The sequence below is a fragment of the Homalodisca vitripennis genome, chromosome 7 (assembly GCF_021130785.1).
Source record: "Homalodisca vitripennis isolate AUS2020 chromosome 7, UT_GWSS_2.1, whole genome shotgun sequence".
Lineage (NCBI taxonomy): Eukaryota > Metazoa > Arthropoda > Insecta > Hemiptera > Cicadellidae > Homalodisca > Homalodisca vitripennis.
In genome coordinates, this window is record NC_060213.1 from 100,236,517 (window position 1) to 100,308,605 (window position 72,089).

Below are 72,089 nucleotides of genomic sequence, written 5' to 3' on the forward strand. Positions count from 1 at the left end.
AGATTGATTACCTTTCACATTATTTTGTGCTACAAATGAAAATTAATAAGGTAACGAGGGAGTTTCAACGAGGTTTTCAAAAGCAAATTCTTCTAATACACTGATTTCTTTACTTATAAAGGTAGAAATCAATAAAGTTTACATGACAATAGCTTCAACAACAATAAAGAGGTAACAATAGGAAGAAATTGTTTCAGTAAACGTCAATAGTATACAGTATAGATATAGAGTAACAAAGAAAGCATCAAAGATAAAACAGTTCTTTGATTTAATTTACACGAAAGAAACGTTCTGTAAAACAACGAGTTCCGCCCAGCCATTCCTGTTGTCATAAAAACACACGCTGTTCACTGGTTAAGAAACTACTGTGTCTAATTTTAGAGAGGTTACTTTTATGTGTACCTTTAGTTTTATTGTGGGTCATAATATTGAAACGTATCTACAGTTGATTAGAATTATTAGGGAACTATTGGGTAGATTAATTAATAAAACGTTTACTGGCAATATTTACATCAATCTTACACGATTAGTTATTTAATATTTAAATTTTATTTACTTAAAAGAGTTTTATAAATAGTCTGTTAAAACACTGTACACATTTTAATTCCTGTCTTGAACTTCAAAAAGAAGAAAACGAAATACAGTTAAAAAGAATGAGAATATATATATATTGTCTGTAAAGTTTCACACGTGAATAAGTAATAAATGTAAAAGAACTTTAGTTATTAGATGTATTTTCATTTAACCACCCTTTCGAACTCATAAATAATATACAGTACGTCTTGTTGTGAATTTCGTACTCATCATGTTACTTCTACGTACAGCGTTACAGGTACTTTTCTAAAATTAAAATAAACTACTGGAGCAATTTAAACTCTTCGTGCATAAATTTTGTAGGCTATAATTAAAAAAGAACAATCCAATGCAATGTTTCTTCAAAAATTTATTTGGAGTTTAATTAAAACCAAACAAAACAGGACAAAATCATATTTTACTTATTGTATTCTGTCACGTGCATGTTACATTAAATACAAATGTTAATGTTATATGTGTATATATATATATATATATATTATTTTAGGTTAATTGAGTTAAAACTGCTATGAAGAACGTCATATTCAACTGCAAAGAATACTACTCGGCGTAAAACTAACAGATATTGAATATCGGTAATGCACAGAACTGCATTTTTGTTATGTCTAACTTAGGAATAGAAACTTACTATACTCCTCATTACACTTAGTCCTAAAAGGAACTTTTCGCTTGCTTCCGGAAAGATGGGTAAGATTGGTGGTAGGAGCCACGTACTGTTGAGAATTTGGAAGAAGGAAAGGCTAACTCTGTTCTATCCTTTTACAGTCATAAAAGGTAGGGAAAGATAATCCTTCCTTAATGTTTAGGCTATCAAAACTCTTAAGAGATAACACACGCCAACCGTCAACAGTGGATAGACAATCATATTACATCTATGGGCTCCCAGAAGTGACATCTTTTCCAGTATCCAATTCAGGCTCAGGTGGAAACTAAAGCTAGCCAAAAAGGAAATTACCACTCAGAGCTGACTTACTAAATGGTCAACGTCTGTATACTAGTAAAATAAACTCATATACGTTCATAACGTGTTCGTGGAAAGAATAGCTGTTTTCGGAAGTTTCATAATATAGACTTTATACATTATCACAAGCGAGGGGGAGGGAGGGAGGGAGAGAAAGATAGAGTGGGGAGTGAGTGACAGAGAGAGAGAGAGAGAGAGAGAGAGAGAGAGAGAGAGAGAGAGGGAGAGAGGGAGAGAGAGAGAGAGAGAGAGAGAGAGAGAGAGAGAGAGAGAGAGAGAGAGAGACAGACAGACAGACAGACAGACAGACAGACAGACAGACAGAACGCTGACCCTGCTTGTGCTGACTTGTCACCTTGAGCTCAACATTTGTTTACAATCTAAAGATAATTATCAGCATAATATCGACTATTGTAAAATCTTTCTTTGATGTTGTTGTTTATAGAACTACAACATTCTAATTTTCTTCTAACATTTATCACTTTTAAACCTCATAGTTTGTACACTAAATAAAATACATAATACTATTTTTAAGTTATATTTTTATTTTAATGCAAATGTCTTTGTGGGTGAACTGCTATATAAATGTATACCTTCCATTTCGTGTAACTTAACTTCCATTTCTCCACGGAAGTACTTAAATATCCTATTTAAATGTATGAAATGTGGTAAATACTGAGAAGGCTAAAACATTTTTCAACGTCTAATGACTTAATGTCACATAAATTGTTAAATAAACCCATTGGGTAATGTTGCAACATGACACTAAAATATGTTTTATTTAATTCAAATTGAGAAAAAAATTAAATCTAGTTATTGACTGCGGTTTTACAAAAAATTTCCTTTTGTAAACAGATGTGTCAAATTAGGCTAATCTTGTTTGAAATTACATAACCTATTATTCCTTGGTGATCATTTAAAGATATTCTTATTTTCAGATCCACTTTAGAATCAGTGGCATTAAATTATAATAAGCAGTGTTTTGAAACCTTAGTCTTGGAAAACGATATAATTCAATTTGGTATTAATGAGATAACGGTCATTTATATATATATATATATATATATATATATATATATATATATATATTATATATATATATATATATATATATATATAAACCTTAGAGTGTTTGAAATTGTCCTCTGAGCATTTTATTCACAGTAGTTGCTTTAACATTATTTAAGTGGAGTAAGAACAAGTCCTTAAGTTGAAATCATGAATTTTAAGCGTCATTTAAAATTTTTAATGGTGAATCGACGTTATCATAGACACGCAGCATGATTAATAAGGTCTACATTATATTTACGACAGAAATGTTCATCAACATCTCAGGCAAGGTGGTTTATAGCTCTATACTCAGCTGTACTCCGAAATTATTAATTTCCACTCATGTACATGCGATCCTTCATCAAAAGCGTGAAGATGGATGCCTGGCTGACCACTAGCTTCCGAAACAAGTAGTTTTGTCCTGGATGGGACATAAGACACACGGACCAGGCAAGATGTCATCCGAAAGGGTTCCGGCCTGGGCCCTCCGTGGCCCGTAGGGGGTTTAGTGGGTAGTCCGCAAGGGAGTCCCACACTCCGTGCGAAAATGCATTCCCCCTACATAAAAAAATTATATGGTTAATAACCATCCATGGAAGTATCTAAGGGCAAAATTCCATTGTTGTAATCTAGTGTTTGTGTCAAGTATCATCAGTTAGTAGTTCTTCACATGGTAGTTTGGGCTTCTTCAGATTTCCTACACGTGAATTTGCATTTGAGTTTTCCAGCTATTTATACCTTTGCATGAAAGCACATTGTGACATCTTCTGGTTCCAAGGCAAACAAACACATGCAGAATTTGTATTTAAAATTGGTGGCCGCAGTGTGATTTTAAACCGGATGGGAATTAATAAGGACATTTATTATAGAGGCAAAATGGAAAACTGTATGTCTAGTTATAATAAAAATAGGAACAATTGACGATATATTATTACTATACACGTATAAAACATTCCTGAGCGTACATTTTGATAATTATTAAATAGGATATTATCAATAGATCTTTTATGTTTTCGTTATAGTATTTCTTTAAATTTTATTCATTAATTTTCTTAAGATTCTTAAATAAGTGGTCAATGAATTACTGTAAATGCCTGTTTAACAAACTGTAGTCCTGCAGGACTCATTGAACTATAGATTTGCCAATGCCTTTTTTCTTTCATATCCTGCAAACATGTTGAGGTAAAATTTTACGAATCTAATATCAAACACTTTCCTCTATTTGTATAAATTTATAATAACCAAATTATTATTTTAACAGGGCTTTGTCGTAACCAGGAATGGGAAAGAAAGGATAGATAAGTTAAATACAGTAATTACTTTTCGTAAACTAAATGTTCTGCATGTTTTAATTTTCACGGATACTACTTCCAGTTGTTTATTCACTTTTATGAAAAATTTGATTTCATAAAAATAATGTGGCACTCGGCTTCAAATAATCTTTTATGGCAAACAAGAGTTGATGTAAAATTCACATTACAGGATTGTTGCAGGAATTCCTCAGAAAAGTAAGCTTCATGATACAGTGCTTTATTTTATTTACTATTAAAGTGTAACAAATACATTTAAAGTAAAAACTGGTGTCTATGTATATAAATTTCTTAGGGGAGGAATATGCATAATCACATTGAGTGCAACGTTTACGTGGTTGCAACTTTAATACTTAAACTACAATAAACAGGGAAGAGTGGTTCATTAAATGGCAAAGAGAAAGAAACAAAGGAAACAATAAAGATAAAAGAGTTCTTTGATTTAATTTACACGGAAGAAACGTTTCTGTAAAACAAAGCGCTCCAACGCTGGCAGCCATTGTTGTTGTCATAAAGACGTAGTGGTTGTTTTTGTGCATTCTGCTGTATATAATTTAGACAAGATTTCTTTTAAATTTAATGTTATTGTGGTACTTTGATGTATGTGGTGAAATTGAAAAACCCTTCTTAATCCTGAAATAAATTAAGTTTGAAATGATAAGCTTATAACATAAAGTTGTAGCCTAAACTTTAAAACTCTCTTAATTAATGAACTATTTAATGATACAAGATGCATTATGAAAATGTACAGTGGTGCATATAAATATTTAATAAACTTTGAATCAATAAAAGTACTTGCTTCGTCGGAGCTCGAAACACGATATCTCACTTTCCGGGCGAGTGCGCTACCACTACGCCACAGAACCCTTACTTTTTACGGTTCAAAAAGTTTGTATTTGGCCTTTTCTTTTACAAATGTGTTTAAATAACCACAGCAACATATTTTTGGAAGGCCAAATATGTCTCACACGACTTTTATTTCCATTCATGAAATTTGTATAAAGGCCAATAGACTAATTGAATTTTAATGAACATTGAATCACAAAAATTACTTGCTCCTCCGGGACTCGAACCCGGGAATCTCACTTTCCAAGTATGTATGTATATATCTTAATATAAATAACGTTCGTACTCTCGGTAATAGCCTAATTACATGTCAATAACAATTTACGATCAGAAACACATACAACACAGGGGTACGAACCAAAATCTATCACTGTATTGGATATAATCTTATTCCAAAATGGTGCTGAGAAGATATGAACAAGACAGCACGTAATTGGTAGTGGAACACAATCTTATAATTAACTAAGGTAATGTTATTTTTTATTTATTTTGTTTACGAAAAGTTCTACGTTTTATTTACTTGGTTGGATACCACATACTGCAGATATGATTTGATTTCTAATAATTTGTGTAATCTAATTTATTGTTTAATTCGTTTTTATACATGCTTTTGAAATTTCATTTAAGTATTAAGAAATATGAAACAATAAGTGGAAACAATTTTTGTTATATTTTTTACCCATATTTGTGTGTGTGTGTGTGTGTGTGTGTGTGTGTGTGTGTGTGTGTGTGTGTGTGTGCGTGTGTGCGTGTTTATTTACATAAATGGATGTTTGTCTGTATGCCCTTTATAGAATCGTAAACTATTTTCCACGGAGAAGGTTTATATGTTATGCCCATTGATGTAACTCACCCACCAGCAGCTTGTTTTCAAAGCGCCTGCACACTATAAACGGCAGTTGCGATACAGTAACGTAAACTAAATAGCCTAACAGTATTTGAGGGCACTAAGTTATGATGTATATTTATTTATAAGTTTCTGATTGAACTTAAAGCTTTAGTATTAGACGACTTTATAATAATAATTTAATATACATGTACAGTGGCTATAAACATACACAGATTTTCTTGATCGTAACAACAAAGCAAACTCTACATCGGTGTTGGAAATATAAATCACAAAAAAGTGGATGTTTGTCGTTCTATGGAGTCGGGATATTCACTTTCTTTTAATGCAACTGCAACTTACCCACACTTGCAGAATATTTTTATAATGCTTGAAATTTATATTGTTGTTTTGAGGAGATTTATTTGCGCATGCGTTTATGTGCGCCTAAACTTGGTTAAGAACATGTTTGTTATTTAATATTAAATAAATGTGAAACCGTATGCATATCATATCTTAAGTATTTTGGTTTTTAGTTATTGAAATTACTCTTAACTGCGAATCTAATATTCACCATTTATATGTCCAGCAAGGCTGGAAAAATAGAAAATCTCGCACGTATATAAAACATATTGTTCACACTTTTTTATTTTGTTTTTGCGGAAGAGATGGAGGTCTTTTTGTTTGTTTCAATTATTTGAACTTTAGTTACATATTATATCTGTATAACTCCGCTCAAAATTTATTAAAACATGTTGCAATTAGGTATTTTGATTTTGTTTCCTTTTATTTCATTTACGCAACGCATAATATTTTTTAAATATTATAGTAATTTATCGTATTTTGTCTTCCTCTAAGATGTTGTATTTTGATTGTAAGAGTTTTAACTTTTCTAAATTTCCTTTTATTTTTATGTAGCACATTGCTTTTTGTTCACTTTTATCGTACGGTATGAAATGTTAGAATTTTTATCTCGTTCTCTTATTGTGGCTAATTTAGGTTGTAAGACCTGAAGGTATTTACTATATCAATATTTGCAATGAAAAAGCGTGCTTGTATATGTCCAAATAGGAAGTACTTTACAGTCTTAAGTTTTTCATTACACCATGCCCTGTCAACATTCCTAATATCAATCTTATATCCTCCTTACTTTTTTCTTTGCCCACCCTTTAGTATACGAAGAGATAAACATTTAGATTGTCTTAGTCCTTAGGTCCTACTCCAGTTTAGGGATCTAATACTCTTTACCCAATCTTTTACGCGAGTCAGGCTGTAGGAAAAACTACCCCACAGCCTGGCTCAGGCCCTACTATAAGGGATTCTGTACCTTTCATGGCAAGGGTTTCTGCTTTTTCGCGTGGCAGGTTTTCTCAAGGGCACAGCTAAGTATCCTTCTGGTTTATATATACCAGATCCTGCCTAGAGTCAAGGCGTGAACCATCTGCGTAAATCGTGAGAGGAAGAATGTTACAATCATAAATAAATGTCTTTGGAGTTAGTGCGATGATGATACAAATGATTTGGTAACAGCGCTATTTCTCTTCAAATCTTATAAGATAGTCAGTTTTTACAAAATGAAAATTGGTTAACGTCTGTTACTTACAATCTCAATACTTGTGCTTTTGGATATTGAAAAGTCTATTCCAAATGTATTAGCGACTCTTCCTTTGTAATACATTTTTAATGTTTCGTACGTACGCATACACTACCTAGCGGCGTTTCTCGTAAACTAGACGCATGGAGCTGTGATAACAGACCGTTGTATTCCTGATGCCACCGCCAGCGAATGTGCATATGGCCGTCTATTTAAATGCGATGTTCTTCTGAAGAATGATGATACTGTGAAGTTGTAACAGTTTCCATAGGATTAAAGGCTTTTACGCAAATGACAGGTAAAAAAGCTGTGTTTTCCTATCAACCTTAACATTTTGTTGATTTAAACAATTTATAAAATATAAATATGCAGGAGTAGATGTTTTAGGTAAAATGTAAATACTTATTTACCACTGTAACGGTTGTGTTTATTAAGAAGCTAAAGAGAACGATGTCGAAATATCAATTTTTATTGCGAAGACATTATTTACATGTATAGCAAAAGTCAATAAATAGAGTTCTGAGTTAAAATTTTATACATAATTGTTACCTAAAAGTACATCAACACTAAACCAACTGTTCATTTGTATCAGTAATATTTCTCGACAACTTTAAGTTGTATATATGAATAAAGGTCAAAGTTTTCGAAATTAACAATATCATCTTAATTCTGTGCTAACGTATAAGCCAAGGAACTGCTATTGTAAGCAGCTTTAGTACTTTCGTATATATATTTTATAACTATAACAAATTTCCTTAAATTAAATTTCATATAATCTCACAATTATAGGTTATTAAACAGATTTTATGTCCGGAAAATAAACACTTTCCAATGATTAAAGGTTTACTTTCATATTTAAAAGTTTGATTTTAAATTGCATCAAGTTGAACCAACATGTGAACTTGCTCTGCAGTCCAAATTCAGGACTATATTCTCCTTACGTATATTTTGTACTAGTATTTGAGTGTTTGAGGTTATATTTATCCCTGTAAGACGTGCTGATTTACTTACTTGCTGCTAGAAACATTACGAGTAGGCTGCATTGTTTAATTTGATTAGTCATAGATAAAATTCTGTGTAGGTCTAATTGAATTCTTTTCCTCTTATTAACTCCATAATAATGAAAGTGTTTTATGTTATGGTTCTGAAAGGTCAACAAACAAAGAGTGATGAATTTTTTATCATTACATTTATTGCAGTTCTTTTCATCAATTTTCTAGTTGTATCTGCAGTAAATCTTTGTTATGAACTCAAAATATAACCCAATTTAGTTTTAAAATATTCTATAAATACTAATAATTAAAAAGAAACAGTTTTATAAAACTGCTGCTAGTTAAAGCATCAATTTACAAATTTTGTTTTGCTTTACAACGTTATTTTTACTACCTACATTTTGGTTAAATACTCGTACAACAATATTTGATTTTCGTTTTCACTTTTAAGTTTTCATTATTCATAAAGGAAGATAATAAGATTTTCTAGAATATGTACCATTCAGAATAAAGAACATGTAGCAACGTAGTGGTTTCATTCAATGGGCACAGCACCAAAAATGTTTCTTAGCCCTACAAACTACCATTTAAACCTAAAATAGCGTGCTTTTGAGTCGCGGATACTTAATAAACTAATGTTCTTTGATCGCAACGTATCGCGCCTTCCTATATAGCTTCAATGTAGCCTTCCTATATAGCCCCATTGGGTCTTTTCCTGGACTAGAAATAAATGTTTACATAATCAAGTTCAGACAAACCACAAGTGTGATATGATAAAAAACAGGATTTTTCCGGACATTTGCCATCGTTCAGTGAAACAAGAAAATAGTAACACTACGTTTCGAGACCTGCAATCTGATCTCTTCTTCAGGTAAAGAACTAACCTAATACATAATTACAAACTAGGTTAAAATAAACAAATCTTACTAAGCGTTGTGGCACGCCTAAGTCAGGAATCACAACCTACATGTTGTTTGTCAACTTCACTAACTCTATAGACATGCACTTAATACAAAACTATACAAAACACTAATCATTAAAACTAAACTACGGAATACAGGCCACAATACGTCTTCACTCGTCTACTAACCACCTACAACTGACCAGAGGGACTAGCCAATGGTAATCGTGACGGGTGGCTAAAACAAGATGGCGGAAATACAAGGGAAGGGGGACAGGAATGGGCCCTTTCGTTATTATTGGTTCATGCGAGATGAACTTCTTAAAACCATATTGTGACTCCGCATTGGTTTATTACAAATATCCGATCCGTTTGATACTTTTGGTTTTCTCTTTAGTTCATTTTTTAGAATTGGCAACCAAAGCGGCCTAATCTCGACTGATGGTTGACTGATTGGTTGGTCTGCCAATTTAATGTATGTTGCCTCAATTAATTTCCTTTTGAAGAAATGTGGTTTCCGATGTATTATGTGGGCTTCATCCCAATTCATATGATGGTCTTCGGACCAACAATGGTGTGCAATTTTTGACTTTTCTGTGAGACCCTTTCTCGTGTTTTCTTTGTGTTCTTTTATCCTTACGTTTAGTGGTCTTTTTGTCTCGCCTATGTATTTTCCCTATTGCAGCTACATTTTATACTGTAAACACAGTTTTTGGAATCCTGTGTGCCATTTTTTGGTTTTGTTTTTACGAGACTTTGTCTAAGAGTGTTGTGTGTTTTAAACGCGGTTCTAATGTTGTACTTTCTACCTACTCTTCTAATTTTCTCCGATAATCCCGACACATAAGGGATTGACATAAACGCAAATTTATCACAATTCTGTTTTTCTGACTCAGGAATGATTCTTCTGGTTCGTTTGCACTTATTAATTACTAATTGAGGGTATCCATCCTGTTTCCTTCACAATCCTTCCATCGTCAAAAATAACCTTCAAACAAAGAAATGATAAAAAAACTTGTGTTCCTTGACTCACCAGATTATCTGATACCATTAAGGCTGTTAAGAGCTTCTAAATCTCCACCCACGTTATCCATCACGCAAAATTGTGTCTGCCCTTGAACTTTGAGATTTTTTGGTGAGGAGTATACTCTATTATCACCTTCATTATCATGCTTACAAGTAGGTGAAAATGCAGGAGCTTTCTAAACCCTCGGAGTAATTATGTGAGCGTCTTTCAAAAATTATCCTAAGGAAGCTAAATTTCCTTTGGGTGGAGGGGTTAAAAAAACAGGACGTTCGCTATTGGGCTGTTACCAATCTTATGAAATTTGACCTAATGCACTCTCTTAAAATCATAGGTGCTAATACATTTTATCCGCTGTCTTGGTTTGTGCTTGATTTTGAAGAAACTGAAGTCACAGTAGAATAGAATTCAGAAATGTATGTGATAGTGTTAACCACGACCAGATAAATTGGACTTAGGGAACATTTGGTTCCACAGTACTGAGCAACGACTCACACTTTAAGATTCCGATCTATGAAGTATGTGGCAAAACCATGAGCCTCGTCAATAATTTGAAATGACCAACTCGCTTTTTCAATTTAACATCTACGTATTTTGGTTTTTATTCCATGTTATACTTATTCTGACCGTTCCTTTTTGCTCCTGGCCTGCGTAAATCTCGACAAACAGAATAAGGAAGAGAGTCGTTAACAGTAAAAAATCGATGGTCTCCGTCAGGATTTAAACCTGAGCTATCTCTAATTCAGACCCACAGTCTGACCTCAGACCGCTCGGCCATCTGTCCTCTCTGAACCTATGTATGTCCCCTGAAATAATGCAAACGGGTGTTAAATATGTCAGAAAATCTCTCCATCCCCTATTTTGTTTCCATAACTACAAATAAATGAGATCATTTGGAGGCGAAGGAGAAAAATGCAGTAGCTGCACTGGAATTATATAAACAAAATTCTGGGTCACAATTATTTATTGCAGTAGGGAAACCCCTAAGATGCTTAACTTCCATGGCCTTACTTGGAGGATTCAGTATTAAAATTTTTTGGTTGTAGTATGATGAAATGTCCCGATATTGGTGGTAAGTTGCGAAGCCTATTTACATCTATTTTATATACCGGTTGATTAACTCCCCTCCACTGTAGAATCAATGAAGGTCTGTCCAACCAGTAAGGAAGACGCTGTCACCTACTGACTCACGTTCTCACTATCATGTCAAGGCTGCTGCAGTAACGCCGACAAACTCTGCCCCCCCCGGCCTGACTCCGACATGGACCCTAGGCTATGGTTGCTTTGCTTGGCCATCATGGTAGCTCGAGCTGTTCCAGTCGGTCGCAACGGTAAGTACCTTATGTCGCCACTGAGAGTGTATTAAGTTATACTTGTTTTCTATACGTTATACAGCAAGTAATGTTTGATAAAATAAATTAACCTGAAAAGATTTAACTTTTAATTTGCACATGTTTCAGGAATAATCCCCTGACCCGAATGGTGGTCATTCAAAAAGTTCTGTATAGTGCTAAAAAATTCATAAGAACTGTTTACAATAAATTTCAACTATATATTTAATAACTATATACATTGATGAAAAAGGTCCATGAAAATATGGACTTCATAATAGTCCATGGATAAATCTTTACATATCTAACTTTCCAAAGACCTAGCAAATTCATAAAGTAATAATTGTAAGAACACTGACGATGTATTAAAAACTATTGGGTTTAGTTACACCTTTTAATTATCCTTTACAATTTTCATAAATTAGCACTAAATTTTATTTTTTAACTTTTCATGTTGCTTAAAAGATGTATATGATAATCTCTTCCATACGTAGGTTATCTTGTGTTTTCACTGCCTTTGTATATGGTACACGTTTAAATCTATTACAAATAGATATTTCCGAATGAGAGTGTTATATTACAGAAGTGTATTTCTTAATATGATAGTCTTTCCCCATATGGGTTATATTGATGATTCCAGTGATAACATTTCATTTGAGTGTTGAACCTCATACGTTAAGTAAAGTTTCCGAAAAGTATACTGTTCGTACTGTTAAAAAATATATAATAATAATAATATTTCGTATAATAATTATACTTATTATTTATTGTGTAAACAATTTAAAAAAATTATTTAAAACGTCATTACTAGAATTATTTTTTTAATTATTGTATCCTTGTGTAATTATTGGGAGACTTAATTGTATTAACTGTTTGTAATTTAATTTATATATATATATATATATATATACATATATATATACATGTATATATATAGATGGAAACATGTATAGGCAAATATATATTATATATGCGTTTGTAACCTAATGATATATTTCCAAGTTTTGTATGTGTGTTATCCCTAACAAAACAGCAACATAATGATAGACAACACTGCTATTTAAATATGTAAAATATTTTGAAAAATGGTTTTGTATTTGGAAAAATGTAATAACGAATCATATTTTTGCAACTAGATAACTAGGTTTGTGAAATTTTACACATAACTTGATATTCAAGTTACCTAAATTTCATTTCTAATTTTTGTGTAGTAGTTTGTTCATATATTGCAATGGCAATCTAAGTTCAATTAGTGTGTTTGATGATCGATTATTTCTTAGAAAAAATTCCTCTATGGATTTCAAGAAAAGCCAAGTGAGTGCTTAAACAATACAAATCGGTTCGTGGCTCCTTAACTAGAAGTTCTATCACAATATCAACAATATCAAGGACACTGTCAAGGGTTTTCAAGCTGAGTTACAACGCCTGAAATATAAATTTAAGAAATACTAATTTTGTTGCCAATGCTGTTGTGGTATTTTATATTTTTTATGAGCTGCAATACTTTGTTTACTGAGCAGTCCTTCTAAATGATGTGAATTAACTCTTAAACTGTAGGATTAAGCAATGAACAGTGCATTAGTTTGAATCTCTAGTTTTCCATCTAAGTACATGTTAATATTGAAGACAAAGAAATGTTTATGGAAGAATTCTCCATCAAATAAAAATAGTTGAAGGGTGTAAATAATTTTTATTCTCTCTCTCTCTCTCTCTCTCTCTCTCTCTCTCTCTCTCTCTCTCTCTCTCTCTCTCTCTCTCTCTCTCTCTCTCTCTCTCTCTCTCTCTTCTCTCTCTCTCTCTCTCTCGCTCTCTCTCTCTTTCCTTCCCCCTCTGTCACACCCTCCCTCTTTCCCTCTTTCATTTTCTATTCGTTATAATCTCAGGGTTCTAAAGTGCATGAAGATGTTATTTTGAACCAAACTATAATGTACAGATTGTGTATTGGACTTTATATCCTTTTCCTATATTTACCTAAACTTATATTTATTATGTGTTATAGATTTCAGAAAAGCTTACGTGGTTACAAAGAGGAATTTGGTACTGGATGTTTTAATAAGTTCTTTTTTATAAGATATAGAACATTAAACCATTGTTTTTTATTTATACCACTGTAAAATTAATTTTAGTTATTCCTAAATGTTCCAGCACTGTTATTTTTATTGACGGCTTATTTTATTGAGTTCATTGCTTCTAGGAGCTTCGGTAACGCTACCTCAATCATTTCTAATGCTCTTCCATTATCTTTTATCTGAAAGTTTTCAAATACCATAATATCTCTTACGTTATCCATTTGATAATCATTATTTTTCTATGTTAATGAATCGTTTCATCTTCATTGCGAAATAACGCATGTACTCTAGTTGATATTCATTACTTCATGATGAGAACAGCGTGAAGTTGCCACTGTTTGTTGTTACAACTGTAAATAAGGCTGACCTTTCTCAATATCACGCTAAGTGCCTAGGGTCAAGGCGTGGTGCTGCGGTGGGAGAGGGGGGGCTGACAGGGAAAACACTTCCTCATTGACATAAACTGTTCAAATTGGTCCGCTAAGTGACACATGCCACCTCCTAGCTTTTTGAAGAGTCCTCATTTAAATTCTTCACACAGACAAAGCACGCTCCATCACTGCTTGTAAATCTCTGAATGTAAATTACATTGGGTTTTAAATTTGTAGGTCGTTTAAATATTTTCTAGGTGCTTTAGCGGTTAAACTACAAATTTTTAGTGCAATGCTCTTATTTCAAATGCGTTTTCTGACATTAGTAACTGTAAAATAAAAATTTTAATTATAGGTTTTTACAATGTATTCTGTACTTATCTTCGGGTGTCTAGGACTGTAAAAGGATAAGCTCCTGTATATGGAATGAATTAGAAATGTATATACCTGAAGGAGAGAACAGATAAGGTTCTCGTACTTTCCGTTCCATAGGATCTGGAAACGCTAGATTTAACAAGGATTACATATGCTTTTGGAATGAATGAAAAAACTACTCAAAGCTAACCTAAGATAACCGATGGAGTTTAATAGAAATCTGCTTCTTAAGAACCATTCCATTCACTAGCTCCTGGGCCCCCAATGAAGCTTCAACATAAGTCCTAACTTGCATGATGAAATACCACCAATGGTCACAATTGTAAAATATGTAGTTGTACAATTACTTAATAACTGTTTACAACTATTGGTCTTGTATCTACGCTATAAAATCGTTTCATTCTAAATTTTGTAATGGCAACAACTGTAAAATATTTAATTGTACAATTAATTAATTAATTAGTATTACCACTAGTGGACGTGTTTCTACGCTTTAAAATATCGAGTTTTCATTTTATTATAAATTTTGGAATTCCCAATAAAACATAAAACAATTTTAAATTGTAAATGTGTACTCCACTTCTAAAGTACACCTTGTATATTAGGTCTATATTTTTCATGTGCATATCTTTTGTGATATTTAACTTCGAAAGTTAAAATCTGCTTAAAAGCAGCTGTGCCCTTGGTTTTGATTCACTAAGACATTTAATTTGAGCTAATACCCTAATAGGTCATTCTATTAGAAAACTTTGAGTTTTCCTCATCAGGTAGCTCCTGCTATGGTCTAGAAATAGTTTAGAAACCGATCAAGTGATGTTATAATACCAAATATGTCCATTTAAGCCATTTAAAATTTAACTAGGCAACGGAAATTGTAGTCTCCCTGGTTTATAAAAAGCAAGCACATTCGCTATGTCGGAAACTGGTTTTGTAAAATAAATTTGAAAAATTAAAAACCTTTACAGTTTTTAAATTGAACTCATATAAAACATATGCGAACCGAAATTCTTAAATTATTATAGGATCAAAAGTACACTTGTACCATATTGCTCTTAAGGAATATTTATTTTAAGATCTAGCTATGAGTCAGTGATGCTACACGTAGAGTTTAAGATCACACAAAACATGAAATAAGAATTCTGTCTCAGAGGAAGAGCCGCAGGAAAGAGAGAATAAGTAATAACGTTTGTCGTTTCCTCCAGCGATCAAATAATATGTGAGTAGGGATATGCCATCTGGAGTTTCCGCATCATTATTCCACGTGCCTGTGGCCCACGGAAGGATTTAATAATCCTTTCTGTTCAAGTGTATTATTATGATTCTAATTTCATCCACTTAGTAGAATTGTTATGAAACTCAGTTCTGAGCTACTGTAACTCTGCTAAGTAACACAACAAATACAGGTAAAACCCTTTTCATCTCGTAAAAACAAATAACATTATTATTTTTTATTCGTTTAAAGTTTAATATATTTTTTTGTTTTATACATTTGCTTGTTGAATCCTGTATAAAATATGGTTTAAATTGTGTTTAACTGAATCTCGGAGAGGAGGCGAGGAACAGAGGTCTAACAAATACGTGAAATCAGATGGCCTGTGTACACTTAAATCAATGCATTTTTTAAATATATTAATATTATTGGAGTTATTACATAGTTTGTTATCTATGGTTTTCGTGTTTGTATCATTTTTACCCATAATTATGATGTAATATACATTGAAATTCTTATCTTAAACTGACATTTTAATCATAAAATCAACAGATTTCGTCTTGTGACCAACTTAGGATACTAAGTCTTTCATTCTGACTAAGAGGTTGGAACCTATGTCCCAACTTAGGATACTCAATTTAATTACATGTAATCTGCTACTAAATTCATTTCAAGATATTTATGTGATATAGTATTTATATATTTACATAAACAATCTAATTGGCTGTAATTGACTAAATGTTTTAGTATGAAACAAATTATAACAGATAAAATATTAAGTCAATATAAAGTTTCAAGATCCTTCCAGCATCCTTTCCTACTCTCCAGTAACCTGATATTAAATGTTTATATCAGTTGATTTTATCCTGACCTTACAACTTGTTAATGTAGGTAATGCAAATATATCAGCTTTTAAATCAGGATTTATATTTTCATTTTAGTTTTTACAAATAAAAATGTAAAATTTGGTTTCACACTATCTTTAGCTGCACAAGTTGTAGGGGAGATCAAACATTCACGTGGACGTGGTGGGCTGATATCCGGGGGGATCTTTTCAGTTAGTTCTGAGGTCCGATACTAGGGCTGCGCCACGTATCTTTGATTGTGGCCACTCAAATATTACAGCCTGAGTTCGTAGAGCTCTCCACAGATGGCAGGCCAAGCGCTCACTCTATGCGCGCTTCAGTTCATAGCATTAGTTAAGTTATATCTTGTGTCGCTAATACAGTAAATATAATTGGCCTACTGGTAAATAAGGGGTAAATTACAGCATTTTTAAAGTTTTTGTTAATTATACATTATAAATACGCATTTGGAGTATGATAATAACTATCCTACCTATCAAGTGCAGATATTCCTGGGTTATACCTTGAAAAGACTTAGTTTCTTGACGTTTCCTTGTCATTATATACTTGATGTTATCATTTCATATAAATCAAATTTTGATTTGGTACATAGACCAGGGAAAACTGATGAGCAAAGTAACGGAGACTAGCTTCTAAAGCTCTAGTTTAACAAGTTAGGGTCAAGCTGGTCAGAAGTCTTCCTGAAGGCAAGAAGCAAATATAGTTTTAATTAGTTTAAAGCTGAATTAAAGCGTTTGTAGGTCAAGCTAGTTATATTCAGCGGGAGAGTACATAGAAAGAGACGGGGTTAGCTTTATGGTAATTAGAAGATCTGAGACTGATGGAAGTGCAGGTGATGAAAGAGTGATGTAACATATATGTGTGATAAATAAAGTGAATGTGAAAATCTGGTATAAATGGCAATTTATATGGAATGTAAGCTAACCTAATTGATATGCACTGTCAACAGCAATAATGATGGCATGAATTGAAAAGTAATTAAACTTCAAAAGAATTACGTCATATTAAAATGAACACCATAGATACGATGAAAGCCTTTATCAAAAATCGACAATTAATACAAATATCTTTTGGACAAGATACACGGTTCGTTTAGAAATATTATAAAACCAAACATTTGTTATACTCTAATATTATACTGGAAGCTAATATAATACATCTAAGACATATTCTTACTGTTGTGTGTGATTAACTAAAAAATAAACTGAAGATTAAAATGAGAGATGTATTTTATGTCGTGTACTTAATTAATTCCTGTCAGAGGTCAAACCGGAAAGTTTCTGTCAGGTCTTCGACATCTAGGTGACTTCTTCACTCGATGGAAATGTATGTAACTCAATTTTACGCTTTTACTTAAACTTGGTTCACATTCCTATTTAAGTGGGTGTTACTATACCATCACAGGTTCTAAAATAACTTTCAAACCCACCCAAATACAATGCTAACAATATATTTAAATATCACATTTTATAATTTTCATATGCTACATTATTCAAAGCTAGTAAACTTTTCTTCATCAGTGCATCCCATAGAACGGTTAAAGTGAGACTTTATTTACCTCAATTTGGTCCGAGTTTATATCATGTTCAATATGAAATAATTTTATTTATCAATTTCCATAAAGCTTAAAACCAAACGAATAAAATTAATTTATTATTAGTTCCAAAAAGTTAATTTTATACAGTAATACGTTTTTGCCACTTGGAACGATCTAATAGCTTTATAATGAGAAATTGTGGCTAATGTGGTGTAGCCCCGTTTTGTATATTGTTATTTGCCAAACGAAATGCTTGGAAATTAAATATTTCGTGTTTCTAAATATGTTCTACAAATAAGTGATGACTAAGTCCTTTCGGTCGTCTAAAAACTGTGCAATTTTTTAGAATCTTCTTTCGGTTTCTCCGCCAATTCAGAATTTAATTTTCAAAAATATGTTTCTGTTCCAGAATTATTTACAGACACACGTATCCAGTTCTTGTGAATTTTTATTTGCGATATATTTAATCTATTTGTTGATCAATACATTAATTTAAATTAACAATTAAACTATCCTAGAGATTAACGGATTACAATTTGGATCTAAATGGACTTGGATGTATGGTATCAACAGATCAATATCGAACAAATGAGGACCTTAGTATCGGAGGGTGTATTTTGAGGACCTATAAAACAAGAGAGATATATTATATTCAAAATTATGTCTATATGGCTTTCAAATAATATTTTATAAATATTCCTTGGAAGAAATATCAACTCATGAAGATATGGAACATGACTGGATTTAAGACTAATTTGCATTCCCCTATTTGTATAATATTGCTGTAATCCTATAGTGTCGGTAATGGAATAGTTTACGTAATTTTAAAAGAACACTTAATGAAGCAAAAGATGCCCAGGAGGAGGGGTTCTCTATTTTAATGAGAATCAGCCCCAGGAACGTCACTTTATACGTTCAATATCCATAAAAATTGTTCATCTAGAATGGTTCGTAATTGTAATTATGTTATGAAACAAGGCTGCATCCGGTGAAATTCACTAACTGCGATTCTAACCTTTATAATTAGGGAACAGGATAATCATAATAGTTCATTTCTTAATTGAAAATAAATATATTTTGACCCCGCAGCTCATTTCTCAGCTTAAAGAAATGAGAGGATTCCACTGTCAGAGGAGTTTCTGAAGCTGTAGCTTATAATAAATAACAATAGAATTAGATATGTTAGATTACCAATATTATAAGGCTTCACAGGTGTTACTTAGCTTGTGTTCAAAGTCTGTTAGGTAAAGGGGGGGATTAAATATCTTTCTGAGGCTTTCAGAGACCCAAGTGACGGAGGGTTTTCCAATACAGATGATTTTAAAGTTTCAACTCAGAGCTTATTATACGTAAGTTAGTTTAAGAAATGTCTCTTTATACAGCGTATTCTTGCCTTGTACACAAAAGTGATGTTCGATTCGTTTCTTAGAATATAACGTTCCCATTATCAGAATTTATCCAAAAAGGACATTTATCCAGGACATCCAAAAATGAATAATTGATTTCTCAAGTAATTAAAATTCAATTGTGTTTTAATGTAATCGCTTAGCGAAGAGAGAGAAACAATAGGACTGCCTTTGGAAAGGCTAGTACACTCTGGAATACTAAGAAAGGTATTGAAAAAACAACTAAAAACTTGTGAATATTGAATTTAGCTTCCTTTCACCTTTAACGTCTGAAATCCGATACTGTTTGTTCAGCAGTTCTGTTCATCTGGAGAGGTCCAAAAACAATAAGTTTAAAACAACTTACTTATATAATTTTCATATTATATACACCTAGATGTCCAGTAACCATCTAGAATAATCTATACGAAGAGTTCTTTTCTTTGTCTCATCAGGTGCACAATTTGACTATTTATCTGTGTGTACTAAAGACTATTTTTCCTGCAGCCATTTGTAATGGGTTTCTGTTTATTAACTAAATTTGTTACCAAGATAATTTGAGTTTTTTATCCTTATTTATCCATGTTTCAGTGCCCTGCGAGCCGGGGGAGCTGGTGTTTGTCGACTGTAACCTCTGTACCTGCAACCCCCAGGGCTTTCCCAACGCAGTCTGCGCGCGGATGTGGTGTCAGCCACCCCCCAAGAACAAACCTGTAGATAATGATGTGGCCTCTGCCAGCTGACCAACTGTAGCTTACTACGATGTACAAGCTTCTGGAAGTAATTGAACTTGTGTTTACTGTATTTACTATCGTTTAAGTACGGAATAAAGTTTTGTTATATTGTGAGATGTTATTAATATATCCCCAAAGTCCATTATACAATAACTCTACGTTGCCTAGTTAGATACCGAGAAATTATTTTTGAAGTTTCGTATTGATTGGTTTGTTTTAAGAAAGCGTAGAAATCATTTGTTATTGATTATTTTTGTGTTAGGGCATACAAACTAAATGCAGTTTATTAATCAATTTTATCAATATAACTGAAATATTGATGCCAATAACAGGTAATACTGTTTGTTTCGGCCAAGAATAACACAACTTTAAGTCAATAAATGGGAATAGTCTTAGGTAAACAATTAACATTTTATAATAACAAAATAAAATAATTTATAGGTTAAATAATCCTCACTACGTTTCTTTATGGACAAACTGTAGAAAATATCCTCCCATTTCTGCACTGCTGGATAGTTCTGAAATTACATGTCTTAGCCGAGACTGTAGTATTTAGGGTCTCCTTTGATTATGCTTTTAAAATGAAAATTAAAAGATTTTTAAACAAGAATTTTTAACGAAAAGTATTTAAGGAATATTAATTAATTCAATGACCCATAAATGAGGGTAAATAAAACAAATATTTAATTTATTAAATTGTAATTTTATTTTATTATTTTACTTACTTAACATGTCATTCATTGTACCTATTTTTTTAATTATATTGTACACGTAGTTTTATTAACTTGCTAAACGCATAACACTTCACTATAAAAAAAATTAAAATTGATTATTTTGTAACTTATAGAGAAGATGTCCTTAACACACTTTTAGGGAAGTTGTCAGTTAACAAACGACATGAATAACAAATAAAATATCTAAATATAATGTAAATCACGTGATTATAGCAGCTAAAAATAAAACAGCTGATTTTTGTGGCTAAAAACCAGTGCTGTCACAGAATGGCAGTGGATATTGTTTAGAACTAGGTTTTTTTTAAACGCACATCACCCTTACTTGTCAACGGATTTTCTTAAACTTGGAATCGTTGGTATCTTAAATTCGTATAACTAGAATATAATAAGCGAGACTTTATTATCAAATGTCATTTTTAAGATATTTAGGAAATCACCATTTAAAAAATAAAGCTTCTAAGAAATTTAATTGTTTCTGTATTTAGGCAGTTAGGTTATAATGGAACATACCAAATTTCAATTTAATACAACAAGCCGTTATAAAAAATAGGTAAAAAACTAAATTGTGGCTACTGGGGTAATTACTGAGTTTTATAAAGCTTCGTTATGATATTTTGGATTGCCTTTGGTCCAGGAATAATACTTAACAATATTTGTAGAGTGTTCCTGACGAGAAAATTAAATGTTCTGTAAAAACGTACATTTACCTGTTAATTTTACCAAATATTAGGTGTGGGGTACTTAATCAGTACTGTCATGCAGATTTCAAAGGCAATGTTACTATCTAGTTTAGACTTCAGATTTATAGACTGTTTAAACGATAGACTTATTGGTTTATCTAAGAGACACAGGCTTCTCAGACATGTATTTTTATATATCTTTTATATCTGAGCAATCAAGCAAACTCAACTGTGGCACTAGAAATATTTTACACTGACATTACAATGGCCAACATTACCAAGTTTTTACCATATTTTCTTGAACAGAGCAGCAAGGCAACTCAGCCTTGGCGTCGGCAAGGCAACATATCGTTCGAACCTAAAACATTCATGTACGCTTAAAGCCTAAAAACAAGAGCCAGTAGCAATCTCGCTTAACATTTGAAACCGTTACCCATGAAATTTGGTATAATGTGAACCTAAAATATCCCTACTTCGATATTTAAACTGCATAGAGCACCATCATTAGTTACTAAAAGATAAGGATCATACGTGTAATCAATTTAGGTAATTTATAAAATTCGTTTGTTTACATTTTTAGACTAGAAAGCATAAAGTAAACTTAAAAGTACAACACTGTTTATTTCAACCTTTTCCTTGAACGCTGTGAACACTGAGATTATCCAAACAATAATTGGATGTTCTTGTAAACATTGATTTTAAGTTTGAATTTTTAGTAAATATTAAGTGTGCAGTGCTTCATCAGTAGCGTAATGTAAATATCAAAGACAAAGTAACTTTTGCGGCAGATTTAAAGGCTGTTATAGAACCAACCTAAGTTGGGTTTTTTTTACAAAAGTAAGCTTCTTACACCTGTACCTGTGTAAATTTTATTCGGGTTAACAAAGCAAATTTAACAACGGCGTCAGAAATATCATTCACTGAAACTAGAAGTGCTCATACACAAGCAAATTCTAGAATAAAAACCATTTTTAGTTTTGCCTAATATCTGAAATAATACATATCTAAAATATGCCTACTTCCGTTTCAAATTTGTTTATCACATCATATGTGTGTTAACTGAAAAGCTAAGGACATCGTCTTTAGAATTCCCCTTCACTGGTCTAAAATAGTTTAATTGTTACTGAAACCGTTGAAGCTAATCAATAAATGTTACAGATTACTGGAGAAACCTTCGAGTTATTTTACACTTACAAAAACTGTTTCACTCTCTGACTTTAAGGCCTCAAAAAACTGCTCTTAAGACATAAATCTAAAATGGATCAGGAAAATGGAATGATTTCCAATAACAATTATTTATATAAAGAGGGTTTAATATGTTATTTAAAACTAAGATAACCACCGCACTCCTGTTTTATGGCTAAAACTTACGGCGAAGCCTTGAGTAACTGATAGTTAAACAAAGTTAAACACAAACATATCATATATATATATATATATATATATATATATATATATTTTCAAATATTTATATTATGTTCTTGAATTTAAATATGTTGCAATATAGCACTCCAAAAATAAAGTCAGCATCTCTAATGTATCTCAGTGGATTTTGAAGCCTGAACTTTCTTTTATATTTCACGGTTTATTGGAAAATACTTTTTATTTTGTAGTATTTCGAAAAATATGCATATGCATTCTTGTGGTAGAAAATATAACAAATTCCATTGAGTGGCTAGACTTGTATTACGGAACAGAAATTGTTATTATAATTTATCACTATATTTTGAATATAGAGAAAAATATATTCGCTCCAGTTCACCTTCCTTTTTATTGTAGCGTCTGGTATTTGACGCAGTCTCAGATTCGACTCCTGAAATCTTGAGTTATGTTCATCTGAAGAGATCAAAGAAAGTTGGCGACGAAGAAGCCCGAAACGAATTTTTACATGGTGTCGACATCAGAGACACCCATAGGTAAAGTGGTAGTCTCATTGTCTCATCAGATTTAGAGAGTCAAGATTTTTCTCATTTTCATACAGTACGTTCACAATTTATGATGACTTACTTAAATTCACTTAACACAGAAATCTTATAACTAAAGGCATAATAAGCTGCAAGTCTGTTAAGGGGAGGGCGAATGTGCGACACGAATGGCCAGTCTCTGAATCCAACGAAGATCGTGACTTTAGCAACTGCATCTACCTATTATAGTAACTAGTGGGGTTTTCCCGGTTATGCGGATGGGTCTAGAATACTTGATACCAGACTACATAACTACGTTCTTTACAAATCTAAACGATGAATAATTTTTTTTATTTTATTATTCGTGTTACTATTTATTTTTCTACTCCTGCTTTGTAACACTTTTGTTTTACTGTAATACATTATTATATTCATTTACTTCAATTTAGGTTACACATTATTATACTATACATGCAAAAAGGTTTACACTGCAGCACGCTTAAAATTGTACCGGAATATAGTATACTACGATAAAACGATCATATCTCAACACCTCTAAAATATTATACGTGGCTGAGTTAACCACCCACTTCCGGTACAAGTGTGGTGGTATCCGTTAGACTAATTGACCTTTCTCAGCCACTGATCCGAGTAACTGTGAGGTGTTTCCGTCATCATTAACTTTGCGTATACAGTATAGTAGTTACTAAGTTGAGAACTTCTTGTAAATGTACTGTACAGTAAGTTTTAAAATTTCTTACATTTTTCTTTTCATAATTGAAGCTTGTCATGAAGTTAATCGTGTTAACCCTCAGCTTAAAGTTGATAGGTGTAGGGTTGTTTTATGTTGGTTCGTAGTCAAATTTAATGGTCCACATTTGTCACTGATTACTTATACTCACTTTGTGAAGCCAAGATTTATGGCAGTCCAGTTAAAGAGGAGTGTTATTATGAAATTTATTGGGGAACTTTGAGTTTGTACAAAGAAGGTATACAGGGTTATGGTACTTGTTTTTAAGGTTGTTTAACTTTAAACTCAGATAGCGATTAATAGCAGGAATAATGTCAGTACTTTTAATTAGATTGTCATAATAAACAAGATAGTACGCAATAAATGCTTTGCTGAGATTGCATGCCAACTATCTTATTTATAGCTCATTTCATTCTCTGATGTCCTATGGACATATAGGCAGACAGGTGATCGTAAAGAAATTTCTACAGCAGGTAAAGGAGCACCTGTGTATATATACTGAGCCATATACTTCAATGACGCTCACCAAAGTTACACGGTTGGACATGCACCACCATAGAAAAATTCTTGTGTATGTAGAAATGAAGTTTGACACAAAATTTACAGTTAACAGATAAAATCATAACTCCAGATAACTTGGCACACAATTCATTCCTACTGTAATAAAATAAATGAGGTGTCACAAGAATGTTAAAATATTGAAAGTGATCCAAATTTTTACTGTATAAATAAAAGTCACGTGTTGAAATCTCAAATTATTGTATTTTATTTATTTGCAACTTTGTGTATTCTACTTTTTATCGCTGCAACATGGCTACTGATAAGACCAACGTGAGAATATTCGCTAACGCTCAGTCATATGACATGCACTAGCTATCGAAGTGACTGTTGCTATTGTATAATTGAATCTTCATGCAAAATTTCAAGTCTATTGGTCAGTTAGTTTTGAAATATCGTCCGCACAGACAGATAGACAGAAATGAGTTTTTTGCCAAACGAGCGTTGGACTTATCTCAGCCAAAAATTAGTATAAACTCTTAAAGCAAAAATTGCTTCGGTGGTGTACACGTCTCTGTACTTAGGTATAATATATTTTTATAAACTTTAGGAATTATGAAAGTCACGTTTTCTTTACTTATAATTTGACAAAGTAAAATGTGTCACCCACAATAATGCTACTTTACAACTCTTTCGTTCTTGTAATTTTGGTTCTGCCTGTGTAAATATTAAAACAAGTAAGTACAAATTTCGTTTCATTGTTCGTTAGATTCCTCACCTTAGTGATATGATACAGAAATAAATAACTGAAAGTAAATATTCAGGTCAGAAATTTTATTAATAAATAATAATTAGAATATTTATAAAATAATGTATCCCGTTTAGTAAAAGAATGTTTAAAGTCCTATCTTGCTTAGCTCATCGCCTTTATCTCTGTTTATGTTTTGCAACAAAATATATGTTTGAATTTAATAGAAATATTCAATTTAAATTTTACAATTATTTTAAATCTAACTAATAACTAATTACTAATAACAGTTTTTACAGCTTTAGATAGGTGTCACCTCCGGTTTCAAATGGCAGCTATAAAAATGACCATACTGCAATAAACTCAATAACGTACAAGCATACGCAAGATAGGACTTAACGTCCTATGCTTGGTATTTTGGGAGTAAAAGCAGGAAAAGCTAGAGCAATTCCGTTACTCAATCTACAGTTTGTCAGGCGAAGTAGGAGTGCAAGGCTGTGCACGCCTGGTAGGGACAATTAATTTATCGCTCTCCGACAATGAAACCTCCTTGTTCTCCATTATTTCCTCCTTGGATGTTTCCCAAGATCTGTCACCGTCCTTTATCTCAGACGAGTTGGCATGTACATCAAGCTGCTTCAGCTAATCCTGGCATCATGTCTAGCTCTCGATGGATTCTGTGCCGTATTCACTATGGGTAAGTCTTACCACCTTTCTTTTCTTGTGAGACAGAATTTCATATGTAGCAATTTAGTTTTAGTTATAAACGTACAATTGTTTAAAGTATTTATATTTTTATGGGTATTTCTTTTAATTAAATTATGTATGAATCAGGTAAACCTGGGTAATCCATAGTGATTTTTAAAACATTTCTACCACTAAGTAACCTTTTGTCTTATGAATAACTTGTACCATTTTTTGTATATTATATTTAGTGTATTTACCTGTTCAGATTCAAATAATTTTAAAATACATTTACCTGTTTTCTGTACCCAATATTCAGCTATGCTCAAGTAAATTATATACGCTACAAAACAATAGTATCAAGTCAAGTAATAAAAAATTAAAAATGAATCTAATAATAGCCATACGAACTTAATTGTTTTTTTTAATTATTACATTACATTATTCTTTATTTGTTTAAAAAGGCCTCCACCATGTGTTTAATAGACACTATCATGGAGATGTTGTGATGTGTAACTTTCAGTATGTGTAATACGGTTTACCTAACTAAGTATTCTATATTTAATTATTACGTTACATTATTCTTTATTTGTTTAAAAAGGCCTCCACCATGTGTTTAATAGACACTATCATGGAGATGTTGTGATGTGTAACTTTCAGTATGTGTAATACGGTTTACCTAACTAAGTATTCTATATTTAATTATTACGTTACATTATTCTTTATTTGTTTAAAAAGGCCTCCACCATGTGTTTATTAGACACTATCATGGAGATGTTGTGATGGGTAACTTTCAGTATGTGTAATACGGTTTACCTAACTAAGTATTCTATATTTAATTATTACGTTACATTATTCTTTATTTGTTTAAAAAGGCCTCCACCATGTGTTTAATAGACACTATCATGGAGATGTTGTGATGGGTAACTTTCAGTATGTGTAATACGGTTTACCTAACTAAGTATTCTATATTTAATTATTACGTTACATTATTCTTTATTTGTTTAAAAAGGCCTCCACCATGTGTTTAATAGACACTATCATGGAGATGTTGTGATGGGTAACTTTCAGTATGTGTAATACGGTTTACCTAACTAAGTATTCTATATTTAATTATTACGTTACATTATTCTTTATTTGTTTAAAAAGGCCTCCACCATGTGTTTAATTAGACACTATCATGGAGATGTTGTGATGGGTAACTTTCAGTATGTGTAATACGGTTTACCTAACTAAGTATTCTATATTTAATTATTACGTTACATTATTCTTTATTTGTTTAAAAAGGCCTCCACCATGTGTTTAATTAGACACTATCATGGAGATGTTGTGATGGGTAACTTTCAGTATGTGTAATACGGTTTACCTAACTAAGTATTCTATATTTAATTATTACGTTACATTATTCTTTATTTGTTTAAAAAGGCCTCCACCATGTGTTTATTAGACACTATCATGGAGATGTTGTGATGTGTAACTTTCAGTATGTATAATACGGTTTACCTAACTAAGTATTCTATATTTAATTATTACGTTACATTATTCTTTATTTGTTTAAAAAGGCCTCCACCATGTGTTTATTAGACACTATCATGGAGATGTTGTGATGGGTAACTTTCAGTATGTATAATACGGTTTACCTAACTAAGTATTCTATATTTAATTATTACGTTACATTATTCTTTATTTGTTTATAAAGGCCTCCACCATGTGTTTATTAGACACTATCATGGAGATGTTGTGATGGGTAACTTTCAGTATGTATAATACGGTTTACCTAACTAAGTATTCTATATTTAATTATTACGTTACATTATTCTTTATTTGTTTAAAAAGGCCTCCACCATGTGTTTATTAGACACTATCATGGAGATGATGTGTAACTTTCAGTATGTATAATACGGTTTACCTAACTAAGTATTCTATATTTAATTATTACGTTACATTATTCTTTATTTGTTTAAAAAGGCCTCCACCATGTGTTTATTAGACACTATCATGGAGATGTTGTGATGTGTAACTTTCAGTATGTATAATACGGTTTACCTAACTAAGTATTCTATATTTAATTAACTAACTTGAAAATTAATTAACTGTTTGTTTTAAAAGTTGCTGCTAGTTAGAAAAATTAATCAAATAAATGAATTTTTCATATTAGGATTTAACCTAACAAAATAATATGAACGTTCCATTTAAAGTGTGTATTCATTCTAAACGTAAGGTACTTAAATATGGACCAAAGTTATTTACATTGTTTAGTATTTTTATACATAATAAACGATAAGGCGGCTTATTTCTTTCAAGTCAACAAAAATATAATTAATCAAATAAACTTAAAAAAAGAAAATTAAGAAAATCTAGAACAACATTACTACTACTTCAAGATAATAAACAAGAATCCATCTGTACAACATACAGTAACATTTCAAATCAATTGCAGAAAATCTTTAAAAAGCATACAAACAAATCTATCACTTATAAAACAGACAACAAATTATCACAAATATTAGGAAATCCCAAGGACAAAACCACATTCGAAAACAAATGAGGAATTTATTAAATTAAATACAACGACTGTGATAAATTGTGCATTGGCCAAACTAAAAGGAACATTAAGACACGATTCAAAGAACACTTTGCACATATAAAATATGGAAGAAATGAAAAATCTGCTGTGGTTAATCACTGTATTGAATCTGGACACACAATCTCTAATAAAAATTTACGATTATTAAAAGAAGTTACAAACACAATACACTTAAATGCTTGGGAAACATTTTACATTAACATAAATCAAGAAAAACTTATCAATAATGAAGACGGACAAATTCAAAATTCAGTTTTACTCTCATCTCAATTTATAAAAAAAAATAAAATTTAATTCTGATTAAATATTTTATACTGGCTAACCGTACATCCAAATTGTTTACCATATGTTATTATAAAATTAATTATTATTACAAAAATGTAAACACTTGTTAATTTGTGAAGTGTCTGATGATGGAATCTTTGATCCAGAAAGGCCTTGCACAAAATAAAAAATTATATATTGGAAAATGTTTTATTCCTTTATTTAGTGATACTACAATAAACTTAACAAGGATTTATTGTTACGCCTTAATATGGATATACATATTTCACTGAAACATCTATACAAACTTGATTCACACAACGACACTGTCAAATCCCTTGTTACGTAATATATTGTTGATCAATCATGACCATAGCCTTTTATAATTAAAGATTGTGTAAACTAGTCAATTCAGTGAAACTATAGTATGTAAGCTATTGTGTCGGAAGAAACAGCTGCAGTAAATTTTCTTGCCTACTGCAAATAGACTCACAAGTTACACAAAGTTATCTACGCTATCAGCTGTTTTGTTGGTAAACAACGGCAATATTTCAAACTTCTATAAAAGCTTCATCTAAAGCTGTTATAGTCTATAAAACGAGAATAAATTTCTGTTTATAAGCTTACAACTTGGGTTTTCGTGTAATCGTAACAGGTATTTTCGATCCCTAACCGTATACCATAAGATTATTGCGTCTAACGATCCATTTATTTTTTAGGAGCTATTATTACAGCAATTTTCACGGAAAACTCAGTTATTTACATATAACATCAAAATTTGCAATCGGATCCTGAACTATTACGATGAATTGAGGGAGGATAATATATCTTCAATTCGTTAAGAATTTAAATTTTATCTTACTCAGTTATGTACATATAACATCAAAATTTGCAAGCGGATCCTGAACTATTACGATGAATTGAGGGAGGATAATATATCTTCAATTCGTTAAGAATTTAAATTTTATCTTACTCAGTTATGTACATATAACATCAAAATTTGCAATCGGATCCTGAACTATTACGATGAATTGAGGGAGGATAATATATCTTCAATTCGTTAAAAATTTACGTTTTATCCTGTGCCCAACAATGAACGGAATTGTAAACAAATTATTTTAAATATTAAACATTGTTATAATAGTGGAATAGTTCTAAATGTGCCGCTATAAATTGAGATTTTTTTGTTTCTATAATAATAGTGGAACCCGTTTATACTAAGATAGATTACGTTTAATGTTGTGTTTAAAGTAATAGTTACAAATCAGAGGTTATCAATCAGTGAACGCTACTAGTGTTACCGTGGGTGAATTTTTGTGGGTAATAATTAAAAATGCTAATAATCTCTTGATTTATATTTTTACTTTCACCTACTTATATCCTATTAGAGTTTTATAAATATATAAAGATAATAGGCTTAAGCCTTAATAATAAAAGCTCACATTGCAGCACTAATCGAAACAAATCATTGAATAATATATAGTGTTCGGTATTGCTGTACACCGAACATTATTGTAACGAATGTTGCTTCCATCTGGCTATACATAATGGAAAGCGGAAATGGGCTATAATAATTTAAATACAATTACAATAATAATATTGAAATTTGGTGTAAAAAGTTCAATTAGAGAAAAGGAATTTCCATCAATCAGAAAAAAATTTTAACAATTCTAAAAAACTAACTAAAAAAAGAACATTTATCGGACATGGACCCTAGATGTACAGCACAGTATACATATGCCTGCTTATTTACAATAGAGGAATTCAAACCTCTGCCTGCAAGCATCACTCAGAAAATTATTTTGTATGTAAACATGACCAGACAGATATCCCAAAAAATGACGAAAATCTGAAACCTCATAATTATAATAGTTAACTCACCAAATTAAAAGCTACAATAGGTCTTTGCATATTTTTTGCTGAATTCTTTTTGATATTTACCAAATATTTTTCTTTTAAAAATTATAGAATTCTAAACGATACGTAGTACAGTAATAACCACCCCTATATTTTTTAAAGGATGTGTAAAAGAAACAAAAAATGCGTTCATACCCAAATTCAAATTTTGTGTGACTTTTATGTAAAATTTAAATTGGAAAATGTAGATTTTTCTCAAAGTGTTAGTCTATTTGTCACAAAACTTCAGATACAAAAATACTTTAAATTTACAAAATATAGACAATTTTGTGCTGAACAAAAAAGGGTATTACATGAATCTACTTATATAAATATAAATTTATATTTTTAAAAATCCTTTTTTTAATAATTCTTGCCTTGTTTACTGCAAATTGTTTTTAAATACATGTATTTATTTCCATAAAAAACTTATCATTAATACGTTTTGTAAGTTACTGAAATTTATTGATTTTGTTATTAATATACTATTAAACCTCCTTTTTAATACGATGGATCACAATTTACATTATTTCGATTAACCTCTTGTTTAGAACTTATTTCAAACTAGTTTATTAGCTGAAATCTGTTGCTAGGAATGATGTTTGAAAGCAATGGAATATTTCGATCAAAATCTTTTACTCCAATACCTTTCAACATCCTTCTCCTAATAAACCCCTAATAATAGCATATTACTTATTCAATTAAATTTTTTAAATCATTTTAAATCTGAACTTATTTTAATTTTGTGATTTTTTTATTAATAATTAGTTTATAAAAGTTGTTAATTATGAAAAACATAAGAGTTAGAGCTTAGTTTTACGAGAGAGTTGATTTTATCCTTATTTTTCTTACCATAAAAAAGGAACCATAATTACCATAATTTTTTTATTATTCATCCATAATTAGTTGTGGTTCTGATGGTATCATCTTATCCATGTCGGTGTATGTAAAATTCCTTGGGCTGGAGTAATATCAGATACAGATGAACTGACACTGTCAACTACGCGTTTTGATCATAACAAAACTCAGGTTCCGTGGGTTAATAACCATCCAATTTCCTGATTAGACATGTGACGCAGAAATATTTCCAGAGCAGTATTGCCGGGTTGGAACCTCCGTCCAGACATTTCATCAGAGATATTGCAACAGGACAATCAACCATAAACAACTACGTCATGGCTTAGGAAAAGTAGGAGCAAACAACTTCAAGGTCAAGGAAGGTGATAACTGCTAGGCGTGTCATCAGCTGCCTAGCATGTCAGCTACGTACCGTATATCCTTTTGGGTGGAAGTCTGTTGACAAAGAATGTGTTTTGACATACTATACAAAAATAATATTGTTATGTATAAAATAGGAGTCCATTGCTACAAGTTAAATCTATATAGTTTAAACGGTGTTGGCAAAATAATTCTGGAAAGTTCACCGACGACTGTGTTCTGATGCTGCCTGAGTTGTAAGTGCTCGAGAAACCCGAGTTCTGCCATTGCGAGTTGCTGCAGGGTAGGGATTCCCATGGAAATTAAACGAGAGGTAGAGAAAATTAAACAGTTGTACATTTCAAATTGAAAGTCTATGAATATGACCAATCACATATGAGATTCAAACCTTCTCCTTGAAAAGATTACGTCCATCACCAACCCGACAAAATGTTAATACGCCAATAAACCCCTTAATATCAAAAGCGTTCTACTCTGTTCGTGGGTTTATGGGCATGACTGGCTAATTTTAGACAATTATTTTAATTTGAAATCGCTCTTTCAGTTTTTTATGCACAACCCGTTCTATTGTATGAATGAGTGTGCAATATAATACTTTTAATATTCTGAAACATAATAGTCACAATTTTTACATTTTACATGACAGTAAAAAGTGACTCAATTTTACTTCTATGCCGTCGGTCATCAGTCGGAGAGTGGCTGACTCCTTAGCCTTAAATAGAGGTTGAAAAATGGATTTTACTTGACCAATGAAAGTCATTTTCCAAGATATTGATAATTTTATTGATTTTCCCACTTGTAAATAGTAATAATTTATCTTCAAATAACAATCCAACCTAAATAATGAAAAGTTATGAATGTACACGTAATTTACTAGGCACTTGGCTTGTGAGGACTTGTAAAACCACGGATTTACAGTCTGCAAAGAAGCTTAGCTGTAAATAATAGTTTATGATCACTATTCTCGTAGGAGATAATCTACTACCACTAAATCCAGTTTCTAAAAGAAGTTGCTAACTACTACAAGCGGAGAGTTGAATTAAGCATATAAACGTACCCAAATTTACAGTTATTTAGAAATATACTTCACACGCATTTTAAATACATCAATATTTATGGGATCGTCCTAATTTTCATAATATTATAAATGTGAAAGTGTCTTTGTTTGTTCGTTTTAGTATTAGCTTTAAAGCTATTTAACATATTTACTGAAATTTTACATGGACTTTCTGGTTCCTGGGATGCGTATAGGCATAATCGTATTTCCGAGCCACATACTAGTGATATTATAGTAACGAAAAGTCCTAGTCTCTAAAGTTGTGAAATATTAGTTGAAAGAGCCTAGCTTACGAACGTTTACTATACATTTAAAGATTGTTATGAAACCCATCTTAGTTGTCTTTTGCTATAAGTCAGAGCTGTGAATATTTTCTTCATCGGCATAATCAACTGTTGAACAAAAATAATAATCCTGGATTAAATCACAAGGACCATAAATAAACACTTTGTAACATATTTTATTGATCATGGCAAGAATTTAAACTCATTATTAGCGTTGGAAACATAATTCCCTCAAACCTGCAGTGCTCATGCAGGTACAAAATCTTCGAAATTACGTGCGAAGCCGCGTGTACCTGCTAGTATAAAACAAATTATTGGCAAATCAAAATTCATAATATAGTTTCTAAATGCATAATACTGACACGATTATACCGGGGGATGTATAATTGCACACAAAATTATTGCATGTTTATGGAGTTATTTATTTAAATTTAATTAGCAGACCATGTAAACTGTGTTTACAAATTCCCACAGTCTGCTAAGAATAAACCAATCTTGATTATCAAATCTAGACGTGAAAAATCCCTCGGAAAAGCGAGGATGATGTTACACATTTAAACAAACTTATATATAATTTAGAGCTTTTATCAATATGTATTTCAAAATCGTTAAAAAATTTACAAATTTACAATTATTTATGTATGTAACCAATATTTATTTATTGCTTATTTAAAAGACATATAAATCATTTACTGCCTTTATCAGTATGTATTTCCAAATTATTTCTAAAGTATTTACAATTTTCCAATGGTGCAGTGTAGGGGGTAAGGCGGTTTTCGCATTAACTGATTCAAGCAACGTCGAGCGTGGCAGCGGGGGCGATCTTGTTCTGTCAGGGCATTGGTGGTGGTTCCGAAGTCATACGTGTGTGCTTTTACATGTTGAGGTATTCAAAATTAATATTATACTTAATAGACAACAAATACAAATAGGAAACCTCTGTTGTTGTTTAACACTAAAATATACACATTGTCCAATCGTTGTCTTACTTAAATATTAATTTATTCCACACACCATGGCCAATTTTAGTACATCTTTAGAAAAACCGCTAATGAAAATAATGATTCCGATTTTGAAGGAACGTCTTGGATTACTGAAAATCTTTGTATAAAACAATAAACCTTAAGTTTTTAAATCGTTTAATTTTAAGAATTAGAAATCCTTTCTCAGTACCATAGACTATAATGGAAATATATCGATTCTATTCTTCCAGTGCCTTGTGAACCGGGGGAGTTGGTCTTCATAGATTGCAACCTCTGCACGTGCAACCGCCAAGGATTCCCCAATCAGGTCTGTGCTAGAATGTGGTGTCCTCCACCACCTAAGAGCCAACAGAACCAGACTACAACTACAACAACTGTCTCACCAGTGCCTGGACCTGGGCCAGAAACAGACACCGGCGCCCACGCGCAGACCGAAAACCACCCGGACTTTCCGGATGAACAGGATAATGCAGTGTTTAATACTATTTGACGTAAATGTAGTTAGGAGTTATACGAAATATTAGAAATATTGTTATAACAGTATTAAAAGTGGACTTATAATGCCTTTAAAATACTCAATAAAGCATTAATATTTTAAGATTGGTCAATAATTTTATTTTTGGTAATTTTAGTGTAGATATAAGCATTATAACAGCTATTCCAACATGCAATATTGGTGCTGTATATTTAATTTAGCACGGTACAGCGATAACTAAAAGTTTAAAATCAAAGATGAAGAAACAGTGTAGTTTTCAGGTAGGAACTAACTGCCTAGATGAAGAAATATTTTACCCCGCGATAAAAAAAATTAAAATTTATTTATTGCACGTAAATATTTACATACAGTGTTGAGTTAAATAAGCCCATTTAAACTTTTTGTTAATAGTTATAAAATTTAATTAACCCTCTTCTAATTTTATGAAGATAGAGGACAGTTTATAACTGTCCAAAGAGAAAACACATACATTCCTTACCAAAACACACTTTTCCTTACGTAACAATAACCAGTATTTTGGATTGTAAATTGGTGAATGTTAACTATCGTATTCCACAGTAAAAGTTATCTACCACCAATGTGCCAATTTGATGCCAGTACAACATTATTATTCTTACAGTTGTTAGTTTTATTCCACTAAAATACCTTCTTGCTATTTTTCTTCTTAGTTTAAAGGTCTCAAGCAGAGATAATCTAAATCCCAGACGCTTCACTGAGATAATTTGGTAGGGCAGTAATGAGAAATAATTATCGTTGCACAAATCCATGTCAATGGTAGTAATTGAGTAATTCTCAGTACTATGGGTTATTTACGGGGCAGTAAAACAGCTGTTGATTTGTTCTTGAGAACTGTAGAATAATTTTGGTTAGGTAAGCTTGATTTAAAATCATCAATTTATTATTCATGTTTGTCAGATTTTTGTGCAATGTTGTGTTGTTCCCTCCTATCTCCAGTTGGTAAGGATATTTTTGACCCATCATAACATTACAAGAGCCTTAAAAAGAACTATTAAAGCTTTCTTCAACATATTTTCAATTTAATGGAGTTGGTGGTCTGAATTTGCTAGTGTCAACTTCTATTCGTAAATATAATTAATTAATAACTGATAATAATTTCTTTTATGTTTTCACATTGGTACTTATCTTAAACGTGCTAAGTAAAAGGTATTGCTGGGTAGTGTCTGTAAACGTATTTATATACTGGCAAAACCTACATTAATGTGATATCTAGATGAAACTGAATGATTAATTTAATGTTAGTTATTCTTTTTCCATGTCCTGGGATAAAGTTACAGCTTATAAAGGGCAATGAGCAGATAGGATTATAAAGTGAAACATAAAAACGTTTTATGAGCTTTTTATGTCCCTTTAATCAAAGGTACTATATTGCTAAAAAGATTAAATAAAATCCCTAACAAATACTTAATTTATAAAAAAACACTCCAGTAAGTATTGAATTTTGTTTGTAAGGCCTTTTGTGTTCAAGGAACACATCATCAGACCCACGTAACTGAAATAAAAGTGGTTAAATTAATAATACAAAGACAGTAATGTTTGCAAAAACATATTCAAATTTTTGTTATAAGCTCTATTTTTAAATCAAAACTACCTTTATTAAAACTGTTGTAGAATAATTAATCAATTATGATAACGTATATAATATTCATTTCAGTATAAGAAGCGATCAATTCTACATTTTACTACAAATATTTAATTTAAAATCTGCTTTAAGGGTTAACATAATAGCAGTGTTTTTTTAAAGGAGTACTTGAGTACAAATTTACGTATTTATGAAAAATGTTAATAAATGAAACGTTTTAAGCTATGAGTAATTTTATTTTCAAACCTATATAGTACTGTTAAGTGTAAGTTACAATGTTAGATACGTTTTCAGTTTCAAAATGTATGCAGAATAGATGTTATATTACCTATTCACTTGAAAAATTGCTTATGAATATATCAAATTCTTGAAAAAGAGAAAAGCTTGAACATTTTCTCCAATATTATGAAAACCGTAAAGAGTATAAAACTTTTGAACTACCCTAACATTATGTTTTCCTCGCTGAAATTAGCTGCTCTTTTTCAATTCTTTGTTGGCTACTCTGTTATCCTGTCCTTTTATGATTACACCTCATACGTTTACCTCTAGAATCCGATCTGAATGTCCCTACATGAATTCCAGAATGTCCTACATCTGTCTCATACACCGCTGGAATGAATGCGACAAGATTACGTTAATACATTTATTTACTTCTTTAAAAAAATAATTCATGAGTTTTTAAATATATTTTGCGACAGGTAAGTATATTATTTCCTAAAATTGGGCGTAAGTTGTTTTACCTCATTTTAGATCACTTTAGTAAGGATATATTGTTATAACAAACAATATTGTTATGTAAATTCGAATACTAATCGTTAACTAACAAGATTTTGTTAATTGAAACACAGCTGAGTATCATGTTAAATCAGTCACTTAGAAACATCGCGGTAGGTCTACCACTCGCCTGGTGTTGGGTTAGACCTCAAACGGAGGAGCGATGTTGTAATTTGGCCATTGAGACAATAAGGAAGCCTCCCCCCTCCTCCTCGCACCTCATTTCATTCACTTTATTTATGGCCTCCTTGACCCTAAGCACATTTCTTCTGGGGTCTTTCCAAGGTCACTGCTATTTACTCTTAGAAAACTGTTCTGAAACGAATAATTCCGATAGTTCTTCAACATTTTTCTATTGGTTTGTTCAAGTAACAATTCAAATTCCATTTATATTAAATAAACAACTTTTTTGTTTGTATGCTGAAGTTCTATTTGGAGTTTAAGAGGTACCGTACTCGGTTTAAAAGGTTTTAAAAACACCCTATTAGCGGTTATTAAACTGTTTTAAAATAACGTTAGCATTTAAGTACAACTTAAAATAGTATTCCTGACTCATAGTCCTAGAAATAAACTATTACAATAGCAAATATTATTTCTTTTAATTTCTAAAGGATACACAGAATGGTTGAACGAAAACTGTCACGTATTTATTTACCGGTGGGCCAATAATCTGTTTCAATAAGTAGTTTAAGAAAGATTTGAAATAAATTACTGTTTATAATTACATTAAGTTAAGGTTTCCTTTTACGCGGCGCTGAAACAATGTTAAATTTATATTCTCATCTCACTATGCAGAGCATTCTTTATTGAAAATGACTCTCTACTGCAAGCAAATTATTTCAAGAATGTAATTATATTAGCAATATTTCAACTGATAGTTAACTGAAAAACGTGATAAACCCAAACCGAGACTGTTTACTGAAAATTACTCTCCACTGTGAGCCAATTACTTCAAGAATGTAATTGTACTAACAATATTTAAACTAATCCTAAACCACAACCAGTCATAAGAAAAAAATACCAAACAGTCTTGAAGTCCACAGAGATCATACCTCTGTTTGACGTTGCGTTTAATTGCTACATGATATAAAATGTCTTAACAATTATTATAAACACAAACATTTGACAAAAATTCAAAATGAGCTGTACCGGTACCTTTTTTCTTATTCCAATTCGCATATACTGCATACTTATTCTAAAAAAAGGCATATAGATTCCCTTGAATTCGGTTTCATAAAAGTAGAAAAAATGTATTTTCTCATTTATTTCATACGTCAATTAATTTTGACAAAATATAGTTCTTAAATTTTTATATTCCGTTTTAATTTTATCCCCATTTCGTAGAGCAGATTTAATATTAAACGTTTGTTCCCTGAAACAGACATTTATGTCAATCCTATAAACATCCATATTATACCGTAGGTTTTTAAAGAACTGTTGTATGTGCGATTTGAAACAGACAACTCTTACTTAACCAAACATTTTCAAACAATCAATGGCGTGCGTATAAAAATTTATTAGAAATTTTACAGAGAGGTGTGTAGGAAAATGGATAAAAAACTTAAATTTTTTTCTACTTACAAACAACATTACGTAGGGTCGTATGGCGAAGCATAATAATCAACGACTTAGTTCATTCATTGCTTCTTTAATATGTTAATTATAGTTGAGCCACTACTTTCTGGTCAATAAATCACATATTCAATTCATTGTGACATGATTCACAACTAAAACAATCCCTCAAGTGAATAATAAAGTGACTTCGTTTTCTATTTGTAGTGAATCAAGTATTTGTAAAATTTATGTAAAGCTATACAATTTTACTATAAAATTTAAAACTAAAGTATGTAGGATCTCAAAGTGTTTTTAACAATCTTGTATTACTTTTTTAATGGTTTGTTTGATCTATTTTATTGAAATATGTAAATGAATTATCCCTTTATTTCTTTAAATGCTTAACATTGGGGATAAAAAATAACATAAATTAACTCAACCATATAAATATCGGTTAAGCAAATTAAGATTTCCAACATTTTACTGGTATTTAATTAATGCTAGAATAGAGCTAAAATCCCGAAAATTAAAACATTTTAATAGTTGAGCATTAAACATATATTTCTATAAGTATTATTGATTTTAATCCGCCACGCTGATGTTTCTTTTTGGCAATTCGTTATTAATGTTACATTAGGCTATTACCACTTATGCATATTTTCTTATGGCCATTTGAACCGAAATATAGAACCTTGTTTAATCAATTTATTAACTTACGATTTCTTAATATTATATATCCAAAAGTTAGAAATAGTATATTTGTAAAGGGTTTCCACATTTTTCCTTTAATATTCCTTAGATAAATTTCCAGACCTTAAAATATGTAACGTATGACATCATTATTATCATTATTGTAAGTATATTAAAAAAACATAATATATAATATAATATTTAATAATTATAACGAACTATTCAAAGTTTCATAAAGAAAACTAATTCGCGTATTGAAATGTTTTTATAAACGTCAGAAGCATAGTTTCCTGTTACCTACAAAAGTAATTATTTTGCTCAACGTTTTCAGAACAGACACCACGATTTTCTGCCCCATTAAACTTTCACACTTTGTGTGGGGCCTGGACTCATCTCGCCGCAGGCAATTAAATCCTCCACAGAACACTCTAGTGTTTGTAGTAGAGAGAGTTCTGCTCACACTCTAGCGGCACTCTAGTGAAGTAGGTCAACTCCGTCGTTGCCAGGCAACGGCGTCTACTGTGTGCGCAGGTACGGGGTATGAGGATCGATACGGATTTTGAGTCCGTAAGGTCTAAAGGCCACTTGTTACATACGGAATTGTGAACTGTATGACAGCTACCATGTGAGGAGACTCGCTATACAGTATTTCACAGTGAGTAGGTAGTGCCTGTGTTGTGCCGGTGTGTGGCAAGGAGGGACCAAAATTGTTTCCGTTTTTGATATGTATATAAAGTGGGACATCTGGATTAGTGTAGTGTCTTAAGTTCCGTCTTAGTGGTACTTAAACGGTAATATAAAATCATAACACTACAGTTTTGCTGTACATTCCTTCGTTTATTTCAAATTCGAAACGGTGTAGTTTAAATAATCAGTTGAGCTATATCAGACTTATACATTAGCTATTCAAAGTCCGTCAGCTTCTGTAATCATGATGTACACATTGATGTCCGACATTCTAAACTCAGTTGTGACAACGTTTAATATTTCCATCTCAGTATTATTACTACTTTTATAAACCTAAGGAATTTAAATATTACTAAATGTTAATAAAAACACTACTTTTTCCAAATTGTTTATTTTTTGGACGAGGCCTTTCGAGTTGCCTGAAGATGAAACCTTTGGTTTCGAAAGGACTCGTCCAAAAAAAAATAAATAAAATAAACAATTTGGAAAAAGTAGTGTTTTTATTAACATTTAGTAATATTTAAAGAATTTTCCAATTGCTCTAAGAGTCTACAATCTACTAAGGAATTTATTTAAAATTTAAGTAAAATTTTAAGTATTAGAAGAACTAGTGTATAGCTATTTAGGGGGAACTAAAGTAATGTTGAGGTATATCCCTTAAATTGCGATTTTCAAAAAGTAATGGGCTACAAAGAATAAAATGTGGATGCTTTATTTACGATACTGACCTGTCGACATTATGTACGCATCGTATTCACAAACGCACAGAGTTAAGTTTATATGTTTTCCATATCAAATCCATGAATATAAATAAACGTTTTATAAATTCAATTTATTTTATAAACATTCTAAATTTTGACCGAAAGTAATTGTTATTTATAATTAGCGGTGTGGCCCCAGAAATGTTCAATAACTAATAAAGTTTAATCACTTCGTTAGTTTTTATTTTATTTTTCTTACCTTAAGATATACTCTCTGAATTTGAAATTTACATATTATGAATAAGAAACAATAAAGTGTGTATAGGTGGTTTATTTTTCTGAAATGTTAAACATTTAAATAAATAGCACAATACAGTATAATATTAATATGTAAAATAAGATAAAATTGTGATCTTCGAAGAAATATATTTTCTTGTATATTTTCGAAAAATATGGTATATCAAGTGGTTTTTACAAATCGTACAAAAATGTACTATTGCGTTGCAGCGCATGTTTATATATTATGCAATATAAGTAAAACGTACCTAACTCAACCTTTTATACGGGCATACAAAGAAAACAGATTAAATTTTATTATTATGTTTTTTATATTTGCTTCTTTCGTGTCGGTTTTTAATCATAACAAAAAATCAAGTGTTACATAAATAAAATAATCTCACTAAGAATATTAATATGTCAATCATTGCTAAAACAATTAATGTTTAAGGTCAAAAAGGGAAATGTAAAAAAGTAGAAACTTTAGAATATAAAAGCAAAACTAGTCATAAAATTAGTGATGAGGAACAATTTAAATATTTGTCTAAATCCTTATAATTAACAAAATTTATGTTGAAACTAAAAAAATAACACTTCTGGAAAAAAATAAAACGAAATTGTTAATTTACAATCGACTAGGTAATAAATTGTGGCCAATGATGAATCGCGTGATCATGGTGACAGTGGGTCCAATTATAGCATTAGCAAGTTACAGTAATCAGGTAATCCACTACCAGACAGGGCTATGTCATCATTATTATTACGACAATAAGTATTACTATAACAGAAGCATTATTATTTTCAATCAACCTACTCTATGTGATACTAAAGATGTGAAGTGGAGTTATAACAGTTTTGTGATGTTTTTATAACTTTTATGTTTTTATTTTGTATAAAATTGCAATCAAAATGTGCTATGCTTAATATATGCATTAATCCAGTTACAACTTTAGTAATAAAAACATAGTAAAACCACTGAATTCTGACGTTTGCCAGTTTATGGCCAATCACTTTGCACCAAAGATAAGCTTATCAGTTTGTCTATAGGATATTAACATTGTTATCTCTTAATAAAGTAAAGTAACGTGTATACCAACCTCTTGTTATTTAATTTTGCGTACCAGGCTCTTTCTCCTTAATAAGGTTTTCATGGAAATCTATAAATTAATTCGTTTCACTCACCAACCTCCCCTTCCGCTACTTTTAAACGTATCGAATAAACTGAATTCCTTTTCTGTTTAAAATTATATAATGTAATACATTTATATTTTTTATGAATAGTCAAATTAGGTACAACATGCAGATTATATTAAATGAGAGAAAACACAATTTTCTAAAACATATTTTAAAACTGCCAACATTTTTATTAATTAGTTTTTTATTAGTAAAAATATGAATCTACTTATAATTTCATATAACAAAAAAGAATAATTTAATAATTGTTAAACCAAAAATCCACTAAATATTTTTACGTGCCACAAATTATATGACTAAAGTTATAAAACAAATTGAATAAATCTTATAATGTAAAATGAAGTTTTAATTATTAAGATACCTGAAAACCATGAATGTAAGCAAATCTACCATTTACTGTAGTGCCTTAAATTATTAGCTTTATATATACAAGGTAGCAACGCCAGACCACGTGATGTGTAACGGGATCTTCTAAGGTGATATGCAAACATTGAACCTAAGTTACATTCACCTTAAATCATTAGCTTTATATTTACAAGGTAGCAACGCCAGACCACGTGATGTGTAACGGGATCCTCTAAGGTGATATGCAAACATTGAACCTTAGTTACATTCACCTTAAATCATTAGCTTTATATATACAAGGTAGCAACGCCAGACCACGTGATGTGTAACGGGATCCTCTAAGGTGATATGCAAACATTGAACCTTAGTTACATTCACCTTAAATCATTAGCTTTATATTTACAAGGTAGCAACGCCAGACCACGTGATGTGTAACGGGATCCTCTAAGGTGATATGCAAACATTGAACCTTAGTTACATTCACCTTAAATCATTAGCTTTATATATACAAGGTAGCAACGCCAGACCACGTGATGTGTAACGGGATCCTCTAAGGTGATATGCAAACATTGAACCTTAGTTACATTCACCTTAAATCATTAGCTTTATATATACAAGGTAGCAACGCCAGACCACGTGATGTGTAACGGGATCCTCTAAGGTGATATGCAAACATTGAACCTTAGTTACATTCACCTTAAATCATTAGCTTTATATTTACAAGGTAGCAACGCCAGACCACGTGATGTGTAACGGGATCCTCTAAGGTGATATGCAAACATTGAACCTTAGTTACATTCACCTTAAATCATTAGCTTTATATTTACAAGGTAGCAGTACACTAAACAGTATTCTAAACGGCATATATATATAAGAATATTTCCACTTTAAAAAGTTATTTTCTCGAAATGATTTTACGAATACATATAAGAATTTAGTACAAAACAAGATGGAGTAAGTAAATATTATTGAGTTAGTGGTGATAAAGATAAATAAACCTCATTCAAGCATTAAAACTATGATTAACTAATATATAGCTAAAAAAGGATGTTACTAGGTAAATTTCAAGTCCGATTCACCTTGTGCCTCGTAAACATCTAAGCTAATCCCCCTCCCTATGAATTAACCCTAAACGCGATTAAGATGTAACGATTATGTCATCGTACTTATTAAAAGATAATGCTAGCATGGCAAATTTACCACTTTAATTCTACGCAATATATCGGTTCATGAAGTTTAATTCTTTCTATGTACTACGCTTTTAAGTGAATTTTATCGTACGATTGCTTCGCTATACTAATTAATTCCTTCATCTATAACTATGGACCATATCAACACAGTTTCTCGTAACCAACATATTATTTCATGCTTATATTATTAGGGAATTTGGGCTTTAAACCTACTTACATTAGGTTTTTTATACTGTTCCTAATTATTTAAAAAGTAAACATTTTTAATATAATAGCAAACAACAAATTGTGTGCTGTTGTTGAAAACTGGTTAGTGTATTCCATAAAACATGCAAAGTGCTTTTTTACCTTCTAATATAGGAGTACTTAAAGTGAAAAAATACTTGATATGTAAAAATTAATTCTTTGTTTAAAGTTTGTTGTTGAAGATGGAAAGTTTGACAGGATAACAAGATTTCAGATTTCTGGAGTTGAAAGGTTTTAATACAAACAATAATGGAAAAAAATAATTTGTTGCCGATTTCATCAGGAGGACTTTAACAGTGCACATTCCACGTTGGTGTTCTTCATATTTACCTCTAGTATTGGAAACCCTTAGTATATATTATACAAAAACAATGTAACGATATTTGAGATCCCGTCTTTCCAAAGCCATGCCTGCACGGATTCATTTTTTAATAATACTCACTGCGTGTGTCTGAAGATTAGATACTCGTTTTCTTTGTATCAGTGACTGCCTCTACAGTTTTTAAGGTTGAAAGTCAAAATAGGAATGTACAAGACCGTGCTTGTCTAGTTTAAAGTACCAGGGAATAGAATTATTAAATATTACTTATACTAAAAATAACGAGAAGAAATTTAGGAGACACGGCAGATACATATAGCGTAACAGACTTAGGTTGCTTGCGAACTATAGTTCGTTTGATTCTCAAGATGTATTGCAGACAGACATCTTGTTGATGTAACGCACATCCCAGTAGACAAAAAATAAATCGTATCAGACTACTGAGTGGTGGCTATGACCCTCAATAAAAATTCCATATATGAACAGGCATCTTATTAAACCTATTCTTATTATGTAAACATTATGTTTCATTCAAAATATAAAGTCTAAAATATAAATATAAAGTCGGGCGTTTGTCTTTTAGAGATATCCTACAATATGATAAGAAAAATTAAAGTTTCAGAGAATAATTTCAAATCGACAGATGAAATATTTTTCGGTATATTTTGTCACCTGATAGATTTAGTTTTTTGTTTATACACGTAGCTTTCATATAATTTCAGTTAGCTAGGGAAGGCATTACAAGACAAGATTGAGCTGAAATCTAATGTTTTCATCAAAATTTAACATCAATTTTCAATTTAATTTGAATTTTTCTTTATTTTTACTTTTGGAATTAAAATATAATTTTTATAAAAAACTATTTGATTGTACTCAGTTTGTTTCCAAATTTGTTCATTTTGCTATTTTCTCGTTTACATCATAGTTACCCATAAGACCATATTATTAGCTAATGCCCATCCAAATTCCATGGAGTTGACATGCACCATTATAGAACTCATATCTAGCTTCTCTATACGGAAAGGAAATTTAGAAAATAACAAAGTCCATTGGTCAGTTTGTTTCCATGCTGTCTGACAGACATAAATTAAACTTCTTAAGAACATCGTATGATAGGCTTCGTTAATGAAAGAAATAGGTGGTATTATACTCAGTAGTGTTAATATTTATCACAGTTTTTCCAAGAATAACACTAACACCGTATTATAACTAAAACTATGGGAGATGAGACACTAACAGCAAATACAGTTTACTTTGTTAGTGCATTGAACTTTAAGGATCAATTACGAACATTTGTTTCAAAACTACGTTCAGAAAAAATTATGTTTAAAATATGTAAGTGTTCTTTATTAATTCAAAGGTAAGAATATTTTGTGATGAATTTTGTAATGTCACATTATTATAAACGGATAAGATTAACAAAGAGTATTTTTGGTATTTTAACTCTCACTCTCTATGACATTGTAAATAACATTTAATTACTACAGAGAGGCAATTTCTCATACCATTAATATATTAAATACCGGACAAGTAACAGTTGAGTTTAGCTCTATTTCACCTTCCTCTTAATGCGGCAACTGGAGTATGATGCTGCTACAGACTTAACTCCTGGAATCTGGAACATGGAGATCGAAAAAATCAAGTAAGAAGAAGCTCAAAAAGAACAGTTTACGTCGTTTCGACATCAAACAAATCTAGATTACAAAATATAATGTAATCCTGGTGAAGTGGGTTTCTAATTATTGTCTCATCAGGTGCACAATTCATTTTTGAGATTCCCTTCGTTGACTTTTATACTAAACTACATGGTAATTATAGGGTTAAAACATATGACAAAACCATAGTATATTAAAATAGACACTAAATAGACGAACAGTTTGTTAACATTAATGTAGGCTTTCCTTGTTTATATTTCTTATCTGGACTACTCGACGTTTTCGGAAAACCTTATACAGTATATCATGTCATTATATTGGGTTTGTAATTTTCTCTATACTAATTGAGTGAAAACTTGCAAAAACGGCATATTGAACCCTTACTCTTGAGAGAGAGTAATGCGAAAATGGAAAGAAAATTCAAAAATATTCAAAAAAGGTCGAAAGATTAAACAATTACTATATTTTTTGAATGCATGACGTATTTTTTGTATTTCCTGTATCGTGTTATTTTAAAAGTGGCAAAAATGTGACTTAGTTATAAACGAAAATGATTGACCCAATGAGTAACATAGAATTTATATTTCTTCTTAGACAACCATATATGACCGTATAGAAAGCACTGTACGGCTGCTACCTAGGGACAAGTTTAATATTACACACACACACACACACACACACACACACACACAATTATATATATATATATATGTGTATGTATATATATATATATATATGTATGTATATATATATATATATGTATGTATGTATATATATATATATGTATGTATATATATATATATATATGTGTGTAATATTAAATTATATATATATAGTGTGTGTGTGTGTGTGTGTGTGCTGCGATCATAGATTATGAAACTTAATGAAGGTACTATATATATATATGGGTTTTGATAAGTGGGTCATAAACCGGATTATAGTACCTTCAGAAAGTTTCACAGTCTAAGATCGCAGTAACCTTCTCAAAACAGGGGTATAATAAATTGCAAATGCTTGATGTCCAACATTCTTAACGTCTTCTATATTTGGAATCCATAACATTGATTGTCATCTTGTTTATTCAAACCCTGATATGATGGTATTGCGTTACAAACTGATGCTATTGATCCAGTACCAATATCCATTACAGAAATAATATAAATATTTGTTGACTGGGTTCAATATAACATGTGTATTCGATACTTTTGCCCTATATTTATCAACTCTAGAGTAATTGTACTTGTATCCTCATTACACAGTATCACGATCTATACGCATTGTAATAATTTACTTTGGCAATATTTTGTTTGTGGTATCCTGGTGAACGCTTAAAACATACTCCTTCGATTACCTAATCCCATGATTACGTTAAAATTTTTAGCAAAAAAGTTCGGATTCTTAAATAAATATCAGGCATAATGTAATAATAGGTAATCCGGAAACTGTAATTGTAATATAAACTTTCCTAGTTATCAAAGAATGTATTGATTCATCATTGTCATTAATTCCTTAACTCAATAAAGATACAATTAATAGTGCATAAGCTTACATTCCAAGCGATTTGTATCTTTTGTTCTTTATACGAGTTTTTTCTCATATAAGGGAACAATCGTATGTTATCAATATATATGAAAGTTAAAGCCCTAACTTACTCACTCACTCTTCAATAATTCCCCAACTTGCCAATATCCCAAAAATTGTAATATTTGAACACATGCGCTTCATGACTTAAATAGAAAACTAAGGTATTCTCATAAAGATTAACTCACCATAGTTGTTAAAATAGGATTGCAACCCTTACCACTATCAGAACGAGGCAATTAGTTAATTAGGGAGGTTAATAATAAGGTTAATTAATATTATATGACTGTTTAGATATTTTTGTAAGATTATAAATCAATACCAATTTAAAACCAACATGCTATTGTGTTAGTCAGGCAAAAAAATGCGAGTAACACTCAGTTTTAGACTAACTTTGTCATATAACTTGTGTGTTTGACTACAAAGCTGATTCCAAAACTATGCGTTATAAAACATCAGTCAGGTTTACCAATTATCCGAAAAGTAGGATAACAGTTCCCTTAATAAAACCATACAAAAATCAACCAACAACAATAATGGTTTTATTCATTATATGACATAACCTATGAGGAAAGGAAAGTATTATATATATGTATATACTTATGTAGTTATAAAACATGTTGATTGTATTAAATTATTAGTTTTTTTTTTATCTTATTTACATTACCTTAGTTCTTTAAGAATCTGCATTTGAAATGTACACGGTGAGAATGAAAAAAATATGGTTTTATAGTTGGTTTAAATTACTTCTTAATTATATTGAACATTTCTGTTGACTACACTACTGATATAAATTAAGATTTGAAGAAGATTTTTATACCTATTGTTTCATATAACTCGAATTCAATCAAATCAAATTACCAACAGATATTACAAAAATGGTGTTAGGCTACTTCTTTACGAGATTAATTTTTCGAAGTGATGTAATGTAGGAATTTAAAGTTGCTTTAAATTAAATTTACCTGATTACATCTCTATCCAACAATTATGTTTTTATCTTCCTCCAAATTACAACTTTTTAATAATATAGTGTTCATATATTCGTGTTCCAATACTTTTTTTCTTATTGTAATTGTCATACAAAAATTATTAAATGAAATAATTTTGACATTGTTATGTAGCTTTTTATTTTGTAATTTTTGCTTTGAAGATAAAGGTAGGCACTGATATTAAGTTAAGGAATTGTCAAAATGTTGATATAATATATATCCAACATAACATTTGTTATTCCTCCTTAGTTTAAGAACATTTTAATTGCTAATGATTAGCTAGAGTATTTTTTATATTAGTTAAACCTGTCATAGGGAACCTCAAAGGCACTTGTCGAATTGAAAGTTTTAGTTCAACTAACTGTCAGTTTTCCTAAAACAGAAGGAATTGGCAGTATGATTGGTGATTGCTAACACTGGCCGTATAACGTATACCGGCTGAAGACTGCTTAATTGATTTTCTGCGCCAATAAACGGTTTCCAATAGTATAGACTAATTTTGACCTAGCGTTGTATCTATAAACATTTCTAACACATGCCACTTTTTTTCGGTTCCCACATCCCCGATTACCAAAACAACCGAATCATTACATCTGCAGTTCCCGTAACTTTGAGTTGTTGGCACACACCCTATCTCTTAAAGTGGTGCAATCGTTTTTTTTTTTACCTTCAAAAAATGTTTTTATTATATTTCATTAACAGGCTGTTAAGATTCCTTTCCTAAATTCAGTACAAATAGTAATATCTTTTTACCGTTCCACTAAATTGTTGGTATTTCAAGTTCAATTAAGGAGCATCCTATCACTAGGCCAAAAACTATTAAATGTATGGAAATTAATTTTTTAAATATTTTTGAATATATTTCTTCAATGAAAATGGTATTTTAAAATATATTATTTTAAAAATATGTTAGTCTTTAATAATAATTAATATGTTATGTAATAATAATAATAATATGTAATTGTAATAATAATTATGTTAGTCGTAAATACTGAAATTAAGAAATTTGTTAGTCGTGTATCTCAAATTCCAAATTTATATGTTCAGCCTCGTTAGACAGTTGCCTGAATTTTCTATTTAAAATGCTTATAATTTGTCATAGAATGAGAAAAATAATTTAATTTTACCTTTTCAAACTTGATAATCTTCTATCAAAGGGGTATGATTTTAACGCGCAAATTTATTTTTCCTAATAAGCGTATCATTTTCATATTATCATAAACATCGTTAAATAAGAACCATAAATGTTGGCAAAAATATAGATATTTATATTACTTTTATATTTTAATTGCTTTCTTAGGACAAGGAATTGAGACATTATACCTAGTCTTAAAAGGAAGTTTACTCTGCTTCCAGAGTGATAGAAGGTTCTGAATAGGTGAGGTTAGGAGTAGGGGCCACCTCCTGTTTTTGGGCATTATGCTCAGTGATATATCTTTTGAAGAATTGAAGGCCAGATCAGTACTAGCTTGAATATGTCTACGCTATTAACTGCCTTTTATACTTAGAGGTCCCCGCCTAACACAAAAATCCCACGCATAGACTAGAACTATCGATCTACCTTGCACCCTAATACCTCGACATTTGCGGTTAGTAATGTGCCGCTCCTGGACATCCATATGATTGTCCAGATTTAAAGTGATTTTAAGCCGGTTTTTGTTGAACTCAGGGTAGGTTCAACTGGAAGGTATAAACCAGCCAGGAATGAACCCTACTGGTATACGATACTCTATACCAGTACTCTAGAGCCATACAACTCTATAGAAGATATATTTTCTATAAGTCGTATGGCTTTGAGATACAGTAAGGAAGAAGAACCTGATGACAATATCGTAACTTTAATCAAATGTGTAATTGTATAAATTTACTTCATTATAAACTTTAATTTTGTAGGAAACCGTTACTTAATATTTTAAGTACAGGAAGCTACATATCAATAATAATTATCAGTGGTAATGTAGACAAAAACTGAACTTTAACTATGGGGTTTTCTCTATCGTTCCCTAACTGTCTTTGCCTCGTACTGACTGGGGTTCTGGTGGTGCACATGTTTGACCGTGACCTCACCTCGGGGGGCTTTCCCGAGCTACCAGATAACTTGGAGGTCTTGTACTGCAAACTTCCTCAGTCCTACCGGCGAGACGACTTAGGGAGGTGTTCCTCGACGCAGCGTCTCTTCCTAATCTTGGGGAACGATTGTTCGATGGAAAGCAAACCGAGAGAGATTACAGCCTTTCCAGAGCCAAAAAACGAGACTGAGCAAGAAGAAGATAGCTTAATTGAGAAAAATATCTCCGAGGAAGTACTAACTTTTGAAGAAGATGAAGAAGGGGATCTGGAAGAAGAGAAGAAACCGGAAGAGGAAATGACGTCATCTCTGGTGGATTCCTTTGTCATCAGCCTCCTCCTGTGTTCCGCCATCGTTAGCCTTTTGGAGTGGTACAGGGAGAAGACCAGGAGTTCTAATCAAGTGAGTATAAAACATCGGTTATCACTTTCAATTCTAAGTTTTACATTGACCAAACATATTAAAACTTGTGTAGTAATATATGTATAAATCAATATATTTAGTGTTTTGCACATATTTGATTAAAGACAATAAGTCATTTTAAATGTTACAGGGAAAAATAAAAAGCTTTTACGCATTTGGATCTTCCTCATAAATTTAGATAGCCTATATTTATAATTTCTTAGATCACAGTAAGGTAGAAAAAAGGAGGAAAGTCGAACTAGTTTTATTTTGTAGAGAACTATTTAAGGAACATTACACACTTACAAATATAGTTGTTTATTTTATGTTTCACGCAATAACGTGTCTATAAACTTATTATCATGATTGACCCTGTGCAGTGGCAGCTCCAGCGGGTAGGCCGGGCCTAACTAATTTTATTGTATTTTTACCCAATTTAAATGTTAAATTCGAGTTAAAAGTGTGAATATAATATAATTACATTATGTACATATAGGGTTTTTCATTTTGGGTGGGTAGATGTTGACAACCTGTGGCGGCCATGTTCTTTTGGTGTCAGCTGTTTCATTGGTGTATTGTTGTTCAGCGAGTGCTGCCATTACATGACAAGTTATTTCATCATGACAAGTTACACGATTACGCAGCTCGTTCAGATGATTAAACTTTATTATCAAAATAAGGGTTCGTTAGTTAAAACGTTACGTGCGTTGCGACCATTTTATGGCAGACGCGGAGTCCCTTCAATGTCAACTCTTCAACGTTTGGTAGCTAAATTCGAGACTACCGGTTCGGTAAACAACCAGCCTACACCCAGACGACAAAGGAACAGCAGATATATCCGGAACGTCGCCGCTGTTCGTGAAAGTGTGCAGAGGAACCCGAGGCAGTCAATCACTCACCGTACACAAGAACTCGGCCTTTCGCAAACCAACATGGAGAATTTTGCTTCTGGATTTAGGACTGTATCCTTATAAAATCCAACTGACCCAGGAGCTTAAAGACAGACCATAGACAACTATGCCCTTTGTTCGGCGAGTAGGCTTTGGAGCGTATGGAATAGGAACCTATTTTGGCCAAAAAATTATCTTCGTCAAGATCGTGCGATTTGACGCCCCTAGACTTTTTTATGGGGTTTTCTGAAGTCACAGGTCTATGCCAATAGGCCTCAATCAACCGATTAACTTAAAATCAACATAACCCAGGCCATCGCTCAAATTCAACCTGATTTATGCGGCAGAGTAATTGAAAATTAAATCACTCGCATCCGTACCATTGTGAGAAACCGCGGTAGAAACTTGAACGATGTCATATTCCATACATAATGGCATACATAGGCCTTTCATATGAAAAATAAATTTCGCTAATATATAATACATAGTTGTTTAGTTACATCTCAACATCTACCCACTCAAAATAAAAAACCCTATATAATGAGAACACACATAATGTATATACACACCCGGTAAAAGCTGTTTGACAGTTATTTGGTCTTCAGATAATATGTTATTTTGGTTATTTCAATGCATATGTAACAGATACGGCCAAATACAAAATAATTGGGCCGTAAAAAGTAAGGTCTGTGGTGTAATGTTAACACACCCACCCGGCAAGTAGGAGAATTTATAATTTAGTCCTTTTTGAGAACGAATTTGTCGAAATATTAAAGGATTATATGAAGTATTTTTCATTTATTGTCTAAAGAAGCCTCTGCACATTTTTTATGCATACTGTGTGTGTGTGTGTGTGTGTGTGTGTGTGTGTGTGTGTGTGTGTGTGTGTGTGTGTGTGTGTGTGTGTGTGTGTGTGTGTGTGTGTGTGTGTGTGTGTGTGTGTGTGTGTGTGTGTGTGTGTGTGTGTGTGTGTGTGTTTTAGATATTTATGTACCCTGTATAACACTATTTTTCTAAATGTCCCAAATATACTGCCATGTATATCCCATTTAACATTTGCTATTTTCCAGAATAGTAACGGAGAGATTGCACAAGGAATGGTAATTGGAGAAGCCATCAGAGATCGTCGCATCTCCCTGGCTGACCTGACCGTGAACCGTCACATCCGCCGCCGGGATTCCCAACAACAGGAAGCCATCCGTCAGTCGTTCAGCTCTCCAAGTAAGCTAAAACAATAAACAACAACAAATTATTTTCAAGTACCACTAATACAAGGTATGAGTATATAACACCACATATCACGTAACACGCTTCGCTGAGGCTGCTTGTAAAATTTATATTTAATATCACATTTCATTCTGTACATTCTCTGCGGACGTACACACCTATGGATTGATATAATTACATCCCTTCAGCAGACATAAGAGAATATGTGCCATGGACCAACTGAGTGACAAGATTCAGTGCCGCTGAGTCTAACTTATGATTGAACATGCGTCATCATAAATCTCACTCCCGACTATGGGGAAATGGAGTTTCGTTGAATATTTTATACAAAGATGAAAACATTCCACCACCTTATTGGAATATAATAATTCATTTATAAAAAACATTTAAATAACTATTAGGTTTTAAATTTTGAAATAAAATAAAATAATTGTTGTAGTGTTCGTTTATAAATTAAGAATAAAGATGAAATATTTCTCGAGTTAATCTGCCACATAATTAATTCAAACTTGTGTTCATTTAATTATAATGTTTTAAACAATTTCATGTAATTAATTTTAAAGCTAGGGAGGGCACTACACACAAGAATACCCTGAAATCAATTAATATTTCCACTCTATTATTTCGTTTTACTGTATGCATAAAAATGTCACATATTAAAATGTTTGTAATTAGTTTCTTTATAAATTCATGTAAAAATATACACTAACAGGCAAATCCCACAAGGATAACGTGTACCACGCTCGAACTCGGTGTGTGCTGCTTATGTAGAAATGAAGCTTCATGCAAACCTTCCCGTTTATACGTAACTTCGATTTCGAGATATCATTCAGGCTGTTAAACAGACATATATTAAATTCATAGCTCCTCGGGTGGCTAAGCTATCGATCAGCCAAGAAATACTAACTATTATTGCTTGATTTTGTATTATTCCATAGCTTTGTTATTTCCTTTAATACATTTTAGGTTCCAAGCCACCTCCTCTACTTCGGCGAAGCTCCTTCCCTGCTCAGTTTCCTGAAAACCGGAATCGCCACGCTCCACAGCGTCAGCAGTCAAATCCTGGTTACCCCGTGGTCCGCAGGATGTCCATCGACCTCACCGAGGACGATTCCTCCCCAGACAGGCGCAGAGTGAGGTTCATCCGTCGACACTGAGATGCCATCATATCATCCCTATCTGTGTTTCGCATCCTGCACTAATCGTTAAGATGGAATTGCTCCCAGGTTCATGCTACACCTGATGTTTTAAAACTCTGTTTTACTGTTTCAATCATCTTCCTGGTCAGCTAATTGTTGAAGATTGGATAAAATTTATGATTAATGTCGTACGGTGTGTGCCAAATAGGATGGTACCTCACTATCTTCGTCACTATGTGTCTCCTAGGTTTCTGGAGTCTTAAGTGGTAGTTATTGTTTTATCAAAAGTAACTTAAGTAATGGTTATCACAACATTGATAGACGTTGAGGAAAATTATTTACATACTAGGACAGTTGTTGTCCAAAAACATTCTGGTGGAATGACATTTGTTGAGAATTTGACTAATAGTAAGTATTGTTTACTTTTTTCTGTTTTTCCTTTCTAACTTTGGAGCCTCTCAAAATTGGAGAAATATACAAGATACTCAATTATACGCTTTGGGACAAAATATTAAAATCAAATTACCTTCTGCAAAATGTTGTCATTCCTACTTCCCACTTCAAGTGTCCTTTCACGCGGCCAGCTTCAAGTACACGACGTAATTACAACGTATATGACATTTAAGGATTTTGCATGAGTATACTACGCGTATATAGCCCTTGAATGAATAATCATTAAAAATCTATACTATCATAATCATAATACGTAAATCATGTTTTTAATACTAATATAATGTTTTGCTCGAAAACCTTAAAATCATATCTTTTATGTAGAATTATTCCTACCACACCATTGTCACAAATTCTTCAAAATTGGACGCGATTACATAAATAATACTTTTATAGCAGTAGTATATCTAATAAAGATGCTTACTATATTTAAAAACATTAAACATATCAGGGCATAATTAAAAAAAAAGCTACATAAAGAATTAATTTTGGAGAATAGACATTTCCACGTATTCTAAAAGTAAAAGAAATGGCTTTATATATTTATTTGGTAAACTTATTACAGTGGAAACTTACATGACAAAGTATACAATTAAAAAAAAAACATTTTATTGTATCACCATATATATATATGATGAGTGGGAAGTGCCATATTCAACTTAATATAAAACCAATATTAACATGTCTAACGTGGATATTCACAGAATGGTGCTGTCATACATACTGGAATTAAGGTTGGATTATCATATCGTATGACGAATCATGCATGTTAATAAAGATCAAGGCTCTCATTTTAATCTTAATATTGGTGGGGGAAATTCACCAAAAGGAAATATATTCAAGTTTTGTATCAATAAACTTAGACGAAGGCTTCTCCTTATGGCGTGACGATTTAGTCAAAGAAAATAACAGTTAATAGATCCGAGAATTGGTTATTGAAAAGCCAACACACAGATGTATGTATATACCCGTTACCAAGGGACAAGCTAACCTCTGACGTAACTACGGTCGAAGAACAAGGCAAACAAAACACGATGCAGTTAAAATGTCTATGTCGTGGCTTATGTAAGGATTCCACAACATAACTTAATACCCAAATAACTTGGGCTTGGGATGGAAATTATTTAAATACTAAGTCTATTAACCGAGGGAGCAAGATTTTTTATCTTAATATTTTCAAATATATCGTCTGATGTTGAAATCATAACAGACTGCATAACTGTTTCTGTACTTTTCGTACTCAGAGCTAATTTGTAACCAGTATAGTTATAATACGTAGAGATGATTGTATGGTTGTATTCGATATGGACGAAAAAAATATTGTCTACTAAGCTTTAACTTAATACACTGAACAATTTTCTTACTGATGTCTTTGCTAAATCAAATCCTAGACAGTGACCAATGTAAGATTTAACTGTCATAATGCAATTTATCATTTATTTGGAATTTATATAAGTTTTTATAATACTTTTGGGGTAATCCTTAATTGTTTTTGTTAGTTAAACATGTAACTAATTTAATTTTTTGAGAGCAAGAAACTTGTTTATATTACGTTGTATATTATTATACAACACAATAATTTCATAATCTAATTTTTACTTCAGACAGATGCTAATGATTCCTTTGATTGTATTATTTACACAAAAAATTATTTGTGTAAATAATACAAAGGTTATACTTACCTTGTACATAATATTCCCTTTGCCCGTCCAAAAGAAGAAAATAAATGTGGTCTTTATCGTACCCTCAGCTTTAATGTAGCTTTAACGAACAATATACTGTAATGAGTACCAAATTCTTGAAATTCACAATGTATATGTCATATCTAAAAAAGAGCTCAGATATACAAAGTGTGAATACATAATTTAATTAAGGTCGATATTATAATATATAAAGTCTTAAATGGTTTTTAAATAAAACTTATTGATTATAATCACTTAAACGCACATAGTTTATACAACCCAGAGACCCTAATTTAAACATTTTTGTATGAAATTTGTATATCCATGATATAAAAGATTACTAAACTATACATTTATACTAACATTATTCTTATGTATATTGATAATTTATATCTTTCATATTCTATACAAAGTGTTACCATCTTATAAGTGTTTAATAAATGTTCAAAATATTTTAGGAAATGTTTGATTTAAACCTTCCCTCCTATACTAATTATATTTTTTAATATCCCACTAATATTATAAATGCGAAAGTTTGAATGTTTGGATATTTCGATGTTTCGATGTTTCGAGGTTTGTCCTTGAATCACGCTGAAACTGCTATACGGATTGTGCTGAAATTTGGAACAGGTATAGCTTTTGGTCTGAATTAACACTTAGAGTGCTTTTTACCACCGATAACACATCCATTTCACCAAATAAAGTCGAATTCCAATTGAAAAATTATTTTGTTTATGTTAGAGATGTAGCCTCGAAAAGTGTTTTATAATAAATAACATAATATTAATAAATTTTTATAACTTTTAAACTTTTATTTTTCTTACTATGTACATTTCGGAATCATTGATTCCATCTTCAGGTACAAAATAAGGTTAAGTTAATTATAAAAATAAATAATTAAAATCAATTTGTCATGTGTTTTTTTAGTACCTTGGTGGCAAAATTTGTTGTATTTAATTTTATGTGAGATAATTGTATATTGTTTATTTATTATTATTTATTATTTTTTTATAATTATTTTTATTATAATTATTATTATTATTATTATTTATTATTCGATAGACTTTTAAACAATATACAATGATCTCACATAAAATTAATACAACAAATTTTGCCACCAAGGTAGTAATAAACACATGACAAATTGATTTTAATTATTTAGTTTTATAATTAACTTAACCTTATTTTGTACCTGAGAGATGGAATCAATGATTCTGAAATGTACATTGTAAGAAAAATAAAAGTTTAAAAGTGTTAAAAGTTTATTCATATTATTTTATTTTGTTTACATTCGACTGTTATGATATTGGAGAGTTTTACATTGGATCCGGCAGATTACGCTACGACAAGTAATATAAATTTAACTGATACTTAACAGCTGTTAACACTTTCAGCTGAAGTTCATCAAAGAGGCAGAAACATGTGTTTACATTTAAAATTGAGTAAATATTGAATTATTGTAAAGTGCTTAATCAGTAGTGTGATGCAGATTGCAAATACGAAGTTATTTAATTTTAAAATATATATATTGCGCCAATGATCAATAATCCATCTAATACAATAGAAATGATATTTATACGCTGTTATAACAACTACCTTATTGTATAAAACTGTGAATTTTTGCATAAACGTAATCTGATCTGGTTAGTTCCTTTCACATTGTGTTTGGCCTTTTTACTGTAGTTATTGAAAAGCAAGTGGAGATAAAATTGCCCTAATACTTGAAGCAAATACCCCTAATACATATTTAGTGATCGGTAAAAATATCAAAATCACTTAATCATCAAAATTTAACCTAAGTTATATTCAGAAACCAACATATGAGACCATTGTTCTGGTTAGTGCAACAGCATAAATCAATTGTGGAACTGGAAAAAGATTAGACCGGGGTGAATTTAAATGACCAGAACAGACCCATATTGACTTTTTAGTTGTACGATACACTTTCGTCATTGTGATAAAAAGGCTAACTCTTATTGTTACTGAAGACATCGAAGAACCTCAATAAATTATCATGGAATGTGGGAAGGAAATACTAATCTTATAAAAACTGTTTCACTTTACGACTTCAGGATCCCAAACCTCTGTTCTTTAAACTTAAATCTAATTGGATCAGGAGATTGGAATAGCTTTTAGTGACTATCGATTATCACTAGAGGGTTTGTTATGTCATATAAAAAGAATAAATAGATATATTGTCCAGTTTTTCAACAGAAAATTGCGTGCGAAACCGCGAGTAACTGCTAGTCAGTAATAAAGATTTAAATTTAATTTAATTATTATTGCTATTTAATGTTTGAGACATACCATGTGTAATATGTTGGTAAGTGACTGAATGTAATTTATAGACTTCATTTTTGTACTCAAACCTTCCAAATCCAGTATCTGTAAATCGTCTGACCTTATTCACAAGACAGTAACTTAGTCATCCTTTCGTTCTTGCGCTGGCACTTAGAAGCTAGTGTTGTCTATGGGTTCTTTTAGGCTTTGTTATTGATGATGGATGATGTGAACCGATAAGAGAATCTGCCATGAACAAACTTAAATTCACTTTACATTTACATAATTTAATTCAAATGTTTATTTGTACAGTTTAAAAAAAAAATACAAATATTGTGTTTTTTCAAGTACTATAATAAAGTATAAACAATGCAAAGAAACCCAAGAACGAGGTATCTTTTAGGTAACTTTTAGTAAAAGTAATATATACATATATATATATATATATATATATATATATATATATATATATATATATATATAAGTAAGTAAAACAATAATATGTTAATCATAAAAACTCTCAAGCATGACCTGACTGGTACATAAGCAGCAAAAAGAATGAACCAATACCAGAACTTCTCAAAACGAGAAGTATTCTTATCAAAATCGGTTTATAATATTTATAGTTTTAAAAGGTTAATTGTGAAATTTAAATCTTTTGGGTTTCACTCGCAGTGTTCATGAAAGAAATATTGAAGTAGATTCGTTTGTTAGACTGGTTTATCTACTCTGTCATATTGTAATGTAAGTTATTTCTATTTCAATATAATAATGATTTTTATTCTTTCATTCTTTTAAAATTTCACGTTTTGAGGATTACTTAGGACCAAGCTAACAACGTAGTCAGTAATGTAGTTGGCTGATAATATATTAAATTTAATATGTGGGTACCATTATAATGGGTTCAGTAATTGAAATGCCACTCTCCGGGCGCCTGCAAGGGAACAGAATACAGCTTATGATACATTTCATTTTCTTATTTCCAAGTATTGGCGTCCACACATTTATCCAATAATTATTATTGTTAATATGACACTCCAGCAGTAAATGGCAACTTTATTACTCGATATAACCGGCAAATGGCAACCCTGTTACTCCAGATAACCGATAAATGTCAACCCTGTTACTCGATATAACCGGCAAATGGCAACCCTGTTACTCGATATAACCGGTAAATGGCAACGCTGTTACTCGAGATAACCGGCAACGTCAGGAAAACCCTAAATAGCATTATTAAATTAGGTAAGGTATTACCAGTTGAAAAATCGGTGCAGTAGACTACAAAATTATTTGTGGTCAAGGCCTTGCGTATATGACTGTATGCAAATGTCTTGTTAATAATATCCATGCAAAGTATTGGAATTTCAGTTCAGTGTCGGTGAATTGAATAACTTGTATATTTCAGATAGGTCTATTCCAAATAGATAAGGCAACCCTGGCGCTGGAAAAACTGTATACATGTAAGTACAGGTGTGTTTTTGTGCAATAATCAAATACAGCAACAAAACTCCATTCACCAACTGGATGTGAAAAAATATAATAAAATATTTCATTTAAAAGAATTAGTATACTATCAAATTACAGTTTTAACTAGAAATATTAAAATATGTATCAACCAATAAATTATATAATGTAGCCCAACAATGACACTCATACATTACTTTGTCTATTTTAGTAGCCCCCAAATTTGTATTTATGTAAACGCATACATGTATACACAATAACAATTTTATAAACACACATAAATACGTATTTATTTAGTTCATGGTACATATTATTGTTTTATATAATACATAAAATAAATAACATTAGGTTTTTTTCTTATAAATATATAACATTAAAACACCAGTAAAATTACAATTATAATAGTAACAAGAACACAATAACAGATTCGTTTTTTACCTCGGGTACTATAGATTTTCTACAGCTTAAATTTTTAGTATCCCTAAACGAATGTGTTCCGTCGTCTCCGTTTTTCAAATCGAACAGTTTAAGAACCTTAAAGATACTGTAAAGGTAAAATTTGTATTGAGCAGTATAATTGAAAAGAACTTTCCCTGGCTTTTTTGTTTAGTATTATTCGTAATACATAGAATTTTGTATCTCACAGTCTATCTATTTTTTGAATACGCTACATGGGCAAATTAATTCATATTTAATTATAGCAGAGAAAATATGCAAACATATTTTAGCATATAAGTAGATTTGTTAAAACATATGTAAAATAAAAAAGCAGTTTCTAATGAAAGTGCCCACGAAGGAGTGAATGGTACAGAAACACAGTGGTTTATCTGGAAATCGAATTTGATAACTTGTTACAATAGTGAATAGACAGTTGACAATTCATTTCTCTAGCCTTATTATTGGACAGCCGAAGACCTATTAAAGGCGTCGGTGATGAGATAGTTTTCGTTAGAGAAGGGATCGGTATAAAAACTCTGACTCGCGAATCTCAGAGTCTTTTTTGTGTGTTCAGCTGTTTTATTTGAGGTGCACACGATCTTAATTTTGTTATGTACCCAATTCTTGCTATAGTAGAATAGTAATAGCCGATTCATGATTTTTGTATAGGAACTTCATTATCAATTAATATTAGCCTTATCTTACAGGGATATTGTATTGGTATAATACAAAAGAAATTTACAAGATTGGGAGAACTCTAAATAATTAACGCAACGTTGATTGAGATTACGAATTGTAGCGACATTTGTTCAAGTTAAGGTTTCAAGTTTAAAATCAGCTACAAGTTACTTGCAGTAGAAATTTAATATTCAACAGTCAGTATCAATTTAATGCATCTAGGTTACAAGTTGGTCGTAAGTAATAGTTAGGAAGAAAAAAATTTAATTACAGTTTTTACTTTAAATCCGTAATAACAGAAAAACTAAGTGACACACGTGGAACGAAGAAGTTTTCAACGAAGTCTTAATTCAGTAGTAAATAGTTTCGCTTGCAATATAGAAAATGTGCATTTTATTTTTAATTAAATTATAAGTTTTTTATTTTATTTAAATTTCATAAGAAAGTTTAATTCATATTTCATTTTAATTTTGGTTTAAAAGGTAACTTTAATTTAATTTATTGTACTTAAATTAAAAAAGGTTTTTTGCAATTTTTATTTTGAAGTTTATTAATAAAAAATGTTTTAAAGCAATTCAATACAGTATTATCGTGCCTAACTTCACTAAGAATTTAATTGATTAGTATTTAAACAGGAAACATAAGTGCAGATAAATTAATCAAAAATCTATGTAAAGAGATTTTGTGGGTTTAGCGGTTGTCTACACTGTTAATACTCTATATAGGGATCCCAACAAATTAATCCATGCTGCAGTCTTGATTGAATCAATGGAAAATACAAAGTTCTTAATAATACTGAACTACATAAGCACTTTAACTATTGTTTTATAGCAAGGCTCTGAATCAAATTTTTGAGTTTTAAACAGGACTCGTATAACCACCCAAACTTTCATTCTCAAATCCTAATTTAGTTATCCTAAAAGTTTGCAATATTTGTAATACCTCTAGATTTTAGCCTTTTGTTTAAACCTAAAAGAAAAACCTCACATTTTAACTATAATAAATTTAAAAAATTAATATAAATATATTCTTTTATATCAATAATGATACTGAGAACTTTCAGGAGAACAAATCAATCTTTTTTGAACAGGTAGACAATAGGTTGACTGAAAGGAAACCAAAAGGAATATACCTCAAAATAATTTTAACTTTGCCATTGGTTGCTACACTTTTTTTAATATTCCAGAAATATATCCAAAATTTAATAAATCCTAACTATTTAAATATGAGCACCTATATATTTTATACTTTTAGTATTAATATATACATTAGTGAATTATCCGGTTTTGATAGTTATTTTAATTTCATATTTTAATCCTTCTCATATTAACTCATAAGGATACTAAATCTATAATTGATTAAAGTGTAAAACGAAAAAGCTGGCGCCCACAAGTGTAAAACGTTTTAAAAAGTAGCACTTCTTGGTAAATTTATTGCGTTCAACTATTTCAGGAGTTACCTACTTCCAATAATTTCAATCAGTACGAAATAACAGAAGAGGAACACAGTTTATACTCTTTTAATAACCCTGAATTATGATTTTTACCTTAGTAGTTTATTAAAAAAAAAACATTTTTTCCTTACGGTGAGATTAATATTTATGAATATTTTTAATTAAACAATTTCATACTTTCAACATTTCGAGCTCATAGTACTTGGTATATGTATTATCTTGTTTATTAAAAATACATTTATACTATTACTATGATATAATTATAAAACTCACATCGTCGCACAAATCAGATTATTATATTTAAATTAATTTCAATATATTATGTGTTTAAATATAAATGCCTGATTCCTGTAATAAACTTAAATGACAGTGTGTTTACCATATCCGGCAAAACATTTTATCCTTATTCTCATCCTACAAAATTAATGCTTTTATTTTCAGCTATATGAAAGGCAATGGGGTTAAGCAAGGATTAAATAACAATAGATTTAGCCCTTGTAGTTGTAGTATGAACACTATTAATGGGTTCGTCTTCAAAGCGTCTGCCATATGAGAGCTGATTGAAATACACTTGACCCCATTGCAGTTACAAAACCTTGGATGGACAACTTATGTCACCAACAGAAGGCAGGTTTACCTGGATAATCTCAAAAAATACAGCTAAAAATTGGCCTAATATTATGCGAAGATATTGCTATAAACTTAAAACTGATACTAAATATATGTATGGTTTTTAATACTAAAGTAGTCTTGAGAATGGCACTGCCTACCATTGATGTAACGTGAGACAGGCCGTTTCACATGCGAAACTCAAAATCAACTGCTAGATCCTGAGTCTTACTTTGTCTTACTTTATTAGTACACGTTTCATCAATAATATGACTTATTGATCAGCTATAATAAGTACCTGAATAAACGTGAACCTCTTCCACCATGTCACGAGTTACTCTAATAAGGATAGTAGTAAGGACCCAGCAGGGATCACTTCAGGCTGATTTATATCTTCCAGTTGAACCCACCACTGGGCACAGCAACAACCGATGAATCACTTAAATCTGGGCAACCTTATGGATGTCCAGGAGCGGCACATCACTAACCGCAAATGTGGAGATTCTGGGGTCCATGGGCAATTCGATACGTCTAGTATACTGTGGGAGGTGACTGTTGGAGTTGGTGGGGTTTGTTCCCTAACCTCAGAGGTTCTTGCTAGCCTCAACAATGGTGTGACACCCCCTGCCTACTTTGACTGGAGAGGCTGGTTCAGAGCTAGCTTCCTTTTCTCCGGCGATACATGACTGAGAGGTTGTCCTAATTCTTCTTCATGGATCTCGATAGGATGCTTCCCCTACTCCCTAATCTTACCCATCCTGAATATCTTGTCATTCCGGAAGCTTACAGGACTAAGTGCAATTTATAAGTTTCTTCTCCTAAGAGGACAAAAAAAGCAAAAGGGAATTCTTAAAAACTAATGGAGATTCCACGTAGATAATTAGGCTATATAAGTTACAGATGATGAAATCTCATATAACTGTACTCAGTTTTTTTACATATATTCAGTGAGATTCTTGTTACCTTCATGGTTATCCATAATGTCAAATGTTTGCTAATGGCCAGCCTAATCTCATGGAGTGGCTTGCACCATTATCGAACTCAGTGTTGCTTATATAGAAATGAAGCTTCATGAAATAATTCAATTCTAGAGGACAGTTGTGTTCAAGATTTCGTGCAAATAGACAAACAGAACTTCAAACAAGCAGAAATTAAATTTATTCCCATATCTCGGGTGATAGGCTTCACTACCGCTCAACCAATAATAAATTCATGGTATATTATTCCATTACAAGCCTTATTTCTTGTGTTCACGTGGGCTGAAACATACCTAACACCTACTGTACATGACTGTCACTAGCTCAAGACTTAGTTAAGCTATTATAAATGTTAATGTGTAAATAACAAGTCAAAACTTGTTAATCCAATTATAAAGATCGTATCTACTAGACGAGAAAAAGCCGATGGTGGGCGGCCTATTTGAATTTTAATACGCGCTTCCCGCGACGGGCTGACTATGAGAATATCGCGAGTTTCCTTGAAACTATACCAAGATGTAAGAGTAGGTTTCAACATAAAAACATTCCTACAACTGAATATAAGCAGAAGTTCCATATTTACAAGAATCTTTTAATTATGACGTGTGTAATAATATTAAAATCCAATGTTTGTTTGTTAATTCAATTACATTTAACATTTAAATGTAAAATACAATTAATTGTACTCCTGCGTAAACTTAGATATCAATGTACGTTTTTATTACTATTAACACCAATGCAAGACTTTTACCTATCGAACATCTTTTCATTTTTAAAGTCCTGAGATTTGTTTTTATTCGGAGCGGAAATAGAGAAAATATCATGCCAAATCATCTTTACAGTACGAGAAGCTTTCAATGTAAATATTTTAAAATACCCAAAGTAAATAAATCGATTTTCCATCATTTCTTTAAGTAATTGGGTCCGAAAAGACTTGATCAACTTCCGCTTCACATAAAAATGCAACACATGAAAAATATTTTTGCAGGATGACAATCACTTGGCTTTATTGTCAACAGGGCGTAGGCTAACTCACAAGCTGCTTAAAATAGCACTTTATATTTTATACTATACATATACTCTTTACATTTTAACACAATTACGTTTTCTAAACTTTAAATTATGTATTGTACTCTTTAAACAGAATTATTTACCATCAGATGTTACAGCAGGCGGATACAAAGACTTTAATGATTGTCATGATTCTTATTTGTAATTTTTATATTTTTATATTTTTTACAACATTGTACTCACAACTTTTTAAAGTGGCCAGTTTAATTTCTCAAACGCATTCATTATCCATTTGTTTGTTTACTTCGGGTCAGCGTGGGAGGCGTTTGTCCCTTGGAAGTTTACAATGGGATATTGTTTCGTATTCCTCTATTGCCAATGTTTAAGTTAAATTTAAGGAATGCCTTATTTTTACCAGGCGAAGTTAGGGCTAAGAGGCCCCCTGTAATTCTTAACCTAAAGCTAACCGAACCACCACCAATGGCCAGAAAGGCAGTCTGCTTTCAAGGACAGGATCGTTCAGCGGTATTCCATCCAAGCAGCAGCCTCGCTGGACATTGCTTGATTCTGTTAGGTAGCGATAACCGCTGTACTCCCTACACTGCAACAGGCAAAGAAAATACTAATATTTTAACAAAACTATTTCTGCCTTTGTTGCATTTTCTTCTTTATATTTCAGCATGGTGACAGTGATTCTAAAGTCCTTACCATGTGGATAACAACCAAGGTTTCGTAAACGCAGACTAAAAGAACACATCACCGTGTCGAAAAGTAAGTCCTACGCAAAGACTTACTTATTTGCTATCACATGGAAAGTTGGTGAGATATATAAATAGATAACAAAAATTGTAATGAAATAAGTTTCATATAGTTACTTTTGTCTTTTTATTCTTTTATAGTGACTTGAATTTCACAAAATAGATTTCATTTTTACGCTTAGATGATTAAATTAAATTGTATTAAAAAGTGTGTAGGATAGATAGTTTAGTGATAGAAACCAAATTAAGCGTGTTACAGTAAAGTAATTATTTACTCCATAATTTGTGGCTAAAATCTTGTCAAGGCCATATCACATGTGATATTTAACATTAAATACCTAGAGGTTAAGTACTCGGAAGTTGAATTTTCAAACACTTTTAAGAAACATATATTTGTTATCTCTGTTTTCATTTAAAAACTAGTGCAAATGACCAACTGAATTGTAGTGATTGTCCTAAGCCTGTACGACAAGTTATTCGTACATCTCACCAAGTCATACAAAACCGCCTGTATTAATTGAGCGTAACTGACTATGTGCGTTAATATTTTATGTTATTCCATACACAATTTTTACAAGAAATGTATATGAATCGTCAAATTTAGAATTATAACATTTTCTATTCATTCTACCAAAAAAGTCTCTTTCATACGTACATTGTTTGCAGTCACACTCTCCCACACAAGTCTCTACTCAGTATGCCAATCAAGGGCCTATCAGTCCTAATTGAATGCCATAAACTCGTCCGTGTTGTAAAAACCCTCGATCAAGGTGTATTCCAAGGAATTTTGGTTATGTACACCTCTTCAATTTTAGTATTGTTCAACATTACTGTAGGACTTTTTCACAATCAGAATTGTATTAAGTTTAAATTTTGTTGAATTGGTTTTGAAATTGAGATCATTAAAGTGTTGAAATGTGTTGTTGAGCTCAATGAATGTTACTTTTTCGAGTTCTTCGATTGAATTTGCTTTGAGACAGAAATCTGTGTCATATGCATACTGGACAATAATTGGTCCTTGTTGTACAGATCAAAAGAGTAAAGGACTAAGAATAGAGCCCTGTGGAACTCCATACCTTAGTATTTCCTGTTTTGATTGAAATTTGAAATTCCTACCAATTGAACTCAATTACTGAGAAACGATCCGAGTCGCTTGAGGGGGATTCCTCGTATGCCTTAATGCTTTAATTTGTTAATGAGGATACAATGGTCAACGCAGAGGGTGGTTAACCATCTTTTAACTGTAATTCAATAAGTAACGTAGTGTTTCAAATTTCAGTCATTGCCTTCCTACAAAATCGTAAGCAAGACTGTTTTCATTACGTCTAACACAACACTCTAATAAAGTGATTCCATTTACTAATGACCTTTGGAACAATATCACTTACCACAAGAGAGAGACCAAAATGTTAATCCCCTTTTAAAATTATTCTGCCTATCTTATTTTTTTACAGCCCAAGGGTTCATCTTATCATCCTGTATAGGAAGAAGATACAGTAAAAGTCAACTGTGCAGATAAAAGTGCTTTTGTCTCACACAGGTTTGAATCAACAACATTTCTAATTTATATCTGTTTCTCATATTACTAAGTTGGTTCAAACAATAATTTTAACTGTTTAAAATCCCCTAGTAGGATTATTAGTTGATCTTTCGCATTTTACCATACTCAGTTTTCATTAAAACTTGCAATGCCAGCTATTAAACAACCTGAGGTACTACTGTTACTTTACCACTTTTACCACTTTTACCTTTTTAGTACCACTTTTAATGTATCTAGATAAGGCATTTATCATATATAATAAAATTACACATTAGATAGGTTGCAATCCACTCCAACTGTGAATATAAGAGTTGTTTGTAATATTTAAGAAAAAAGAGAAACGGGATTTTTAGACTCATTTGAACACAATATAACTAACCGATGTGTTGTTTCTGCACTCTTGTTATTGGCGACATGTCATTTTTTATAATTAAAACTCAGCTTTATGATGAGACACGCTCAATATTTTATTCTGCTTTACTTGCCTAGGGGAATCACTGACTGAGAACGAGTCAAGAAAAATGAATTGATTTGTAATTTGTTTTATTTGTAAAAGAGCAAATATTTATTTTGCCGAGTAGATATGTCAATGTTTGCATAGAAACGAATGAGTGCCCTGATAATGAATGCCGTGTCTCTATCATCCAACTGAAGTAAACATGAAAATATCAGTCTGAACCATGCTCCTATTAATTGTAAGTATTTATTGCCAGTCAAAATGTTTGCAATTATTCGGTGTCTAATACTACGAAACTTACTTCTGGAACTACATATTATTATATGTCTAGCATATGTTGTAAAATATATACCATTACAACTGGTTTCGCTGTATCTTTTACAAATGCCCTAAATATTGTGTTTGTCTCATTGATTAATTTCAAAACTGTCATCACAGCCATGGTTTATGTACTTGTATAAACCACTTTACATTATTTTATAGTGTTAATATTTAATCACGTGTTTTAATGGTGGACACTTTATTTAAAAAATATCAGCCATTTGTCACAAGTAAAGTTGAAGCATAACAAATGGAAAAACTATTTAGGTTTAAAAACTGTTAAGTATTAAGTATCATTAGACAGTAATCATTGAATAGTTTACGCTTAAAATTTTAGCTGTCGGTAACAACGATAACAATACGCGACATCATATGCCGGGTAAAAGGCTTTGATAAAGGCGGATGCACAATAATTTCAGATCTATAAGTATGAATATAACAGAATAAGACTATCTCACTTGATTGTTTTCAAATTCCGGCGTTCAGTACCAAGGAGTAGGGACAGTCACTAAAGTCACTTGTGATTCGGCAGTGACTGAAACCTATCCAGTGAGTGGGCTGAGCCATTAGACCGCACAGTCAGAGTACCAAGGAGTAGGGCCAGTCACTAAAGTCCCTTGTGGTTCGGCAGTGACTGAAACCTATCCAGTGAGTGGAGCTGAGCCATTAGACCGCACAGTCAGAGTACCAAGGAGTAAGGCCATTCACTAAAGTCCCTTGTGATTCGGCAGTGACTGAAACCTATCCAGTGAGTGGGCTGAGCCATTAGACCGCACAGTCAGAGTACCAAGGAGTAGGGCCAGTCACTAAAGTCCCTTGTGGTTCGGCAGTGACTGAAACCTATCCAGTGAGTGGAGCTGAGCCATTAGACCGCACAGTCAGAGTACCAAGGAGTAGGGCCAGTCACTAAAGTCCCTTGTGGTTCGGCAGTGACTGAAACCTATCCAGTGAGTGGAGCTGAGCCATTAGACCGCACAGTCAGTCAGAGTACCAATGAGTAGGGCCAGCCACTAAAGTCACTTGTGGTTCGGCAGTGACTGAAACCTATCCAGTGAGTGGGGCTGAGCCATTATACCGCAAAGTCAGAGTACCAATGAGTAGGGCCAGCCACTAAAGTCACTTGTGGTTCGGCAGTGACTGAAACCTATCCAGTGAGTGGGGCTGAGCCATTATACCGCAAAGTCAGAGTACCAATGAGTAGGGCCAGCCACTAAAGTCACTTGTGGTTCGGCAGTGACTGAAACCTATCCAGTGAGTGGGGCTGAGCCATGAGGCAGACTAGTAAAAGTACTAAGGAATACAGCTAGCCACTGAAGTCACAAAGGTCAGTTGCAGTCGCGCGGAATCTAAATCCGATCTAGTGACCTGAGAAATGTCACCAGCAACGTCAAAGTACCAAGGAGTAGGGCCAGTCACTGAAGTCACCAAAATCATTTGTAGTCAAGCATTGACTTAAGCCGATCCAGTGAGAAGGTTCGCGACATGAAATCGGCAACGTTAGAGTACAGAGGAATATGACTAGTCACTTAAGTCACCAATGACACTTGTATTAGAACAATGAATGGGACCGTATGGGATGAATAAAATATGGATATATTAATGTAATGAAAAGTAACTAAAACCCTTTTAAAATGTTTTTATTGACATACAAATATTTCGGTGTTTAACCCTCTTCAGTGAACATTAACCTCTAAATAGAAAAAATATATAAAATACGGATAGTTTATGCAATGAAATGTATGTGTGATTTTTAAACTATTATTGACTTTTAAAGTATCGTTATTAAATACAAAACAACTATTATTTGGCTATATACGAGTATTGCACGTTTATAGTTTTTGTTACATAAAAACATAATATTGAAGTGGTTTTCAGCAAACTATGGACCTGGGAGATTCTGTAAGGAAAAAATCCAGTATTGGCGTTGTTGACTGGATTCACTTGCAGATTTTGTACAAGAACGATAATTGAACCGTCAAGTCTAGAGCCAATAAACAGGCCGAAAAACAAATCAGGCATAATGGTTATGAGGAAATGTTTGTTAAGTTGGCAACATAATTTCAGCCTGTCCGTAAGTGTAGCTATATGAAATGTAGTTGAATCTGGATGGTGCTACCATCATCTGCGCTCGATAAGGCGTATTTTCATCAGCGGAAGAATAATTTATTTAATATCATAAGTTTAAAAAAATAGTTCAACCCCAACCAATACAAATGTATCATTTCTTTATCAGCTAAAAACCATCTTTTGACGCCGTATTTTATTTAAAACAACGATAATTATCAGTTCAATATTAAGGAAGGTAATAACCTTATGATAAGGAATTTCCAGATAAACAATGCGATATCAGCGTTCTACAATCGATTGGGATATTGTCAGCAAACTGAAGGCAAACACTTTGAACATTTGTTATAACTGTTTTGGTAAGTGATTTGAAGTAAAAGAAGTAAAATAAAAGATTAAGTGTCTCAGTTTTCTCTAACAACCAGAATGTTTGCATTTGAAAAATTCTGTATTTTATAATCTTTGAGTGTCCGCCATTTTGTAATGCGTCAACTGTTTTACGTCAGATTTTCGCCAAAATGTTTCAATTAAAAAGAGCTTTAATTTGATGTACGACTCGACCTATGCTTCTATTTAAGAATTTTCACCAACCCCTAGCGGGACGTCCCCCATAAGCAGGATATCATGGTGAAATACATAAAATAATAGTTTTATATGAGCAAAAGCTTGATGTAAATTTTGGTTCTTATATTGTAATTAGTTCAAAAGTTATTAGACCGTCCCGGGACTTTTCAGCACCCCTGTATAATATCATAAGGACACGGCAGAACACGAACCATAGGATCCAGGCGGCTGTGGTCCAAGCGATAGCTGGACGTAGACGAGCTTCTGTCAGCTATGACAACAGACACAGAACCAAGTAGCAGTTCCTCACCAAGTCAATCAACTGCGACTCTCTCCCTTCAAGATAATGAAGACCGGTGAATACAGTGGTAAAGAATTTAGGTTATCTATGACCTCATTGTAATCATGTTCCGTTAGATGAGAACTTATTTCTTTATTGATTTTGCAATTGAAAACGTAAAATGTACGAGAAACTGTTTGAATGAAATCGTTGTCAGTAAGTCATCTGTTTTAAACAGCATGTGTAACAAGTTTGCCTAAACTAACACGGTATAAAAGAGCTCATGTCTGAACATACTTAAACTTATAGCAATAATTAAGTATGAATTGAATATAATGAAAACAGAAAAAGTAATAGTGTTGTTCTTACTGTGCAGTTTAAGTTTTCTGACTCCAAAAGAGGCATGCTAAAGCTATTTTTATTATTTGCAGAAAATTGAGCTGAAGAGGCCCTCCTTCGTAACACAGACTGCCGGAATGAACACGTAGTTTGTTGTAACCATCAGATCAGACAACAGATGTTGCTGAAATTGTTTTTATTGTTGTTGTGGAAGATAAGTTAAAAAGAAGAATGTGTGTTTTTCCATTTAACAAGATTGCTGTTCTGGAATTAAAACAACGTATCTTTAAGGTACACCCTGACTGAATAAAAGGTGGCACGAGGTGTGGTACCAGCACAGAGAGTTTAATTTTAATTAGATATTTATCTATTAACAGGAGTATGTTTTTATCTACGGTTATATGCTTTGGTAATGTTTGGCCAAATACTACTGTTGG

At 31.8% G+C, this 72,089-nt stretch overlaps 3 protein-coding genes and 1 long non-coding RNA gene across 6 annotated transcripts in view; all 4 read left to right on the forward strand.

Annotated features, from left to right (window-relative positions):
• The first annotated feature begins 11,255 nt into the window (after positions 1–11,255).
• On the forward strand, positions 11,256–20,090 carry LOC124366576 (protease inhibitors-like). Its single transcript, XM_046823169.1, has 2 exons — positions 11,256–11,429; positions 19,834–20,090. The coding sequence occupies exons 1-2, from the start codon at positions 11,360–11,362 to the stop codon at positions 19,983–19,985; spliced, it is 222 nt and encodes a 73-aa protein (XP_046679125.1). The 5' UTR covers positions 11,256–11,359; the 3' UTR covers positions 19,986–20,090.
• Positions 20,091–25,826: 5,736 nt separating this feature from the next.
• Positions 25,827–36,585, forward strand: LOC124366095. Its single transcript, XM_046822348.1, has 2 exons — positions 25,827–25,988; positions 34,495–36,585. The coding sequence occupies exons 1-2, from the start codon at positions 25,913–25,915 to the stop codon at positions 34,752–34,754; spliced, it is 336 nt and encodes a 111-aa protein (XP_046678304.1). The 5' UTR covers positions 25,827–25,912; the 3' UTR covers positions 34,755–36,585.
• Positions 36,586–39,917: 3,332 nt separating this feature from the next.
• LOC124366096 lies at positions 39,918–56,876 on the forward strand. 3 transcript variants are annotated; one of them, XM_046822351.1, is made up of 4 exons: positions 39,918–40,033; positions 50,455–51,031; positions 52,992–53,142; positions 54,115–56,876. In XM_046822351.1, exons 2-4 carry the CDS (start codon positions 50,543–50,545, stop codon positions 54,303–54,305), a joined length of 831 nt encoding a protein of 276 aa, XP_046678307.1. In that variant the 5' UTR covers positions 39,918–40,033; positions 50,455–50,542; the 3' UTR covers positions 54,306–56,876. The 3 variants fall into 3 exon arrangements, with proteins under 3 accessions (XP_046678307.1, XP_046678305.1, XP_046678308.1); XM_046822349.1 differs by having other exon boundaries at positions 39,948–40,169; XM_046822352.1 differs by having other exon boundaries at positions 39,948–40,169; positions 50,484–51,031.
• An 11,331-nt stretch (positions 56,877–68,207) lies between these two features.
• Positions 68,208–72,089, forward strand: part of LOC124366097 — a 7,252-nt gene continuing 3,370 nt past the window's right edge. The window contains exons 1-3 of the long non-coding RNA XR_006922777.1: positions 68,208–68,322; positions 71,205–71,401; positions 71,745–72,089. The exon at positions 71,745–72,089 is cut by the window's right edge and continues 3,370 nt beyond it. This is a non-coding gene — a long non-coding RNA (uncharacterized LOC124366097). The remainder of the gene's footprint in view (positions 68,323–71,204; positions 71,402–71,744) is intronic.

Coding starts and splice junctions, on each gene's coding strand:
- LOC124366576 (XM_046823169.1), top strand. CDS start 11,360: ATGGACCCTAGGCTATGGTTGCTTTGCTTGGCCATCATGGTAGCTCGA. Junction 11,430..19,833: donor TGTTCCAGTCGGTCGCAACG/GTAAGTACCTTA, acceptor TCCATGTTTCAG/TGCCCTGCGAGCCGGGGGAG.
- LOC124366095 (XM_046822348.1), top strand. CDS start 25,913: ATGTACATCAAGCTGCTTCAGCTAATCCTGGCATCATGTCTAGCTCTC. Junction 25,989..34,494: donor CTGTGCCGTATTCACTATGG/GTAAGTCTTACC, acceptor CTATTCTTCCAG/TGCCTTGTGAACCGGGGGAG.
- LOC124366096 (XM_046822351.1), top strand. CDS start 50,543: ATGGGGTTTTCTCTATCGTTCCCTAACTGTCTTTGCCTCGTACTGACT. Junction 51,032..52,991: donor AGACCAGGAGTTCTAATCAA/GTGAGTATAAAA, acceptor GCTATTTTCCAG/AATAGTAACGGAGAGATTGC. Junction 53,143..54,114: donor TCAGTCGTTCAGCTCTCCAA/GTAAGCTAAAAC, acceptor AATACATTTTAG/GTTCCAAGCCACCTCCTCTA.